A 72,089-nucleotide genomic window follows, 5' to 3' on the forward strand; every position below is an offset into this window, starting at 1 on the left:
AGTCCTGTAAAATCACATATGAAAATAAACGAATGGCTTATGCTGACTTAGGACTACAATTTCTAGAATAGTTTTAGGACTGCAATTCTCACGAACAGTCTCTATAAATAAACAGTTAATAACTTCAACAAAATAGCAGTCCCTCCAGGATTTTGTGATTGCAGAAATGAATTCAAAATCAAGGAAACTGAGCAATATTCAGAGAAGCTTGCAATTTTTCAAAATTACTGCAGATCTTCCGTAGATCTGGACAGATACTACAGGTCATGTGATGTCATCACAATGCGCCATGTGACATCATTACAATACGTTCAGCCAAAGCCCTCTTCCATTCATTTACATTTTATGGCATTTGGCAGATTCCCTTATCCAGACCGACTTACGTTTAGCTCAATTATGCAACTGAGCAGTTGAGGGTTAAGGACCTCGCTCAAGGGCCCAACAGTGGCAGGGCTGGGATTTGAACTCAGGATCTTCCGATCAGTAGTCCAACGTCTTAACCATTAAGCTACCACTGCCCCATTCATGTGCGTTGAACATAAGTACAGCTAAAAGGTCTCATTTACCAACAAACATCACTGCAAAAGACAGTGCAAAACATCTTTATGGAATTGAAATTTCACCAATTCAAGTAGTTTTCTGACAAAAAGCACAAAAACACTCAATTTTGAAAAAAGCCGCAGCACATTCAAGCACTTTTAACTGCAATAATCACAAAAAAACTCAAAATCATGTATGGACAAATAAAAACTAGAATTAAATTCCTGGTTACACAAATTGCACTTTTGACCATGTAGTACACAGTTATAGAGCGAATGATTTACTATCTGGAATGTCACAGATGAGGATGGGTTCGCTTTTGAGTCTGGTTCCTCTCAAGGTTTCTTCCTCATATCGTCTGGCTTGCTCATTAGGGATAAATTTATCAATTTAAAATGCATACACTGAATTGATATATTATTCTGTACAGCTGCTTTGTGACATTGTCCATTGTTAAAAGCGCTATAAAAATATCGATTGGATTGAATCATGTGAAAAAGTAAAACACGTGAAGTTCATGTCAAATGTATGAAACATAACAAGGGAATGATAATGAGTATTTATTAATCACGTATACATTACAGCACAGTGAAATTCTTTTCTTCGCATACCCCAGCATGTTAGGAAGTTGGGGTCAGAGCGCAGGGTCAGCTATGATACAGTGCCCCTGGAAGCGTGTAAAAGTTATAAACGTTATGTGCAAACTTTTCTGTACGAGCCTCCTACTTCTACTGTCAGCCTCCAAAGCCTCCAAAGAATCATTTGTGGTATGTGGTTACATTGTAAACATCATTTCTGACATCCATCACATCCCCAAATTAGTCTAGTCTTTCTGTGGTCTTTTTAAAACAAACAAATGGCACGCACACAACGCAGACAAACATCATCCGTCATTCTCATTTATTTCACTTTATTAATCCGAATTTCTCACCCCGAAGCGCTGTGTGAATCCTGAACAATGAACTGCACTCTCAGTTCATCTCCTAGCTGTGTAAATTGAAATGATTGTTTTCAAAATGTACTGCATTTGCATCATTTCTTTCTGTCCTCCATCTACCAATACAGCAAGGCGGTTAGGCATTACACTACGCATCGTTCAGCAGCCGATGACACTGGGTTTTAATATAAATGAGTGATACTGTGTTTTCATAGCTGTAATAGATCTTGGCCACTTACAGGAGATAGGCCTACCGCAGATAGGATGTTAACCCTGTCATTCTGTGAGCAAATTATTAAACGGCACTGACGAAAGATGAGGGGCAAGGAAAAATCTACACCATTCCTCCTCCTAATGTCTGCTATCTATCTCGACATATGAATGTTCCCGTTGAGGCTTATGTACTATGGCTCATGTCGGAGGTGTGTGTGTGGTCCACACTGTTGTTATCCAATTATGGTTCATCAGTAGAATATATTTGTCTTTGAAAGGGTTTGTAATCATTCTAATAATGACACAGCAGGAACACCTATAGTACCTCTTCAATAAGCACTTAAATGAGCACTAATTTTTTTTAAAAAAAACAACAAAAAACAACTTGTACCATTTTTCTTGCTCATTGTACTCGTATCATACTTACGTATACTTCTGTACGTCGCTCTGGAAAGTTGTGTCTGCCAAATGCTGTAAATGTAAATACAAACATAGTAAATATTCACAAAAAAAAAAACAACAACACAGAAAATCAGCAAAAATGTATTGAATGAAACTGCTTTCTCCAAACCTCTCTCCATTACACCAGAAAGTGTAAGATGAGGTATGACTAGCCCTCTCTCGTTTTTTTTTTTTCCGTTCTGGTCTGGTGTGTCACATGATTCATGTGTCCAGCTAAGCGAGGTGGGGTGTGCAGCTGAAGGCGCGCTGATGTATGTGTTTGGCATTATTATGGTAATGGTGTCAGATAGCATGTAATGAATTCATTATTCCGCCTTATTACACACTCATCTGCATACAAACACACTCAAGTGCACTCGAGGGACGTACAGTACATGGACACATAGTGCTAGCGGCGTGTAAGTGGATGTGGGCGAAGGAAGTGGGGGTGCAGATGCATGCATGTGGGAATGACCGCAGTATGCAGGGTACGTTTATGGTAAATGTCAATGAAATTATAAAGGCTGTGTGGTGATGGTGATTTTTTTTTTCTCAGTAGCCCTTAAATTGCTTTCAAATGGTTTGAAACAGTCTTTATATGACCATTAAAATTAAAGTGTCATGAAACAGATACAGAAATCACATTCACTAGAATCTGACTGAGTCAAAGTATTGGCATCCTTGTTTTCTATGCTCCTCTGTCTCTTTCCTTTGTGTATTAAATTGGTGTGCATATTTCAGTGATGAATAGCTCAGCAATGCTGACCAAGGCTTACAGGAAGGATAAAAACTTACAATTGCTGGGGCAAACATGCCGGCCCATACGGACTGCGGCTCATTCAGAAACACAACCCCCGTCTTGTTCTATAGACCCCGGAGGACTGATTAAGTCACACTGTAAAGCAAGATGTTCATTTCTGGAATAATATGAAAGGCTGTAGTGCCAGCAGACACCTTGTATAACCCAGAGACAGGGATCTGCTGAGAATGCCAAATAGCTCAGGTGGATTCTCCTATGACCATTAAGTCTACAGTTGCCTGTGGTAAAACAAATGACAATGATAATGATGATGACGATGAGAATGATGACGCTTGATGGATTGGTGTGAAAGTGCAGACTCAGATGAGACGGTAGCATGGCATCACGCAGAAGGTAGGAGAGTAGTTAACTCACAATCCACTCCCAGGTACCCTCTTTCTCCCTATCTCGTAGTACACACTCACATACACGCTCGTTAGTCTTACTATCCTTGTGGGGACATCCCATTGGCATAATTAATAGACTGTATCTTTCCTTTTCGTTAGAGTGGTACCCTAAAGCATACACTGTTTGCCTTTTGTCTATTTAGTATATATCTTTTATCTAAGGGTGCACATGGTGTAGCTTTAAAGCTTTACTCTAAAAGGTAATTACAGTCCACTTGTGCAACTTAAATACTTTTAAAGGCACTCCATGTACATGTTTCCATGTGGGAAAATACATATTAAAGGTACACAAGTTAAAGTGTACCACCTCAGGGACAAGGAAGGGTACAGTTTTGTATGCTTTGTTTTTTTGTCCCTGAGAGTGTAATTAATGCTCTGCTTACACCTAAATCTAACCCTGAACTTAATCTTATTAACCAAACAAGTAGGTCAAAACTGTCCACCAAGATATAAAAACATGCGCTCTCCCTGCCCCCCCCACCACACACTTGTCTCCCAGCCCTTCTTGCTTGTCCTCTCCTCCTCTGCCGTTCCTTTACGGCTTCATATTTCTCCATTACGCCGGTTTTTAAACACCTCTTGCACTCCCATTAAAAAAAAAAAAGTTCTGCACTATTTCCCCCGTCAGGCCATCAATCAGTGCCTCTCGCGCCGGGCCGTGTGGCGCGCGGACTGAACGCTGCGCGAGCGGCCATTAGTCACGCCGGCCCGCGGGCCACGCCTGCCTGAGTCCGGGGAGAAGCGCGTGAAGAAAGGCGTTATGCAAATGAGCTTCTAATCTGGGGCGGAGCAGAGCGCGCGCCGTCCATTACTCCTCTTTAGGCGCGTTGATTATGATTAAAGTGATGGCTGCCGCTCGATTTTAACCCTTTTCGAGGCGGCAGATCTTGTGAAATGAGCCCGAGGTGCGGTCCGGGCGATTGAGCAAGTTCCTCGAAACAACAGCAAACTTCAGGACAATAAATAACCAGGCAGAGCCGTGGCTCTAATTAGCCTTATCCCTTTAGTCATTTCTGCTAAAGTCTCTACACTCACACTTACATAGGCTACTATTCTAGATTATTTTAAAGTCACCTACATACTACTCTCAGAAAAAAGGGTACCTTTCCTTGTCACTGAGGTGGTAGGCCTACTATTTTCTTTTGTACCTTTGAATATGTATCTTTGACCTAAAAATGTAGCAATATCCATATCCATCCATCCTCCATACCGCTTATGATACACAGGGTCAGGGGAGTCTGGAGCCTAACACAGGGAACCCGGGACACAAGACAGACAATTTGGACATGCCAATCAGCCTACAGTGCATGTCTTTGGACTGGGGGAAGAAACTGGAGTACACGGAAAAAACCTCTGAAGCATGGGGAGAACATGCAAACTCTCCCCTCACAAGTTGGAGGTGGGAGCCCAACCCCCCAGCCCTGGAGATGTGCTAACCACTAAAACGCGCTAACCACTAAGCCACCATGCCCCCAGAAATGTATGTAGCTAGAGTGTGCCTTAAAAGATTTAAGGCAGTGTTTCTCAAAGTGGGGTCCATGGACCTCAAGGGGTCCATGAAGCATAGCATGTTTTACATTTAGTTACAGCAGTGGAAACCACAGCCTACCATTATCAAAGTGATATTTATTATTGAGTTCTTATTTTTATTAATTGCTTTGGCTGGTTACTTGAATTGAATGGGTTAAGTCCAAACTTCAATAACTCCAAAATAAGTGGTGATTATAAATAATAATAACATTGTACCCAATGTGCTCTGTCAGTGGAAACTTAGACAATTAAATAATAGATTGTAATTACCTTGTAAATAAAAGCTTTTGTTTAAATTTTATCTTATTTTATTTGATTTATTTTATATATTTATAAGGCTCTGGGTTACTGATCAGAAGGTCAAGGTTCAAGCCCCAGCACTGCCAAGCTACCACTGTTGGGCCCTTGGGCAAGGCCCTTAACTCTCAATTGCTCAGTTGTATAAATGAGGTAAATGTAAGTCACTCTGGATAACGTCTTCTGCCAAATGCCATAAATGTAAAATATAATGTAATGCATAACTCTCTACTGTGTTCATACTGTGAAATAGGAACAAATGAAACATTTTAAATATTTTGTTCTATCAAACAAAAAAAATGTGAGGCAATGGACACTTTAACACTAATCTGTCCCATCATGCACCATGAAACTGAAACTGAGTAAGAGGGCTCTTAGCATGGGTTATGATAGACAGTCAACTTAGCTAAGAGAAACCAGACAAAATAGTGCACTATTTGGTAAGCTGTGAATGAATTTAAAAATGTTAGCTATAGATAACATCAGGAAGTACTGAACCCAATCCAGCACTATTGTTTATATTACATGCACTTTTTAATGTTGTTTATTCTGTATATATTACATTTGTAATTTTTTTTGCATTAAGTTATTAGATAGTATAAGTAGTAATACATTTTAAGTACACATTTTGATTCAGCATCTGTTAGGGTACATCATTCAGACACTTGTGGAGTACCGTGAGTGCTATGGATATTATCCATACTTTTGAACATAATTGCAAAATTGCAAAACCACTTATAATGAAACAGGTTTGGCTTTGGACAAACATGTAGATTTTATTTGCTGAGTAAAGGAATGTGTGACTTGGTTCTTTGAATGAACACAACACAAGCTAACACCACATTATTGATTAAACTAATTTGTAAAGAAAACTGTACTGCTGCTTTTACTACACCATACACCTACCAGAACTTGAGCATTAAACTAATATTTAAGATGACCTTAATTTACTAATATAAACCCCCACAGACTCCCCGTTTTTGCTTGCTTTTCACCTTTTTCTAGCTGCATCCTGGAAAAGAACCCAGGTATTTTAAACTTGTGGGTAAATTTGCAAGCTTATTTCTAGAGACTGTTTAGTAAGGAAAGTAAAATCCTAGACAATTTAAGAAATTTCTACATCCCAGACATGATATTTTAAGCCCTACAAAAGAAGACATCTTGTCACCATATTAATATTAATAATTAACCTGACTATTTCTTGCATATTAATTGTCCCTTTTCTTTAATCTCCATGTCAGTATATTCTCAGTGCTGTGAATTCAAGGGAAGGGAACTCTGTCCACCTTGGCAAAAGGCCTGAACAGAGATGTATTGGATTTCAGTTTGACAAATTGACCTGAGCAAATGTAAGTGGTGAGAGGTTTGAAGCCGAGCCTCACAGAGTGGAAAATAGTGGATTCTTTTTTTTTTGGTTTGGCCATATGATATTGTGTTGAAGGACATGTGAGCAAGATTCTATTCTCTCCCGTTTTTGAAGGAGATGGAGAAAAGAGAGGTGATGGGGGAGAGGTGAGTGTTTGACAAGGAGAAGTGTTGATTGATGGACACCACCACTGTCAGTCCGTCCTCTGCCACGTTCAGTAACAAGTACCTAGCATGATCCTAGGTAGTGTGAGTGTGTGTGTGTGTGTGTGTGTGTGTGTGTGTGTGTGTGTGTGTGTGTGTGTGTGGCATTTCTTAGTTTGTGATAACAATGGTGTAGAAAAAAAAAAAGAGTTTTGAGAAAGAAGAAGAACATATGGAAAATTCACACAGTATTTTCCTGGATATTCAGTTGTCAGTCTCTTGTAAACCATCTCCATCTACCTTCAGTATCTTACATTTCCGCCCCCAGGAAACTGATGTTCCGTTGGTAAATGGAAATGCCACCTTGTGGCTGAAGGGAACATCATGTCAAGAGACCTGCTTGTCTCTCAAGACAAAGAGGGGAAATTTCTCTATGGTGTATAGCTCGGTGTTGCCACAAGGTGGCATACAAACCCCAACAATGCCTGTACTGATCTTTTCAGAGTGCTAATAATGCTGAATAGCTACATCATTTCTCATTTCATTTCCAAATGAAGTAATATGCCAAAACGTGATTAACAACTTGGAAAAGACAGATGTCTGAGCAGATAAAAAAAAAAGTTGCCCTTTATGGGCCACATTTCCCCACCTTATTCTTTTCCTGGCTAGAAGCCGAGTGCCAGACCTCAGTGGCCAAACTGCCTTCAGGCTGTGGGCTGGCTGTGCAAATCAGCCAGAGAGTTGATGAAACCCTTTAGACTTAGTTTGTCATTCCACTTATTTACATAGCATATCCAAAGTAACTTCCAAGTAATCCAGAATTCAGTTTAAGTGTCTACTGGTGTAGTTGGTCTAGTGGTAAATGTAGCTTTTTGGCTTTTTGGCGTCTCTGTGATTTGAAGTGGCACACCACAGAATCACTACTGCTGAGCTTCCACTTCTCAACATCCACCCTGATCTCATGAGAAATTTGTACAAATTAGCAATAGCAATGTGCTGAGTTTTGTCTGATTTCATATGAATGCTGTTGTAAGAAGAGTTTCAAACACTTAACCCTTCCCCTAATCATTTACATTACAATTTGAGTCATGTAAATTGTTATGAATTTGCAAGTATGGGACCATGATGCAGCAACAGAAGTGGAAAATAACATGCTAAACTGTAAAATTGTTTTTATATTTATATCACAATTTTCAATGAAAAGATGTGACATGCAATCTGCTGGAAACTACAGCTGCCAAGTATTTCCCTTTTTTCAGTATAGCCTGATAAATAGTATTTACCTACTTTATTTATTTATTTATTTATTTTGATCTTGTAAGATCAACTTTATGGATCCCAAAGGAAATTCTTGCGCCAGTTGACTAAAAAAGGAGATATATATATATATAGATAGATAGATAGATAGATAGATTATAGAGACATACTAGTAATAAAATAAAAATAGACATTCTTTAGAAACTGTAATTGGGCAAGAAATTACATAATAATATAAATAAATTTAAATAAAATATGTAGGGAGTAGAAATATAAAGAAATATTCTTTGAAAAAATTGCTGAAAATTGCTGATTTATAAGAATATGTACAGTATATCATAATATAGTGAATAGGAAACCATTTGGGATTTGGCCTACCCATGTGTTCAGGAAATTTAAATATATATATATATATATATATATATATATATATATATATATATATATATATATATATATATATATACATGTACATGTTGATTACTGTCAGTAAATAAAAATGAGTCTGAATTTTTCTTTTCTTTCTTTCTTTTTTTTTTTTTTTTAGTTTTTTCATAAAACTATGATATGGCTTTTCTTGGTATTAGAACCTGACAATTTTCACTATCCGTGATTTAAAAATCTGTGTCCGCTCTGTCTGTGGTGGCATGACATTATAGGCTAAATAGTACTAGTTAGTACTAAATAGGCTAGTAAGTCCATTAGAATAAAATCAATTAGTAAATTAGACTGAAATCAATTAAATTAATTCACTTTGAATGCAAGTTTTAAAACATTTTATGGCCCAAACCTATGAAGAGACTAATGCTAAGCCATTGCACATAGGTAGCAGTTTAAATCATTGTTGTCTTCATTTATCTGCATTGAATAGTTTTGATCTCATTACAATACTCATCACTATTGCTTGTTCTGAACTGCACACCTGATCTATTTTTATAGCAAGATACTCGCATACACCTACTCCTACAGAGAGTTATTTGGAGGACCATGTTTACTTTAGTCATTTTATTACAGTAATAGTCCTTTTATATGAGTGAGAATTTTGGCTACTGCTTAGCATTAAGGGTAATCATACAGTCTGCATTCGGGAGCTGCGTGAGCTCGGGAGTTTGTTAGTCACCGGCTGGCCAAAGCCGACTACAACAGAGAAGACCCACTGCTTAATGACTTCACTCTGACTACAGGCACTAGCCGGGTCACTGGTCACTGACCAATTTTACCCTATATGTTCTCATGCCAGAGATGTGTGCCAGCACTGGAAGCTGTACCTCTGTATGTGTTGAGCAGGTGGTGTGTGAATGAGAGTCTGCCCTCTGCTGGACAGACCTAAGTTCTTTTAATAAAAGCTAATAATAGAATTGATCAAATATGGCATTTATATTGGATTTGGGGAATATAATCAGTGTGGTTGTAAGGACAGATGGAACTTATTAGTGATTATTGTTCTATGTTAATTCAATGTGGATAAGCATGTAGACTGTTGAACACAGACCTGCACCTGTTTATATGCCATATTAATTAAATTAAATGTCCTTGTGCAGGTGGAACAGGCATACTGAGTGTATATTTAGGTACAGATCTGACTCGTTTAGTTTTTGTGTAGTTCTGTCTTCATTTGTTATCACTATGACCTTATTTACTCAAGCACAAGTTGGAGGAGTGGCCTCCTAAGCTTGCTTTCTATGATTGTGTGTGTGTGTGTGTGTGTGTGTGTGTGTGTGTGTGTGTGTCTGTGTGTCTGTGATACAGTGGGAGGAGTGTGCACCTGTTAGTTAAGCTGCACCTGGTTGTCAGAGAGAAAAGTGTACGTACATGACGCCTGACAGACTAAGAGAGAGAGAGGGAGAGGAAAAGGTGAGGAAAAAAAAGGTTTCAGGTCATCAACACAGGGCAATGATCTCAGTCAGTGGATCGGACTGTAAACAGCATCGAGAGGACTAAACTAAAGGCCAGTAACCTCTGGAGGGAAGACTACAGTCTCTGTGACGCACTTTTCACTCGCACAGGTGAGAGAAACTTTCAAGCACTTGCAAGCATCCATCACTGAAACCCATTCAGCCCAAGATTATTATTCACTCCACTGTCCTTTTTTTGTGTGCGCTAATTATAATATTGTTTCAGTTATAGGCCAGGTTCAAATAAATAATAGATCTGATACTACATTTTCTTGATATGTAAGATAGGCCTACAGTATAATGCTGACATAAGAGCTGGTCCTCTGACGACCTTTGGTCAAAGAGACACCTTGATCACACATTAACCTCCCAGAGTATGTCTTTAACTCTAACTAACTAGCATAGAACACTGGGAGCCATCACTCACGAAAGGCCTACATGTCCTGAAATGGTGACCAAGCAGTTTTCAAAGTGAATTACAATGACGTCATTCAAATAGAATTAATGAATGAAATAATGGAAACAGATCTGTGTCTGACAGACCAAACGGTATGGCAGTTGAGACCTGTCCTTCTGTCCACACCATGCCCAGTGGTTTTGGATGGGAAATGAAATCCAAAGCTAGATAGGTTTGTTTTTTTTGTTTAAAAATATATTATTTGTAAAAGTTCTGCTTAATCGTACCATAAGGATAATTCTAGCTTCGAACAAAAATACAGAAATTCACATTTGTTCTCTGATTCTTTGCAGAAACAAGCTAAATAAAATCCTGCTTTAGCCCCGAGTTTCATTCCCATCCAAAACCCTAGCCAACGATTCATATTCAAATAAGAGGTAAATCTTCTCTGTGCCATTATGCTGGTCAACAAGCCTGCTTTTGATCTTCTCTAAACTCTAACTTTTCACTGCAGTCCTGAGCAATCTCTTTCTCCTGCCCCACATTTAGTAAATATTTACAGTAGGAATATCTCTCCTGAGATAAGAATTGAACAGAAGAAAGCCTACATGTTTATAGACTTGTGCAAAAGGGTACCTTTTTCAACGCTTTAACCTCTTTACTGAACCCAGATTTAGATTAGCTCTAATAATTAATTATTAGATAATTATTGTCTTTCCGGCTAACGTGAAGCCAGCTCTCAATTCATTTTAAACCTGAACCTCTAGCAAAAGGAAGGATTATGCTATTCAATACAGAAACTCTTTATCATCCAGCAGGCACTCTTTTTTTTAAGTATATATTACTAAAGACCATTTTTATGATAGCCGATACATTAATAATACAGAGACGGCATTGTACAGTAGTTACACATTATTGTTGGTGCACATGCTGTAAAGTTTATAGAGTAGTGCAAGATGGCTGTGCACCCTGAGCAGCCCTGTTTCTATTGGATTTGCATGATTAGCTAGATCAGAAAGAGCGATTAGAAGGTATAATGCCATCGAAACTGGAGCACGGAAGCAATCGTCTGTTATCGTAATCTTTTATCAGAACAATTGAATGAAATCGCAATTTCCCCATGTTTCACGGTCACACTCCTAATTCTTAATCTGAAGTAGGCAACAGTAATCTTTACACCTGTCCATGCAACGCCAATGTTATAGTGTTACAGACACCAAGAACTCACTTTTCACTTTTGTGTTGCTCATATTGTACCAGAGCAACTGAACTGCTGATCTAGCAAGGCTTTATGCCTGCATTAATTTAGTATTAAAGGCCCCATTTGATTCAAGGTCAGCAGTTTTTTTCTGAGAGAACATACCCTCGGGATCTGATTGGAAACAAGTCAGGTGTAGTGTGTGTGGGGGGTGGGGGTGGGGGGGTCTGCATATACGGTATATTGTATCTGCATATACGCTATATCTGCATGTTGTGTAGGCCTTTGCTTTCTTAATTCCACAAACCAAAACACTAGAAAGCAACTGAAATGAAAACTCAGACATGAACAGAGGTTTGTTAGAAATGTTATTCTTGTTAATGTATCTATCATTGGTCTAAATAATCAATAAGACTGGCAGGATGGGTGAAATTTCACTTGAGATCTCACAGTATCTACGATAAAGCTTATTTTTATATATTCCTGTTGATCACATTATCTTGACCAAAACTAATATGTTATTTATTATGTGTGATCTTCGAAACTGTATCAGGATACAGCGTCTATCAATAGTGAATATGCTATAGTTGTGGCACGACATAGAGTTCTCAATGTCCTCTCATTATAATGCCATACACATATTCACAAAATGTCAACTTGATATATAAACACCCAGAAATATATATTTCATTATTGATATCAGCAATGTCCAACAGAAGCTCTGCAATCTTAATAAACTGGGCCATGATGGACGGTCCCAAATAAATCATTTGAGAACTAGAATAATTATCTAAAAGAAAATGAAGAATTTGGGGATATTTGGACTAAACCAGTCATGCTAATGTAAGAAACAAAACAAAGCAAAACATTTCAATAACTAAAAACCTGATCATGAAAATGTATGGAAATGTTGAAATATCTGACTTAAGTGAAATATGAATGATGCAATCTTATGAAATGGATAATAAACTGATAATAAACCAGCTCTAACTCGCCTGATAACCAAGATTCACAGACACATTGTCTGGGTAAACAAATTCACATGGGCACGCTGACCTTCATTTCCCCTCTGAAAACAATCTCAGTAGAAATTCTGGTGATTTCGATGAGATAATAAAAACAGACTGCATGAGAAAACCTTGGCTTTTATGTTCATGAAAGCTAATATAACTTGCTCCTGGTTTGAAAGAGCTCCACCTTTGGTTTCTGTCAGTATCCAAACATGAAAGGCCAAAAGTCCAAGCCTCCAGAGAGACCATGGATATTAGCATACAGTTTGGAAATCACCACTCTGTTGCTGCGCAACCAACCATAGCAAGTCCACTCCTTTTTTTTTGAATAGACACAGGTACAATGCTGCAGCTTTATCTCTGTGTGTATGTGTGCGAGAGTGTGTTTGCTTTTTTCTCTCTGCTTTTATTATAGCCCTAACAAACTCCCCAGCAACAGGCTCTCTCCTCTGGTAACATGATTAACCACTGACCCAGCCTGGCCCATGTTCTGTGAAACCTATTCACATAACAAGCAGGCAGAAGCAACCACTACAAAGGGCAGGATGAGTCATTGTATAGACCACACATACACCCAACTATTCAACAATATTCAGTAACCCATCGGGTACTGATTCACTTTCTGTCTGTTTATCGTTTTCCCATCTTTGCTACAGATACACGAGAATGATCAGGATGTCTCTATTTTATATTCTTTAATATAGTTTGTGCGTAGATGTGACAGAAATTAGTATACAATAAAATATATCGAAAACTACAGCACTATCCTTAGGTTAAAGGCCTAGGCTACAGTATTACAGGTTATAGTACAGGCCACCAAGCATATACCAACAACTATGTTCCATCAAGCCACTTAGCATTCTGCTAGCATGTAGCCTGGTTTTACCATGTAGCTATGACACTTGAGTCCTGTAACTGGAGATCTCCAGATAGCATAGCTCTGCCATATGGCACCGTCTGAATTGCAATGAAAAATTCAACAGCACCGTCACCTACATCAGCTTCAGCCACTGAGATCTCAGCTTACACATGACAGCTTTGCACACCACCATGGTGTCCTTATAGCTAACTTCCATAAACAGTAGCTGGTTTTGGCTTGTGAATCAGAAAGGCATCTGAGTCAGTGAGTCAGTCACTTGAGAACAAAATTGCCAGTGGAAGTATGAAGCAAGATTAGTGTCATTATAATGGCCCTATCTGTTCACTGAGGTCAAGGTTGAGCCTGGAGCATATCCCAGGGGACTCGGGGCACAAGGTAGGAGACAACCTGGATGGAGTACCAACCCATCGCAGGGCACAATCGCACGCACACACACACACACACACACACACATTCACACACTATAGACAATTTAGAGATGCCAATTAGCCTACAATGCAGGTCTTTGGACTGGGGAATGAAATCCAGAGTACCCGGGGGAAGCCCCCAAAACGAAGAACATGCAAACTCCGTACACACTGGGCGGACACTGGGCGGACACTGGGCGGACACTGGGCGGACACTGGGCGGACACTGGGCGAGCACTTGGCACGGGTGGGAATCGAACCCCCAGCCCTGGAGGTGTGAGGCACATATGCTAACCACTAAGCCACCATGTCCCCCCAAACTTCATAATATAATATCATATAACATAACATCAATGAGCCTATCATGTTCCAGTATGCAAATCCTGGCCATTTAAGAGCGGGAGAAAAGAAGGCTGGATTTCTTGTAAAGATGTAGATTCTTCCCTTCTTTCCCTGTAGCTCTAAGGCCTTTTTTTTTGGTACCACTATATCATCCATCCATTTTCTGTACCGCTTTCCTACATGGGGTCGTGGGGGAGCCTAAAGCCTATCCCAGGGAACTCGGGGCACAAAGCAGGGGACACCCTGGACCAGGTGCCAACCCATCACAGGGTACAAATCCACACACACTGACACAATATGGGTAATTTGGAAATGCCAATCAGCCTACAACACATGTTTTTGGACTGGGGGAGGAAACTGGTGAACCCAGAGGAAACCCCCGAAGCACGGGTTAGAGCACGCAGGCTCTGCGCACACGTCCTGGAGGCAGGATTCGAGCCCCCAACCCTGGAGGGGTGAGGCAAACGTGCTAACCACTAAGGCACCGTGCCCCCCCCCACCACCACATCATGCAATTTATTATTCAAAATAGTCAAATTATGATCTTTAAAGCAAGTTTTGCAAAACTTTCTAACCACTTCTTTCAACTACACTTTCTTTCTAGCCAAATAACTGTTTCCTCAATTCATCCACTAACAAGTCTGACTTCCTCTCTCTTTCTCTCTCTCTCTCTCTCTCTCTCTCTCTCTGTCCATTCCTCCACTTTCTCTTCTTCTTCACAGGGCTCATCTCTCCTTGGCCATGGCTACGGCTGAGCCAGCCCCTGCCTGGTGGAAGCTGACCTTCCTCCGCAAGAAGAAATCCGAGGCCAAGGAGTTGTATGAGGTACCTGCAGAGTACAGTAATAATGCAGAGACAGCACCTGGGATGAGCAGTACGACTGGGACACCTGACGACAGCCAGTTCAATGCTCGCCTTGAACGCATTGTGGACAAAACAGCCACAAAAGGACGACACGTTAAAGTCTCCAACTCAGGTCGCTTCAAGGAGAAAAAGCGCATCCGGTCAACATTAGCCGAAAACCCGGAATTGTTCCCCAACCAAGACACTTGCAATGGGAACCAGAGCACAGGGAACTGAAGGCTGGGACGTCAATCTGTACACCTTGAATTTATTCAGATACATATGCAAATAAATTTTAGGCAGTTTTTGAATGCTGGATTCATTTAGGCATCAACTAAATCAAGCAAAATATTTTACTGTGTTTTAGTAGGGTTCTGCTTCAGTAGTCTTGATCGCATTTGTCCAGAGGGGATAAAATATGGTTTCTCTGTATAGTTCAATAGAATTGGTACTGGATTTTTTTTTTTAATCATCAATACAGCATCATCACATTGAAAACACATCTGATGGTGCTATGGTCCTCATAGTTAATTCTGCTCAGATGTATTTGGATCTTCAGCTGTTCCACCTAAGAAAGCTGGCTACTTTCTGACAAAGTGGTTTCTAGGGTATGTCATGCATCATGTGCATTCGGTTTTATTGTTGAAAGCAATATGTTTGAATTTTGTAGTCTTGTTGATTGTTGGATGGTTGCTGGGTTTTTTTGTTCCAGTGGTGTTGAGATTCAGACAGTACTAGCCAGCAGCTGGAAATAAATTGCTATCAGTTTACTGTAGAACAATTAATAATAATTCAGTTCATTCTCACATTTCTGACTGAATTTTGGACCTCTGGTCCAAATAATACAGATAATAATAATAACAATATATTAATAACAATAATACAGAGTGAAGTATTTGCAGTTTAATCAGCGTGCACAATCATGCAAAGAGGAATAAGCAGTTTGCATGGTGCAATTATTTCACTTCCATTTATTTCAGAGAACACATAAGGTGTGTTTTTTTAAGCTTTTTTTTTTATTTTTTTTTTTATATAGCCTTTTTAAAAAATTTTTTTTAAACGTCCAGGTGTAATAACCTCAGTGCCTTATGATCAGAGTTACATTTCTTCCTTCCCTGTACATCACCTGCCACTTTGCTGAATATCTTTCTGTGTTTTAAACTGTATTTGTTTACTGAACTACCCTATGGATATACTATTGAATTCCTCATGTTTTAATGAAACTGTAAAAATGTTTTTACAGTAAACTAAGATTTTATTTGATTTTAGCATAATACGATTTTAAAATACTATCCAAAGAAAAATGTTTTAATATAATATCATAATATTTAATAATAAAAAAAACTTTTCCAATATTTTGTGTTCCTTTGTCATCTCTGTGTGTGTGTGTGTGTGTGAGAGAGAAATGTCCTCACAATCACAATACATATTTGATTTTTTTAAACAAACAAACAAACAAACAAACAAACAAACAAATAATAAGATTTTATTTATTATTATTATGGAACTAAATTTCAGTATGAATAATTCCTACTAGGGTGCTTAGCGGTTAGCACGTTTGCCTCACACCTCCAGGGTCGGGGTTCGATTCCCGCGGCTCTGTGTGCGGAGTTTGCATGTTCTCCCTGTGCTGTGGGGGTTTCCTCCGGGTACTCCGGTTTCCTCCCCCAGTCCAAAGACATGCATGATAGGCTGATTGGCGTGTCTAAAGTGTCTGTAGTGTATGAATGGATGGGTGAATGTGTGTGTGACTGTGTGCCCTGCGATGGACTGGCACCCTGTCCAGGGTGTACCCCGCCTTGTGCCCGATGATCCCTGTGATAGGCTCCAGGTTCCCCGTGACCCTGAAAAGGAGTAAGCGGTTGAAGGTGGATGGATGGATGGATGGATGGACTTTTACAATATGGGTGTGAAGAGCTGGTTGTATTTGTATATGTAAATAATTTGAAGTACATTTGAATGCATTACATTCAGAATAATATATATATATATATATATATATATATATATATATATATATATATATATATACAGTATCTCACAAAAGTGAGTAGACCCCTCACATTTTTGTAAATATTTGATTATATCTGTTAATGTGACAACACTGAAGAAACGACACTTTGCTACAATGTAAAGTAGTGAGTGTACAGCTTGTGTAACAGTGTAAATTTACTGTCCCCTCAAAATAACTCAACACACAGCCATTAATGTCTAAACCACTGGCAACAAAAGTGAGTACACCCCTAAGTGAAAATGTCCAAATTGGGCCCAAACTGTCAATATTTTGTGTGGCCACCATTATTTTCCAGCACTGCCTTAACCCTCTTGGGCATGGAGTTCACCAGAGCTTCACAGGTTGCCACTGGAGTCCTCTTCCACTCCTCCATGACGACATCACGGAGTTGGTGGATGTTAGAGACCTTGTGCTCCTCCACCTTCCATTTGAGGATGCCCCACAGATGCTCAACAGGGTTTAAACCATCACCTTCACCCTCAGCTTCTTTAGCAAGGCAGTGGTCGTCTTGGAGGTGTGTTTGGGGTCGTTATCATGCTGGAATACTGGCCTGCGGCCAAGTCACCGAAGGGAGGGGATCATGCTCTGCTTCAGTATGTCACAGTACATGTTGGCATTCATGGTTCCCTCAATGAACTGTAGCTCCTCAGTGCCGGCAGCACTCATGCAGCCCCAGACCATGACACTCCCACCACCATGCTTGACTGTAGGCAAGAGACACTTGTCTTTGTACTCCTCACCTGGTTGCCGCCAAACACGCTTGACACCATCTGAACCAAATAAGATTATCTTGGTCTCATAATCCATGACCTTAGTCTACTTGTCTTCAGCAAACTGTATGCCAGCTTTCTTGTGCATCATCTTTAGAAGAGGCTTCCTTCTGGGACGACAGCCATGCAGACCAATTTGATGCAGTGTGCGGCGTATGGTCTGAGCACTGACAGGCTGACCCCCCACCCCTTCAACCTCTGCAGCAATACTGGCAGCACTCCTACAGCTATTCATTGAGGGAACCATGAATCCCAACATGTACTGTGACATACTGAAGCAGAGCATGATCAGTATGCAGTATTCCAGCATGATAACGACCCCAAACACACCTCCAAGATGACCACTGCCTTGCTAAAGAAGCTGAGGGTGAAGGTGATGGACTGGCCAAGCATGTCTCCAGACCTAAACCCTATTGAGCATCTGTGGGGCATCCTCAAACGGATGGTGGAGGAGCACAAGATCTCTAACATCCACCAGCTCCGTGATGTCATCATGGAGGAGTGGAAGAGGACTCCAGTGGCAACCTGTTAAGCTCTGGTGAACTCCATGGCCAAGAGGGTTAAGGCAGTGCTGGAAAATAATGGTGGCCACACAAAATATTGACAGTTTGGGCCCAATTTGGACATTTTCACTTAGGGGTGTACTCACTTTTGTTGCCAGTGGTTTAGACATTAATGGCTGTGTGTTGAGTTATTTTGAGGGGACAGTAAATTTACACTGTTACACAAGCTGTACACTCATTACTTTACATTGTAGCAAAGTGTCATTTCTTCAGTGCTGTCACACTAAAAGATATAATCAAATATTTACAAAAATGTGAGGGGTCTACTCACTTTTGTGAGATACTGTGTATATATATATATATATATATATATATATATAAATGAGTGAGAATGCATGCGTTTTTTTCATTGAATTATCCTTTTCATTGAATAAATCTGACAGGGTATTTCCTTTACCCAATAACCCATACGATTCAACTGATCATTTATTTAAATTACATTTATAAACGAAAATATAAATAGAAGATAGCGTCTTAGCTGTAGTGACACGGTCTGACCGCAAGAGGGCGGGGTTGTATAGTAATTATTACTCAGCACCTCTCAATATGTCTATGCTCTCAACTGCCAGATCAGTGAGAAACGGCAGAGGTTAAATGACGCGCAAACGCTGTAGGTTGAGTTGTTGTGTATATACTCAGTCATGGGTTTTTTTTGTTGTTGTATTGTTTTGATAAGAAACCTGTTCTGAACACCCACAACCCTGCCCAAAAAAGTATTTACAAGGGTTAGGGTTAGGGTTATAGATTAAAAACGGCCTATAGTTTAAAAACATCCGATGATCCAGGGCCGATTACATCCTGTCAATCAAAAGAGGGCGGGAAAACACATCGAGTTCATGCTGTGTGTAAAGATGATGTGACTTGTGTGGAATGACGACAAAACTCTGCACTGCTAAAAAATTTTACACTGGAAATGAGCAGCAGCGAAACAGAAAAAAAGGTGTTTCGGCGTCTAGTCTAATTTTACCCTACCCTAATCCACAATCCCCCCCGCCCCGCACGCTGCTCGCTTAATTAAAAGGCCAGTAACACCATTTAAAGATTTAAATGAAGATAAGTTGACAAAAAAGGTATATATTGCACAGAAAAAAACATTTATAGAGTACTATATTTCATATGCAGTTAATGTTGATATGAGTTAATATCATCAAAAAAAAGTTTATATTAGGCCTATATATTACCAGTTTGATGTTCAATGATGAAGTACAAATGTTTTTGTTTTTGTTTGTGGTGAGTGAATGTGAAGCCTGACAGGAGGTTTTTTTTTTTTTTTTAGAATTCAGTCACTTAATATGAATTAATAACATTCAATTAGTTAAGAAATCTTAATTTAAACTTCAGAATTTAGTTAATGTGTTAATATTAATTTGAGTAATGTGTTTTCTGTTTATGAGGCCATTTATTTTGCGTAACAACTCGTTGAAATGGAGAGAATAAAGTTTTTATTTGCATTTCTTTCAGAATTGTGTAATTAATTATTATTAATTTAAAGGAGAGTTGACTTCTGTATAACGAAGAAAGGATGAGTCAATAATTACCAGACTTCGTATAGGACACACAGGGCTGAATGCCAATTTACATCAAATCAATAAGCATCCCACAGGAATATGTGTAAATAATAAACAAGTTTATTGCAGTTTTGGGCTTTTTAAAAGCAACAGGAATTGAGGCACGAATATAGGATATTGTTTCTCTATATAATTTATTCACTTACTATGTAGAGTAGTAATTTAATGTCCCATTGATGCACCACCCTCCAGTTCAGATGGTGGCGGTAATGCACCAAAAGCTGGTCTGCCAACCGCCAATAAACACAAAGGAAGAAGAACCTCTGCGCATGCGTGTTAAAGCTGAATGCGTTAACTTTTCACAGCGTCAGCTGTTTTCGTTACACCGGTAACTTTGCTGTGTTCCGCCAGTAGAAATGGCCGTGTGAATGTTTTGAGATTGAGCTAAAAACAGCAAACTCGAACCGAGGCCTACAACGGATAACACCTGCGCATTATAACTAGACACACACAGCAAGATGGTGTAAGTATACTTTATTATGTAATTGATTATTTTGTCTTGTATTGTGGTTTAAAAGTTTGAAAAGTGATTTAGGTGATTCATGTTATCTAGCCGAGTAGTAGGCCCTGGTTAGCTAGCAGTCTCGCGAGCAGTATGTATTTTGTCGGTGTGTCCCCAAATAAGTAATTAATTTCCTGATAATAAGTGCTGTTATATTGTAGTTCTGTCTCATATATTTATTAGGAGTCAATGCATATGTTTATATTTAAAAAAAACATGAAAAAGTGAAGGATTTGTAACGTCACTGGGTTAGCAAGCTAGCTCAGTTAGCCGGGTTTGAACCCGCGGTTCGGTTCTGGAAACCTTTTGTGTATGTTTCACACGCGTCTCAGTCCACCGTCTTGTAACATTGATAGGCTTTATAACTTGGAGAGGGGGAAACTTTTGGATGAGTTTTCCACAGATAATATGATGAAATATTCGTCTATTATCGCCTTGATGGCGCCATCGCCAAAGTACCGAAAAGTACACCAACCCGAGAAGTGCATTTCTATCGAAATAGTCAGAGGACCAGCATGAGTCCAAGGGCCACTTTACACCTATTATCACCGCAACGCCTTTCATTACCTGCTGTTTAGACCACACTGTAAGCAACAACCCGTATTTATTTTGAAACAGAAGTTGGTGTGAACTCAACCCACACGCCTATCCCGGTACGCGACCCACACGCACGCCAAAGATATGCCAAGATGATGTACTCTGGTCAATTTCCAAATATGCAGTCAGAGATATGTTTATGGTCCACTCCAGCCCACATTACTGTGGAGACACCATCACCAGTGGGGACGGGAAGACGACAAAAAAACCATGAAATCCAGTACATAAACTGCATTGCTTTTCATTACTGACATGCAAAAACATGCCACAGTAGCTAGGTTTCCATCCACATATTTTATGCTAATTTTGGGACATCGCATACAAAACGATGGATCGAAACACCAGATGTGAATAAAATCTCCAAAATGCACATAAAACCTTGTGGACTCAATTGAGGTGGATAATTTTTATTAGATAACAAGACACGCATGTAAACTACAATGGAAACGTGTCTACCAAATAAATTCCTTGAGGCACATCAAAAAGTCATGTAACTTTGCTTCAATAAATCATGCGATTGGATAATTGGTTGATGTGATTGGATATTCAGTGCCGTGGCAGTGCGTTTTTCTGTGGAAACTGGGGTGTGGTGGGTCGCATAACTGGTCTAACTAGTGGACCAATCTCTTTGCACAGCACCTCGGATGACTTTTTTTTATCATTCTTAAATGCCTGAACCAAAGTCTGTCATGGAAATGATTTGGTATAATTACCTCCCAGAACTGTCTCACACGATTCTGTTCTAATATCAGGTGTCTGATCACAAGAGAACGTGAGGTTTGTGATGGCGTTTCGTCTACGTGCTCTGAAGCGCAAGTCATTTATTATATTTGGGGGGAAAGCCGCAGTGGCTTCCCCAGTTGCAACAACATCCATCTGTATTGATACTTCGCGCCGGTTTGCCCGGTAGTCACGATTTTGTTCTCTTGAACACAGGGGATGGAAATGGTGCTTTATTCGTAAATGTTTTATGCGTATTCTGTGTTTCATTGCAATTCATTTTCATCGGTGTGTTGGAATCCTGCATCACTGACATGCAGTTACTGTCCAATCAGTGTCCAATCACAGCCCTAAGCTGTACTCTGATGCATGGTTATGAAAGAGTCAGTTTCTAGGATGCGTTGCTGTCCATAGCTGCATTTCCATTAACCTGCTTAATTCTATAAAAAAGGTAATGGAAACGTATGAATTTCGAAAAAACTCTCAAATATTGCAAAAACTTTATATGCTCGCATGCGATGGTTTTTCGGACAATTCAACAAAGCGATATTTAATTAAATGATTTAATTAGATTAAATGGAAGCACATTTCTCGCATGCAAGTCACATGACCAAAAGTCTCAGCTACTACCCTGTAGTTTATAAAGAGCGATGGCTATGTGCTTCTCGGTGGGAGCTGGCTCCCTTGGGTGTGATACGTCAGGTGCCACAAGTGCTCCTATTTTGTTGCATAACTTGTGAAATGTTAAGCGGGTCATTCTGGAGTTTTGGATCCACAGGACCTCTGTAAAATCATTGCGGACTACGATCTCCCAGAAATCCCAGATACGTGGCCGCTGCCAGGTATAAGGGTCTTGCCTTTCCATGATTATGTGCATTACATGCTCTCATCACCTTCTATTAAACACTACCTCGGCTCTTGTGGTGGATGCGATTGAAATCACCGTGCCGACATCAGATCTCGGAGATTCGTCGCCATGTTTAACTGTAATGACTCTCGCGAGAGGGGGAAAACCCAGATGTAAGCACATAACGTTATTTAACGGAAACGCAGACCATTCGCATTTGTTTTGTTGACATTCTTAAAATATCACTTCTATTTTGCGCAGAACTGCAACGGAAACCCAGCTTATATAAATGAACAGTCGTTTGTTTCTTTTTGGCTAATTGTGTCTTCATCTTACTCAGATCAGTTGAGATTGACCGATATTGATTTTTTTTTTATAACCGATACCGATTATTTGCATCTTTATGTTAAAAAAATCTTTATTTTCCACAACAATGTAAACATGTTTCTTAAGTCTACATATGTGTAAGTATGTGTGTGTGTGTGTGTGTGTGTGTGTGTGTGTGTGTGTGTGTGTGTGTAAAAGAGTAAACAAACATTCAAGTGAATTTTATAAAATATTTACATGTTTATGTGCCCGGTAACCGATATGCATTTTTTGTTTTACTTCTGTTTTTGACACAACGATAACACTACTGAACTGAACAAACCATTTCATTTATAACACTTTTGTCAGTTTGATGTTGAAATCTTGTGTGCATCCTTCACAGGCTGGAGCGCCAAAACCCTGCCTCAGGCAAACTTAAACCTCGTATGTCAAATAAGGAACGTTTTCACTGCGTCAATCCAGAGATTAACCTTGCACTGTACCCAGCATTAAAAGTAAGTCCTTTTAAAGTGTTACTGTTTTTGAGAAACTATACAGAAAACTTGACTGACCAAGTGATTGTTATAGAGTTATGTAATTAAAGATAGTTGTCTTCATTAGGACTGGCTTCCGTGTAATCATGAATATCACGTCTGTGACTACAAGACCATAAGGCAGACTCAGGACCATGTCGATTTTTCTGCCACCCTGAGAATGACTATATCTACTATCGAAGAAGTACAACAGTGGGTGAAGGACTCGACCATCACCTGGAGGATTGATCGGACCAGACCACCTAAGGGACAAAGAGTTATTTTTAAGGTGTGTTTGCCTTGCGTTATAATGCTAGGAGTAGTGCTGGGCCATAAAACCACCTTGATTTGTATTGCGATAGAGATGTGCTTGATAATGATAAGTTGAAGGTATTCAAATTTGATAAACTATAGTTTTCTCTTTTCCCTTCTTAACTTCTTGAAAGAGACAGCTGGTGCAGCCTGAATACACAGCATGTAGGGTTGGCGTAGAGTCAGCACAACAGCCAATCAGACTGCATGCTGACTTGCACAACCACTTAAGGGAATCGCATCTAAACACAAGCTGCAAATAGGCTCGACATCAGTCCCTTATATCATCCCATATTGAAAAATATCATTCTATTCATCCTGTATTTTCATACCCTGAATCTTCACAGTTTTGAGGAATAACATGGTGAATAAACTCAAAGCAGTTTCACAGGAAAGAGCAGAAAAGCTCAGAATCAGTGTTATGGGTAAGAGAATGACGGGCACACTGTACATGAGATTGCACATCATCGTTCTCCTGGTTACGGACATTCAGTCATGTGGTTCTGGGATATGGTCCTGAATGTGAAATATGATATACTGCCAGAAAAAAATTAGCCATAACATAATTAGGCTCTTAGGGGCACTATCAAGCTAGCTAACATACATTGTGTAAACAAGTAGCCAGGTTTGCTAAAAAGTCAGCTAACGCAAGGCTAACTTTTATATTAGGCTATATAGAGTGCTGTGAAAAGGTCTTTGATTTCTTGTTTTTGTGTATCTCATACTAAATAGTTTTAGATCGTCAAACAAAATGCCACATAAAACAAAGGCAACCTGAGTAAACACACAATACAGTATTTATTTATTTTATTGAAGCAAAAAAAAAAAAGTAATCCAACACCTATCACCTGTGTGAAAAATTAAAATGCCCCATAAACTTCAAATTGGTCTGTGCCACCTTTTAGCAGTAATGACTGCAACCAAATGCTTCTGAAAACCGGATATCAGTCTTTTACTTACTCCTGTGCTTTGGATCTATGCTTTGTCTTGCTGCATAATCCAGTTGCGCTTGAGTTTCAGCTTACAGACTGAAGACCAGACTTACTCCGTTAGGATTTTCTGGTAAAGAGCACCATGCTTCCACCACCATGCTTGACTGTAGGTATGATGATATTTTTGTGGAAATCTGTGTTTGGTTTATGCCAGATGTAACGGGACCCCTGTCTTCCAAACAGTTCCACTTTTGACTCATCAATCCACAGAACATTCTCCCAAAAGGTTTGAGGATCATCGAGGTGTCTTTTGGCAAAATTCAGACGAGCCTCAATGTTCTTCTGGGTTAGCAGTGGTTTTCACCTCTCCACTCTTCCATGGATGCCATTTTTGCCCAGTGTCTTTCTGAAAGTGGAGTCATGAACCTTTTTTGATGCAAGAGAGGACTGTTGTTCCTTTCATGTTATCCTTGTGTCTTTTGTGACTTGCTGGATGAGTAGTTGCTGTGCTCTTGGAGGAATTTTGTAAGATTGGCCACTTCTGGGATGGTTCACTACTGCGCCGAGTTTCTCCATTTGGAGATAATGGCTCTCACTGTGTTCTATTCTTTGGAGTCCCAGAGCCTTTGAAATAGCTTTGTAACCCTTCCCAGACTGACCTTCCTCCACAATTATTTCTGGAATTTCTTTCAATTTTAGCATAGTGTGTTACTGGGTCAGACCAACTTCATGCTGCTGATAAAGTTCTCTTTAAGTGTTGATTTGTTTGAACAGGGTCTGCAGTAATCAGGTCTGGTTGAGTCTACTTCCAGCTGAACCCCATTATGAATCCAGTTTCATAGATTTGGGGGAATTAGTAACTATGGGGGCAAATACATTTTCACACAGGTCCAGTTAGTATTGGGTAACTTTTTTGCTTCAATAAAGAACTAGCATTTAAAAACTGTATTTTGTGTTTACTCAGGTTGCCTTTGTTCTCGTTTCGGAAACAATTTAGTATGAGAGACACAAACAGAATAAATTAGGACGGGGCTAATACTTCTTCACAGCAGTGTAACTAGGCCTGATCAGTTTGGTGTAAATTCATGTAATCATACTGATGATGATCCATCCATTCGGAGATTTTATACTGAAGCTTAAGACTATTGATAGATTTAGTTTACAACTCATAAATCTGTTTTTCATTTAAAAAAAAAAAAGTTTAAATAAATAACCCTATTAGTCTGTGTTATATTTATTTAATTATTTTTTTTAAACCTTAACAAAACCACGTCAACCTCAACTTTTCTTTTCATTAATCCATACACAGTCATATCATTTGTTCTTCTGTGATTCTAGATGTTGTTGAAATAATACTATAATACATCCATGGAAGCAGGAAAATGGTTTAAAAGCAGCAAAAAATGTTTGCGGTCGTCTCTTATTTTATCCATGTCGAAGGTGGCAGATTGTAACCTATTTCATGGCTAAAGATATTTTGCCACTAAGTACAGTAGACAAAGAAGGGTCCTTCCATGTAGAGTTAAATAATGTTTTGTATGCGGTTTGGATGTATATGTTCTAATAGTAATAAGTTTTCGGTTTATTTGGTCTGCATTATTTAGAAGGATATTTTTAAAAAGATTGTTTTGTGGTAATTAACAAGCCCGATTGATGTAGAAAATTTTATCGTGGTAACATTTTTAGCCATGTCGCCCAGCTTTATATAATATCATACTGCGGACTATTCAGAATAATGTGGCTTTTCCACAGTAATACAATGTGTTCTGATTACGAAAAGACAGCCCGTTTGTTAAAGGTGACCTTGTAATAGTCAAATGGATTTTTTTTTTTTTTTTTTTTATCTCCTAGATGTAATGGTCTCACTGATTATTTACAAATGTTTTACCCAGGTGGACTACAGATGCCACCACAACACAAAACCTAGGAACACCATGGAACCATCTGGGAGACGGACCAAAAACACAAACTGCCCTGCAAAGATGAGCATAACGCTCCATCGCCCACAGGGAAGCAATGGAAGGCAGTGTCGGTATGTATTCTAGTGTTAAACCCCAAGATCACACACTTGCTGCTGTACACTATTAACAATTTATTTATTTATTTATTTATTTATTTTTGGGCGCTACGTCTGCTCAGGAGCACGGATCCTCACATGCCAACTTTCCCGACGCTCGTGCACATCACCAATGAGCACAATCATAACTTGCACGTACCGGATGCATTGAGGTACAAGGACGTTGGACCAGAAGCTATACAAAAGTTAAAGAAGCTTTTCGAAGCTGGCCATTCACCATCTACAGCCCTGGACGTCTTAAAATATGACCTCCAGCTCGAACTCGGAGAGGATTACGCGTATGCATCAGCAGACCGATCGATCTGCCCTGACATTCAGTTCTGCTACAGGTAAATGTTTTTAACTGGTAACATCTTCCATCTTTCGATTTACATTATGTGTAAATCATCAAGAACAAATGATGTACTCTATTAATAAAAAGATTGTGTTTAAGAATGCTGGTTTATTCATGACTGTGGGCAGTCATTAATTGACGTCTATAAATGCAGGAAGTCGCTCATGCCGTTTAGTGCTGCTTTAGCGTTAGTGAACATACTAGTCCGTGCACTAATGTTACCTTTTTACAGATTGTACCACCAAGTTTCTAAATCTCTCAGAGAAGCCAGTCCATCCTCTTCCATTCTCCCCAGCCAAGAAACAACCACATCCTGGGTAGCAGCTGATCCGATGGGACAGACATGCATCATGGAGCATGAGATTGTAACCACAGAAGGTCAGATATTTAAGCAAGTATAAAAGTAAGGTTATTGTTTTAAAAAAAAAACCAAATTGAGTCTGTTAATCAAGGCAGTTTCATTTTCAGTTTCAGAGGAGGACAATCCCACAGACAAGCTGAAGTCGTGCTTATCTGATCTGTGTGACATCATTGAGAAACAGCCGAGTGTGTGGTCCGCAACGCAGGACTTCATCAAGGGAATTGAACGTGTCCAGCACAACCCTGTGAAGTTAGCGTCAGCCATGCATGCGTTTGGTCGCTACAGCTGCCTTCTAATGAAGAAAAGGGCTAAAACAATGCGAAGGGGTTCTCAGTGTGCTGGACTTGCTATTACCTCTCAGCCCACAGCAGTGACCAGGAGGAAGTCCAAGCTTGGCGGGAGACGGCGGCTGACGGTGGGCCGACAGAGCAAGACGACTTCGGGGCCTGACCATGAATACAGTCAGCCAGAAAAAAGACAGAGATGCTCAGGGCCTCATGGCTTTTCACACGGCATGGGAAAAACCAAATAGCTGTAATAAATTAGTTTTAGTATAACAGTTGTAGCCCATCATCCCTTTGCCTGAGAGGAGATAGACATGAGCTTGAGTGCTGTTTGGTATGGATGTATTTTGTTCAGTGTATATAATTTTTTTTTACAGACCTATAAAAGGGGCTTGCTGTCTGAATCATTTAACAAACCTATCTCATCTATTTCCACGCCTCCAGTTATGCCCACTAAATTTCTAAATCTGCACTTATATTTTTGTACATCATGATTCTTTGAGATGTAACACAATGGCACAACTCTGTTTGTCTACTCTAACACCTAACTTCACATTTGAGTTACATTATAGATCGCTTGTTGACACCTGCATATGTAAATATAGAAATTTGACTTTACTTTGTTAAAAAAAATATTTTTCATTCCAACCTACAGGTTATTGCTGTTTCAATGAAATTAGCTCCAGTACCTGCTTTCTTCTTGCATTCTACAACTACAATATTCCACAAGCTTCACCTTCCCTCACAGTGTGACAGCTTGACACTTGCACTGAAGTTGACTTGTGCAGTGAAACTAATGAAACATGGCCTAAATTGTTGCTAACTGCTTTAGGTAATGATGCAAGTGTGTGCACGTGAGGTAAATGTAATGTGTGCTGTACATTAATTCTATAAGAGGATACATGTTTAAGAGGAACGAATCTTTTTACACACACACACATCGGTGCTCTTGAAACTGAGTTCATATGAACAAATGAGTGTGTGTGTTTGGAAGTGTTTATCCTGTAGTGCCCTTAAATTATGGAAATGCTGTTGTGAAAAAGAACAGGTTTTGTTAAATTTGGAGTTGAAAAAGTAATTTTTTTTTTGTTTGTTTTTTGTAACTCATTTTTAAAACAAAATAATTAGTTATAAGAAGCTTGAATTGAATTCTCCATCCTCAGGCGTATGAGTTCATTTGCTGCAAAACTTGTTTGATATCTGCAGAAGTCTGCCCTTTCTTGGACCCATGGTTTATCTATGCTAAATTATACAAGCTTGTGTGTAATGATTTTTGGTTGTTTACATGAGTGGATAATGGTGAGTTATCAAAATTTAAATTTGTGTGAACATGTTAATAATATGCGGTTGCCTGCTGATGATGGATATCAAGCTTAACCGAGCATGATCTGTTTGCTGGATTCAGATTCTGTAACAAGTGCCTAAAGACATTGTGCTTACATTGTGGTTTACTTGGTAACCCCAGTAAACTAAACTAGTATGAGCCAATATAGTGGAAACTTTTTACACATACATTCCCACCCACTACATTTCCTGTTGACTATTTGCAAGTACAGCTCATTTTGAATTCTTGACCTGTGAAATGAGTCACAGTACAGTGTAAGATTAACTGAAAAGGTTGTGGAAGGTTATACTGTGACAGGTTTCATACCCACCCCAAATTTTCAACTCCTAACACCTGTGTCTTTTCAGGAGGTGTTGTGTAGCATAACACAAACTGCACAACTCCAGTTCTATATCTTACACAGTAACTCCCCATACTGTGTCCACAAATAATCACAATTCAGAATAAATACTGATTAATAGGTGAAGAATAAAGCACTGGGTGTGCTGTTATAGAGAAATAACATTTCTCTTTAGTTGCCTCTGCAATGGTTCTAATTGATTTTCCCATAGACATCTCTCCGAGGCCTGTTTTCACCAGGCCTAGTTTTAGAGTGAGTTTTGAGTTAAGAAAACCAAACAAATCCAACCCGGTTTAATTAACGTTAACAGGTTTCATGACACTGGTTATCAACTTTCTCAGTCACCCCAGGTTTTAACCCTGAATCCAGGTTTACTCAGCCTGAGTGTACATATAAAAGCCAGAGGTTTGCAGCAAACAGCCAATAGCGTTTAACATGGGGGGGGGGGATGGAAGGAAGCAGGTGTGCATACTTCCGGATGATGAGCAAGAAATTATTACGCGAAAATATGTTGAATTCAAACCTACACTAACTGTAAAAATCACACGGTTGTGGCTGCCAAAGCTCGGTAAAAAATTGCGGATTGTGTAAATGCGTGAGTTTACTTTTATAGGCTCGCAACGAGAATGGAAATTTGTAACCCCAACATGTTTCATATAATATCATTTAATAAAAATGTCAGTTATGTTACTTACATATTAATAAAATAAATATAATATGTGTGACAATATATTAGGACAGGATTAATTCTACCGCATTAAAATATGTACCACTTGACAAGAACCACAAAGCAATGCGTAAAGTTTGTGGTTCAGTAAGAGCGGCTTCAGCGCCTCAGATTTTTACAGTGTGGCTTAAGAAGCCTGCAGAGATAAACTACACCATCTGCCGAAAATCCATATCTTTCATACAGATTGTCATTGGGAAAAGCCAGGGCATTGTGCTCTTTCCCTTCTAAGTGTCTTTATTAATTGGAGTAGCCTGGACCGCATTTCTAGGACTTGAGCGCATGGTGGCTTAGTGGTTAACATGTTCACTTCACACCTTCAGGGTTGGGGGTTCGATTCCTGCTGCTGCCCTGTGTGTGCAGAGTTTGCAAGTTCTCCCTGTGCTGTGGGGATTTCCTTTGGGTACTCAGGTTTCCTCCCCCAATCCAAAGACATGCATGGTAGGCTGACTGGCATGTCCAAATTGTCCATAGTGCATGAATGGGTGTCTGAATATGTATGTGATTGTTCCCTGTGATGGATTGGCACCCCGTCCTGTGCCCGATGCCTCCTGGGATAGGCTCCGGGTTCCCCATGACCCTGTAGGATGCGTGGTATAGAAGATAAATGTTTAATTTGACCAATTGGGCGGTCTCTTTTTCAAGAAGCACATAACAATCCAAGAAGGGAGATCCTTGCACCACATGCTGCAAGCACTTCCATTGCCCCCTCTGCAGTTCAGCTTTGTTTCACCCAACAAAGTTGAGCAAAGTCAAAAACCATTTAGAGAGCCATTTCAACTGTGCAGCTCTCCATGAAGGTAAAGTTTGCAAACTTATAAAGTTATAATATGTTAATATAAAAAGTTATAATATGTTGATGTCTTCCTCGACAGTGAAGAAGAACAGGACACTCTTTTTGCTTAACTGAAGTCAGTTCTGCATAGAACACCAACACAACTGAACTTCACGGATGAAGTGCAGTTCATCTCTGATGTTGTATTTCCAGAGGAATGCCTAACAATATAATGTATTTGTGTGTGGTCCTGCTCCTGCACTTTCAAACCATACTGAATAAAATGCTGTATGCTGCTTGTGTACAGGCCCATGTATATTTAAATTAACCATTTGCTTTTGATAGGCCATCATTTATGGCCTGGCTGTGCTGCAGAATTTGTCTTTGCAGGAGGCTGAGCAGGTCGTCTTCTCTGGTCCTGATTATCATCACAGTAAGAGTAGAAAATGTCTTCTTTTTTTTACACAATGTTCTCCATTTACTATTTCAGTGAAGTGGAGGAATATAATAGAGGGATACACAAACTATTGAGGAAAGAAGGGAGAACATGCATATGGTAGGTAGTGCTGCTACATACTTTACAATCTGGGCTTTAAATATTTAAGGGTCAAGAAAAGTCAGAAATAACATGTTATTTCTATTCGGATTTCTTGCACCTCTCTCTCTTAAAATTTTTTTCTCAATTCAGAGGGCCTTTATTGACATGTAAGTTTCAAGAAACAGTGTTCCCAAAGCATCAAAATGCAATTTTTCCAAATCTTTGAACAGTACACAATAACAGTAATATGAACATTCACTGGCATGAAGATTGCTGTATAGTAATTATATATGTATAGTATATAATGTGTGTGTGTGTGTGTGTGAATACGTGAGCTCTGTGGTCACTACGCTCTTATAAATATGAAATTTAAAATGACAGACTTGAACATGTTCAAGTAAATGTTCCTTATTTCACACTCCGTCTTTCTCTCTCTCTCTCTCAGGAGTTGGTGAAAACAGAAGTTCTGTCCATGTGGCAGCTGATGAACAAATGAGTTTTTGTGTGTGTTCAATGATTATTATTTATTATTTTATAAAATAATACACAATCTTGAATCTGCCCCCAGAGTCATCCTTGTGTCTTGCCTCTGTACTTTAAAGTATGTGGTTGAGATCTAGTTAATTATGTTAATTAGTCACACAAATTGCTCAACATGCAGCTCTTAGCAACCAAGCTGAATTGCAAGAAAGAAAGTAGTATTTTGGTGTAATAAACCTTTTGAAACTCTAAGTAGTTAGTATTTGGTGGAAATACTGCCTTGGTTGCACTTTTTTCAGTCCTCCAAAACTTGGGTCCTAGAAATGTGGTCCTAGGACTGCGGTTCTTCAATTCGGTAGGTGGCACTGTCAGAAAAAAACTAGGGTCCTAGAAATGCGGTCCTGAAACTGCAACCTCCAGTATTGCAGGAACATACTATTGATTTAATTGTGCTCCAAGCGCCACAAACGGTGAAGCCACTTCTACAACCACTAAAGGGTTAACTTTAATGCGTCAGATTTATATCACTTTGCTCGCAGCAGGTTGGTCCACGTGAGTTTTCTTACCCATAATAAAACCTGCTCTGGAGCAGGTTAGCCATGTATTGTAAGTTACCATGGCGATGGAACCTGCTAAAAACCAACCCACCTTGTTGACACCGAAAGACCAGAGTTTACTCAGGTAGCCACCAAAACTGGCTTCGTGAAACAGGCCTCTGGTCTTCATGTTGGGATTATTTATTTTTAACAACAAATGCAGTCTTCACCAGCAAAACTCAGGGCTCAAACCATGAGTAGACATTCAGAGCTATTAACTGTTTAAACAATCAATTTAACAAGGCACACCCTGACAACAAGAAACATCTGTCAGTTACATGTTCCAATATTTCTGATCGCTTGAAAAATGGGTGGGTTCAAACAAAAGGTGCCATGTTCTAGATGTAGATGTTCTAGATGTGAATATCAGGAAATGAAAGCTGAAATTCTGCTCTATCGTCTCATATTCACCTTTTCATCTCAAACGCAGATGTCTTCTGTATATAGCACAAAACAAAACAAAACAAAGAAACAGCCTTGCCATTCCAATACTTTAGGAGGGAACTTTATGTTAGCAATTTCCCATGATTACAATTTATTATTAATTAAAGAATGTAATACTTTTCTATTCATTTATATTTAATGTTGCGGAATGTCTGTGAAGCAACTTCCTGTTATCACTTGCAGCTGTAAACAGTCTTTCCCTCAGCAGCCTCTCTGTTTTTCTCACTCTTTAAGTTAATAAGATATAATAATAATAAAATAATGCAGCTTGTCACAAATAAAGCTCCCTAAAGTTACAGCTTTACCTCTGTCTGTTACAAAATGCAGACATTAGAGAATAATGTATTAGAATGATTAATATAAACCTTGTAGCTGGAACTACAGGATGTCCCAAAAGTCTCCATGCTCAGGGGACTACGTTTGGCAGCACCATGTCGGATGTGCCTTCGTCAGTAGATGTTCGTGGACTCACTTCTCGGTTGGTCCTCAACCCTTCCAAACGTCTTTTTGAATTCGTTAATACGTTTGGCAACAATGTCGTGTGTGACGTGCTTGTAATGTTTCCTGTTAAAGTCCATCGCAACCTTGGGACAGCATCTCGATCCAGCATGAGAATGGTTTCAATACGTTCTTCTTTAAGTTAGTTAGTTAGTTACAGTTACATGTATATAGCACTTTTCTAGACACTCAAAGCATTTTACATAGTAGTGGGAGGGAATCTCTTCAACCAACACCAGTGTGTAGCATCCACCTGGATGATGCGATGGCAACCATAGTGCGTCAGAATGCCCACCGCACACCAGTTATTAGTGTCGAGGAGAAAGTGATGTAGCCAATTCAGAGATGGGGATTATTAGGGGGCCAATGGGGGAATTTCGCCAGGACACCGGGGGTATACCCCTACTCTTTTATGAGAAGTGTCCTGGGATTTTTAATGACCACAGGACCTCGGTTTAAAATCAGAACCTCGGTTTAACGTCTCATCCGAAAGACTTTTATCAAAGGTATCATTAAAGGCTATCTGAAAAATAAGTTATATTAAGTAAGTGTGAAAAATTTTGGAAGACGTTTTGCTAAAAAGTGTTAATTTCCCCTATGTATGGAGACTTTTGGGACACCCTGTACTATCAGAGCTGCTGTTCTAGTAAATTAATCAACACCTTCTGATCAATCAGAATGGAGCAGTCAGCAGCACTGTGGTATAAGCAGCTTTATCATAGCTACAGACGAACAGTTAATAATGTCCTACGAGAAATTTCAGTAGAAAAAATAAGAAACATACAAATGGGGCCCTTTTAAAATGTGAACTTTATTTCTTTCAAAATAGTACGTGCAAAATGCGCAATAGCAAAATGTTATGTTTGACATAAATATAAGTGCTGTATTTTGGGCTGGATAACTGCTGTGTTAAGACTAACAGTGATGATTGCTGGGAGGCACACAATGCCCTGCTATTGATTGTTGTGCTACTGTATATTCAGTTTTTGAGCCGAGCTGTCAGAGTTGCATTATTTTCACCAGCATATGCTTTAACAATATTTCAGTTTAATGATTGAAATTACAAACAGTGCAATATTTATATGTCACAAAATTCATTTCTAAACTTTTCTGTTAAGAGAGTATACTGTAAGACACAATGGTAATGATTTAGCATGTTGTCAGTAAACTGCCAAAACATGCATCGTGTTTCATGATATTATATACATGATACAGAAAAATAAAGCACTTTAGATAAGTAATAATGACAGTATTATTATAAAAGAGGTGAGCGCACCTTACTCATCCTAATTCAAGTATCTGCATAAACCTTTATGACAACTTTATTGACCCTGTCTTTTAAATTCACACTGTTTGTACTTTTCCGAGTAATTACACCAAATGTTATGCTAACCATGTTCTTAATGCAAAATAACTTCAGCCTGAATATGAAAGTAAATTCTTTACCAGGTAATCACTGAATAGTATGTACATTTGTACTTCAACAGGGATGTTCATTTGGTTTCTCACTGCAGAGTGCATTTCTCACATGATGCTTCATCATCCTGTTCTTCATACACTGCAAAATAGAAAGGAAAAAAAATGCTCTCTATAAAATATAGTGATATGCAGACAAATCAAACCTTATGCAATAGGAATGCACCGAAAGTTAAGTTACGTTTTTTCATTTTAGTGACCTTAAGAGAAAATGGCCTTGAGCTGATAGTTGTAATTTATCAAAAGCTGTTTCTCAATAACAAGAATAAGTAGCCACTGTTACAAAGCACTGAGACTGGAGACTCCTTCCATTAATGTTACATAAATGTATCCTCACAGGAAATCTCACCATATCAATCGATTAGATCATTTCTGTCGTTAAAAAAAAGTATTTTAAACCTGTTTTTTTAAACAGTCTCCGAGTTAATAATGTGGAGCGACTGCTATACAAATCCTTGTGTTCAGTATAGAAATGAATGAGCATTAATATAATACAAGCCTGTGATGTGTCTTGCAGCCTGCACTACTTTCACACCTCCAGGGTTGAGGGTTCGATTCCCGCCGTGGCCCTGTGTGTGCGGAGTCTGCATGTTCTCCCCAAGCTTCGGGAGTTTCCTACAGGTACTCCGGTTTCCTCCCCCAGTCCAAAGACGTGCATTGTAGGCTTATTGGCATGTCCAAAAAGTGTCCATAGTGTATGAATGTGTGTGATTGTGCCCTGCGATGGATTGGTACCCCGTCCAGAGTGTCTCAGATAGGCTCCAGGTTCCCCGCTTATCCAGTAAGGGTACAGCGGTACACAAAATGGATGGATAGAACTTTGTTATTATTAGCACTTTTTATTATTCTTTTTGTTGTTGTTGATGTTTTTCTGTTTCCTTCTCTTTTCCTACTTTCTATTCATTTGTCTTTCCTTTCTTTTTTATGGTACTAGAGGTTGATGGGGGATGTGTGTAAATGAAATGTAAATGTGTGTAAATGTTACACATTATTTTGTAATATATCAAAGATTATAATAAACATCACATATTACATTAAACTGTAACTCATTCAAATTAGCCATCCCCAAAAATGGGAGGGTGGTGGTGAGACCAAAAGAAATCTTGATTTGAGCACTGCGGTATAAATTGTGCTAAGTAACTGCATTCATTCTTAATAAAATCTTACATTGGGCAGTGGAAGATAACATGCAAAAGCCAAGTTTATCTAAGAGTAATTAATCTTTTCCCCCCATTAGACACTAGCCATTTTAGTGCATTACTACTATATGCAGCATTATGCAGTATCTATCTACTAAACACTCATTTGCAATATGAGAATTATATTACTCAAGAAGTCAAAAATACTCACATTTGACAGGTAAGAATGGCTGTTCTTCATTCTGTGCCACCATTTCTTCCACTTTTTGCAGAAGCTCGCCCACCTGTTCCCGACCTCTCTTTGCATTGGTGCTATCCAGCACATGGTAGTAGTTTAGACAGTGCTCCAACAGACTCAACAATTGCTCACCATCCCTTTGGAGTTGCTCCTCGATCGGTGTGCAGCCCAGCCAATCACCACAAGAGAAAAGTACCATGGTGTGGAGAGAGGCGTCCTCGCCAAACATCTCCAGGTGGCTCTCAAGGGCTCGTCGCTTCCTGGATGTAAGGGTGGAGATGGCGGGAATGACCAGTAGGATAGCGTGTGGGCCAGGGTGAAGCAGCCCCGCCCCTCGTTTGATTTCCTTTCTGACGTGACGAGGCGTGCGGTGGACAGAAAACCAGTCCCAGCCTGGTGTGTCCACTAATGTCACACGGCGCCCATTAACGGGGGCCTGACGGCGCAAGGAGACTTCAGTATGACAACCTGATTCAAACATGCGTCCACCCAAGATCATGTTTCCTGCTGAACTTTTTCCTGAACCTTGCCATCCCACTAACAACATCCGCAACTCTGAGAGCAAGAGATAGAGGGACAGATAAAGAGAAAAACGTGGAAAATAAAAAAACACAAAACAGTCAAATACACGCATTAGCAGGACAGTGTGACACAGGATGTACTATATGAATCATGTATCAATACACTCTTAGAAAAAAAGTTTTCTTTAAGGTTCTTCAGAGTTAAAGGTGTTTAGTTACCTAACAGAGTTTTACATGAAACCCTCTCTGAAAGAGAAACTGTTGTCGAATTCTAGATTTAACCAGTTTTTCGTGGATTATATTTTCTGCATTGCAGTTGTAAACCACACTGCAGCAAAAGCTTTGCCTTTCATTTAAAAGGCTAGTACAATTCCACCTTCAAACTTTGGTCATACCTTATCTTTTTAGCAACATTAGTCCCATAGTTTTAGTACAAAAGTTAAGACAAAAGTGCTCCTGAGTGGCGCAACAGAAAAGTTGGGAGATATCATAACCATCGTTTGTTAGGAGCCAAGGGAATTGGCATACTCTCCTGTCAATCACAGTGGCATGAGCCAGCCCTAGGCATCTGTGGGCTCATGTACTGTATGTGGAAGAGGGTCGATAGCGCTTTCCTCTGAGCGTGTTACGCTGCCCTGTGATGAAGCATAAGCAGCAGTTCAAAACGATGTAGTTGACTGACTACACATGTTTCTGAGGGAACACATGCTAGCTGTTGAGTGATAGGGGAGAGCTGGGTGGCAGGGGAGAATTGGCAGTTCAACAAATTGGGGAAAATGAGACAGTACATTCTACCCTGCGCTTTTACCAACTACAGACCACATACACATGCTCTTGTTTTTTATAGGTTCACAAAACCAAGGTCAGTGAATTAACAGGTCAAACTTCTCCTAGATAAAATTGGCAGAAAGGAGGTAACGCCTGCCTCTCACATCCCCTTGACTGAATTAGCTTTTCTGCTGGGTGAATTTTATTCATCTTTGGTTGGAGTGCTGCTTTAGCTGCGAAAAAAAAGCAGAAAAGTGTAGTTTTCAGGTGGCTCCTGTATGGCCAGAGCAAGGAGAGCAAGAACTCATAAATGTTACAGCTTAACCATAGATATAAAACAGAGAACTGTAAGAAGAACTCACCTCGTGGTGGTGATCTAAACATCGGTGATGTCACCTCTGTATCACCTGTGATCATTCGCTCTCCCACTTCTCCTTGCAACATCCATTCACTTGTAGGTGTCTCAATCCTCTCATCCATTGCAAAGAAGGATCCCTCATTGTCTTGCACCATCTCTTCCAACTTTTGCACAAGCTCATTAACCTGTGTGCTGTTCTCAGTGCTGGTGTTGTCCAGAGTGTGGTATCGGTTCCCACACCTCTCCACCAGTCTTTGAAGTGCCTTTCCGCCTTCTGTGATAAACTCTTCTACGCCATTGCCCCAGAGCCTGTCTGCCCTGGTGAACAATACTATAGTGAATTTCCACACATCTGTCCCGGCTGCCTCGACACGATCGACCATGCCCTTCCTGTGATGTTCAGTGAACGGCTCTCCGATTGGCACCACCAGCAGCATGGCATGGATGCCCGGATAACACAGGTGCCTGATATGGGCCACTGTAGAGCTCTGGCTGTCCAGTTTTTCTCCTGCTGCATCTCCATCATCCATGTTCCATCCAGGGGTGTCCACCACAAGAAGGAGCCTGCTGCCAAATGTCTTTCTGCAGAGAACAGGCTCTTCTGTGTGCGGCCTGGCCTGTAGCTCCCCTTGGCCAGTAATGGTGTAGCAGGATGAGGTCTTGCCAGAGCCACGATACCCCAGCAAAAGAATATGCCTCTTTGGCAAAAAGGGTGACTCTACTGAAAGAAAGAGAAAAGGAAACAACAAGGGAAGTGGGGTTCAGTAGTGGAAGTGAAATGATTTTTTTGGCACTGTCCATGTTCTCTTTCATGGGTGGACTAGTTCCCCTTTTGAATTTGTTTATGGTTGCCCTGTGTCTGTCTGAAAATGCCAGTCCTGTGTGTGTCAATAATAAAAGCGATAACCCTACCTTTACCATCCTGTCCTACTCATTCACCATCACCATCATCCTATCAACCTGCAATCTTAAATTATTATTGTTACACTCACCCTAAACCTTACTCTCTGTCCGAACGTAACACTAAGCATTTGTAAAAAGAGCAAGTAGTAACAGGTGATGGTGCACATTTTGTTATTGTGCATGCATACTAAATGCTGACACACTGATATCAGGATCTTTCAGAAGATTTTTTTCATGCTTTTACAGCTTGCCCCAATGCAGGCCGATGCATATTATGCTCTGTCATCTCTTAAAGTAATGTGATCTCAGTGACTTTGACTGTGGCATGGTTGTTGGTGCCAGACAGGTTTGAGTATTTTAGAAACTGCTGTTCTCCTGGTAATTTCACACACAACACTCTCTAGAGCTTTCACAGAAGAGTTCAGAAACATTGCCTGGTCTTTTTCCAATCTTCTACTGCCTAGTTTTAATAATTCTGTGTCCACTATAGCCTCAGATGTGGTCTTCTGCTGTTATAGCCCATTTGCCTCAAGGTTTGACATGATATGACTTCTGACATGCTTTTGATATGATATGACATGATATGACATCTGACATTCTGCTCACCACGGCTGTAAAGAGTGGTTATTTGACTTACCGTAGCCTTCATGTCATCTCAAACTAGTCGGGAATTCTTCTCTTTGCTCACTCACAAACAAGGCATTTCCACCTGCAGAACTGTCACTCGATGTTTTTTGTACCATTCCGTGTGAAAGACTATTGTGCATGAAAATCCCAGGACGTTAGCCATTTCGGAAATAATCAAATCAAAAACCAAGTCATTGAGATCACATTTCCACCCATTCTTATGTTTGATGTGAACATTAACTGATGCTCTTGACCTGTATCTGCATAACCTTTTTCATTGTGCTGCTGCCACATCATTGGCTGATGAGCATGAATGAGCAGGTGTACATGTGTTTCTATTAAAGTGGCTGGTAAGTGTATCTCTGATATTTGGATGCATGCATATAGCATAGACTACAGTTCTCAGTTCAAGTAAGTAATTTCTCTGCATGTGATTAATCAGTGTTGTACAGTTCAGACTCAATATAAGCCCTTGGATTTCTTGCCTAATAATGAAATTATGTCAAACATGCTGATCTAGATTTTAAAAAATCTGAAATAGTCATGTCTCAGAGGGTTTCTCAAGCGTTTTTTAAATGATTAATGATTCTAGCTTTCTAAACATGTTCAACTCCTTTTGAACCTTTTGTGAAAGAGAAACCCTCTGTTATCAGTTTCCCTCAGTGGGACAGAGCAGAGAACCCTTTAGAATGCTAGAGCCACAGTGATCGCAGAATGATACTCCTCCTCTGAGACACAGCATGCCGGACAAGCCAGTGCCAGATGTGTGCGAGACATGCGCACATATTGAGGAGAATAATGTTTATGTAGCCACTTACCAGGATTCGAGCTGAGGGAAACTGTAGCCATCTTGTGCTGAGCTGCAGTTTCTCTGCGTGTCCCCTCCTACCCCCTTTCTGTCTCCCTTCGTGTTCTCCTCTTCCTCTTCAGCAGTATCCCCGCCCCACAGTTCTGTAGACCCGCATGGAGGAAATCACATGCTGCTGACCAGATAAATAAAGGGACAGGGTGAGAATAATAATACAGTGTGAGGAAAGAGATAACAGGTAGTTGTATGGCACAGGAGCGCCAGCAAATCAACTACTGCAGTGACTTGTTATCGTATATAGCTAATTAGGCGAAATAACTAAATGTCGGTCAAATGCGCACGACATTATCGAATAATCGAAACTTCAATGAATCGATCAGGTTGTGCGTATTTGAAAGACGCGCGTGCTGCATGCGTAGGCGTGTGTGTGTGAGTGTGAGTGTGTGTTCGCGCGGGCGCGCGCGACTTTCCCAAACAAGAGGTAACAAATAATTTACCAAGACGAATTATTGTACTAATCTAATTTTTAGCCAGCGAGGTCCTGAGTTTCTTGTGTCCACAGTTTTTAGTATCAGATTGCTTCTCATATCACTTCATCATGCATGCTGCAACTAAAATATAAATGACTCGGGTATTCTATATTTTGCAAGTTATTCTTTACTCGTACTGCAACTTAGATTCTTATACATGTTATATAACGTACGGACACGTTCAGGTAGGCTGGGTTGCCAAATATGCGTAACAAAAATGGACCCAGTCTGCGATAAAGTACATACACACAATAACACAATAACACAATAACACAATGACAGCCCGTTATCGTTGCCAGCATTTTACAAAACAAAGGTATTTCCATACTCTATAGTGGCAATGTTTAATAAAGCCACAGCCAATAAAAATAATTATGTGTGTTTCGTCTTTTTTTATTTTATTTTTTTAAACATGGCACAGATTGCTTAATTTGCTTATTCCTATATGATGTGAGCACAGCATTAAAATAATAATAATAATAATAATAATAATAATAATAATAATAATAATAATAGATTCTGGGTCATTATGGAAGTTAAAAAGTGTTTTGATTGTTGGGCCTGATATTAATATTTGTAATTACACCACAAAGCTGTTAGAAGATGTACACTGATTTTCCATATTGACAGCTATTACTGTAGTTCCAGCTCTAATTCAGGTTGATTATTTATATGCGCATTCTAATAAAATGCTCATTCTAACACAGTATTTTTTCCATAGTAACAACTAATTCATATGGGAGATAATGCATAATCTAAGGCTATTTGTACGTGGATTTTTTTTTTTATTATTATTTTTATTTTTTTTAAAAGAAAAAGGTATAATTGTTGATTATGGTACGTGTTCTGTTAGATGTTAATGGAAGGAGTCTCTGGTGCCAGTGCTTTGGAATGGTCAGTAATCCCAACAGGAAAATCTTCAGTAATTTTCAGTTCCTCAGTAACATGACAAGACATGGCTGAGGTTTATATTTATTTATTTATTTTAATTTATGTTTCAATTCATAAATTTCAGTGAGGTGTTCAGTGAGGTTGAGTTCAGGGTCAATCGAGGTCTTTCACACCAACTTTGGCAAACTATGTCTTCATGGACCTCGCTTTGTACATAGGGGCATTGTCAAGGTGGAACAATGGAAAATGTTAATACTACAAAATACAATGACATTCTAGACAATTGTGTACTTACAGCTTTGTGGCAACAGTTTAGGGGACGGCCCACATATGGGTGTGATGGTCAGGTGCACACAAACCTTTGGCTATATAGTGTACTTTGGGTGGATTTTACACATCAGTAACAGCAAAGAGGACATAATTTATTTATTTTTAAATCATTTAAGCTATGATCTACTGTCAATCAATCTATGATAGTTCCACTGAAAAATATTAAAAGAAAATGTCAGTATAAGGGTAAATGACATTATGTCTTATAAAACCAGATCTGCAGTTCACTTTCTCTTCCTATAGTCCTTCATCACCAGTCACCTCGATATCCCTGAGCTCAGAGTGAAATGAGAAAAATGCATGATTATGATTGGTTAGTCTTGTTTCTCACCAGTTTATAACCAATAAAATGTGATTGCACAAACTAAGGGACACATTCATTTGCTCATTTGAAGTTTGGAGTGGTTAATTAGGGAAATTTATAATGAAATATTACTAAAAGCTAGAGCTACAGTTCAATTCCATTGTAAATCATTGTTAATTATTAAACCAAAAAACGTACACTTAAAAATCCTCTTCTCTCTCATGTTGGCTAAAACCTGCAATCGAAACTCCTCCTATGCTTTTTGATTGGACTGTCGCAAGGACTGTTGGGTAGCGGACTGCTGTGAGCCTGCAGCATTGGGCGCATAGGGGGCGCTCGCGAGAGCCCTTGACGTTTGGGATATTTTCTGCGCTAGGTGGCGGTAATGCGCGTGTCGTCTAGCAATATTAAACGACGAGGAAGTCCATAAGGCGGAGGAGAAAGAAGAAGAAGCGAGCTCGTGGCATGTTGTTTAACTCTACGCTGATAGCCTCCATCTGTTTACTTCCCATGTATGAAGCCGAGGATGAGTTTATTAAGTATCGCTCTCCCCTGGTCTCCCGGTACGCCAGCGAGGAAATGGCTTTTAATTTCAGTGAGAGAAAAAAGTTCATAACGTGGAGGAAGCTGTGGATCTACCTGGCGAAGTCAGAGAAGGTTGAATAGTTATTTATTTATTCATTCCATTCATTTATTTTGTAAACTTCTGAGTTGTTACTTTATTATTAGTCCTGTTTGCAAAGCAACACTTGAAGTTCTTGACCTTGAAGTTGTCTTAGACTCATCTAAAGTTGCCAGCTGCTATAAATAGTTTTAAAGAGACCCTCAGCACTTACAGATGATAGACGATGGGAATGGTTATAAAAGGAATATCTGCATTGTGCACAGCAGGAACTGATATCTGAAACTCGATCCTCGTGTCTGAACCTTGCACCTTGTACTACAAGAAATTCCTCTTATTCCAACACAATAGAGTATAACCCAACCCCTGAGGATTAGTGTTAGAGGTCAGAGTCCTTATGTTAAGCTAATACTCCAGATAAGACATTAGTTCCTCAGTGAACTTCCATCATCAGCAAAAAAAAAAGGAAGAAAAAAAGTAGTACTTTTATCATGCTGCTGCTCATCCCTTTCTCTCAAATCACAGACACATGATCCAGTCAGTGATTCCTCCTGACTTGCAGCATGTCTCAGCATGCACGAGCTTCAATTATACTTAAGCATGTCGTCTTGTTTAACTGCTATGTCTTTAAAATAATCATATTTTCTTGCATATTGCGTGTGTGTAGTCATTTTATTAGCTCCATCTGTCTACTTGTGGAGACTTCAGACATTTTAAACCGCTTCAGAAAACATTATGGAAAACACAGCGTTAATGAGACCTTGGTGTTTCAAATTCAGGTGAATTTTCAATGCCCTTTGACCCCCACACTTGCTTTTATCCTTAGAATCAGAATTAAAATCGGCTTAAAAAAGCCAAGTACATACAAGGAATTTGTCTTCGTGATAGGAGCTTTCAGTGCACAACAGTGCAAAACGTTAATAAGACAAACACGTACAGAACGGAAAAAAGAAATTGTACATATGGTAAATGATCTGCACTTATATAGCTTTTTTATTTTATTATTTTATTTTTATTATAATCTTAGCAGTTCTACAAAACACTGGTTCTCATTCACACACACTCACCAATGGTAGCAGAGCTTCCATGCAAGGTGCTAACTTGCCATATAAATATAAAAAGACTAAACTGTGTATTGCACATAATGTAAATCTGTTATATGCAGTGCAAGGGAATGTAATGTAATAGCCACAACACATAGCTCCCTTCATTAAAATTACAGTATCAATAATCTTTGTCCACCAGTGAAACTGATAAACAACTTACTCATACTTTATAGCAGATGGATATTATATAGGGTCCATATAGATGTAAATATAGTGATGTCATGATGGTCTCCTTTTAGGTGTAAATCGGGGCCATTTTTTAACCTGGTGGGATAGTTGTGGTTATAAAATGGCTAGTTCCAGTCCTTGATTATGATTGGCTGAGCCGCTTTCGAAGCCGTTGTAAATAGGTGTGTTCGACTTGGGCTGCGGCTGGATGTAACCTATCGGTGAGAGTTGCAGCTTCAGTCGGGGGAGGAGTCGAAAACGGAGCCGTCTAATTGGACACTTTCTGCGTCCCGTAGTGACGCTCGCACGGTGTTTATCTCAGATGAAGTGGATTACATGTAATATTTCTCAGACGTCTGAAAGTTTACACGTCGCAACCAGAAACGCTACAGTGGCCGAGAAGTGCAAAACACAACGCGAATATGAAAACAAAATAACCAATTATAAACACAGTGACAAAAACAAATTAACAAGTTAGAAAACACAACGACAAATCCGACAAAATGGAAAGGGTAGGTATATTTTGCGAATAGATTACTTACTGCTGATTGGACGACACATCTGTCAATTAAGATATATAGGAAATAAGAAATTGTAAACAACTTTGTTTCTGGTACATTAGTGGACATCTGTGTTTACCATGTGTAAACCATTTTTTGTCCATAGCGAAACTTTAAATGTTAGAAAATAAAAGTTTATATTGGCAAGAATTAAAGAAAGGCGAAAATGGAATTTATTAAGCGTTACTTTGAGGAAGGACGTTCATATGCCTTGATTTTGGATATGCTATTAACATACCATGACATAAAGAGTAGCTTGCGCTCTCTAAAAACACACCTAAAGGACGCAGGTCTGTTTAGAGGAAAAAAAACTATTCCCCGTTAAATGACATAAGGAATGTTATAAGAGCAGAGCTGCATGGACCAGGACAGTTATTCATCTACCGGACAGTGCGGTTAGCACTTAGCACATTTTCCAGAGGTGGTGTTTTTGGGGTTTACAGTGTATACTTCACTATGGTTAAGACAGAACTGGCCTTGGTATTTGATGTAACTTCTCTAGGTCTCTATGCAGATAATTATTGGCATCAGTAAAGTCTGAAATGGAGAGCACACTCTTTTTTTTTAAAAAAAAAAAAAAAAAAAAATAATTCATTCATTTATTAATTTTTTTGGAAATGAGAAGGAAATGCCAGGAATTTGTCACTCTGGCTACATGCGTGCCCTCCCTCCTCTCATGTGTTAATGAAAGTGCCACATAAAAAGTGCTGGATCTGATACAAAGGCACTGTTTATCACATGACTGTAAGGATATAATCAGGAACATACTTTCCTTAAGGTTAAGGATACAGATTTTATGTTAAACATTCACTCTATGTAATGTGTGTGTGTGTGTGTGCGCGCGCGCGCATGTTCTTAAAGAGGAATGTGTAGCACATTCCATATGTGCAGTTAAAAATAACTACATATGCAATGTGTAAATGTCAGAGAGTCAAACTGAGTCAAATACACACACACACACACACACACACACACACACACACACACACACAGCTCGGACCATGTGACAGTAGTGTATAGCAGTATAAACATATTCTAAGGATATGGAATTGCATTTTAATTGTATTTTTGAATGAGCTGTTCCTTTACAGGTGTGACATGAGGGAGTGTAAAAGTAATGGGTCTTTTTCTGATGTAACCAGACAATGATTTTTACCCTTCCAGAATGTTGTAACTGTTATTTATCTGTCTCTCCCACTACAGGCGCTGGGGCTGTCCATCACTGACGCTCAGGTTAGTGAGATGGAGGCTCACGTGGAGGACATTGACTTTGCCATGGCGGCTGAGGAGGAGCGCAAACTTCGGCATGATGTCATGGCTCACGTCCACACCTTCGCCTACTGCTGCCCCACTGCAGCTCCCATCATCCACCTGGGTGCTACCTCCTGTTACGTGGGAGACAACACAGTAAGAAGGGGCTCACACCTGCTACTATAGAGGAAGAGTAATGATATTTTACTGTCTAAACTGGCGTGTATTAATATAAAAGTGCCCAGAACTGGCAGCTGTATCATTTTAGGTGATACAGAAACAGTCCAAATGCTTGCACCGATGGAAATAATTCAAAGCAGATCTCTTCTCTCATTAGGATCTGATTATGCTCCGTGATGGATTCAACATCCTGTTGCCCAAGGTGACTGTAGCTCTGATTAGTATGGAATAAAACATGATGGGCCTTGCTGTTATAGGAAAATAAACAACAACAGGGTTGTGTGATGCTGCTTGATGCAAAGAAGAGGGCACCCAAAGGTTTTTATTTTCCTTCATCATGTCCTGAAGTGTTTTATTCCTGTTATAACACAGCAGTTTGTGTAATTTTGTATAATTTGTTGTATAAACATACTATATATATATATTTTTTTAAACTTAAATTTTTATTGGTTTAAATAAGTAACACAAAGAGAAAATATTTAATCTGTAATTTTAAAAAATCATTTTGCAATTTAAAAGATTAAGTACAAACATTTTTACTTAACATCAGTTTCTTCCAGTCTGTAATTTATTTTTAGAAAAATGATGTAATTAAAAAGATATCATGATCCCCCGTATCTCAGAAAATCATATTGTGACATAATTTTATCACAATATTGCTATATCATTATATCACCCAGTCCTATCTCTAACCTTCTTTTGCTCGCTCTCTCTCCAGTTGGCCCGTGTTATTGATAGATTGGCTAACTTTGCGAAAAAATACGCTGACTTACCAACTCTGGGCTTCACCCACTACCAGTGAGTGTGTTTCCCCTCACCACTACTAATGTTTACATTTATGTTTAAATGGCTATTGATTTATTGGATCTTGGCTCTGTTTTTATTTTAATCTCATCTCCTTCTTTCTTTTTCTCTTTGTCTCAGGCCAGCTCAGTTGACTACAGTGGGCAAGCGAGCGTGTTTGTGGCTGCAGGATCTGGTCATGGACTTTCGCAGCCTCGGGAGAGCTCGAGATGATCTACGTTTCCGAGGGGTGAAAGGTACCACAGGGACCCAAGCCAGCTTCCTGCAGCTCTTTGATGGGGATCATGATAAGGTGAACACAATATATGACCTTGTGAGCAGAGAGGTGAAGGAGGCATTTACACTGTCAAAGCTGTGGTGACTGTAGGTTTGATACTAGAGGTCGACGGAGTGAATGGTTTTGCCAGTTTATCTGCATGGTTACTGATTGCTGGAACCATCGGTTCTCTGCAAAAATCCACACAGATGGTTTTTCATCTGTTGTGGGAGCAGCTGTGAAGGGTCTGCTGTCATTATACAGTATGAGAGCGGCCTCTAGAGGCTAAATAAAAACTATCGCTGGCAGATTTTGTTGTGTTATTTGGAGTGTTACTTTTTGGTTCAGTTTGGATGTGTATCTTTTATTTACTTTAATATTTATTAATATTTAATATATATTTATATTTTATTTCATTTTAAAAAAAGTACAGTACATTTTCATGGTACAGTCAGTACTGTTTTTATTTTTGTAGTAAAGTTCAGCAATGTTTTACTTCAAGTGCTATGTTTTCATTCAGAATCAATTAAAAAAACTATCCGTTGATTTATCGGTTATCAGAAGGTACTGCCCAATTTAGTTATCAGCATCTGTAAAATCCACTTTCACTCGACCTCTTTTTGGTACTAGATATCCGAGTGATAGGATTGCTGGACATGTCCACTCCCTAAGACCACTTAAGCCTGTGTTTCTCAAAGTGGGGTCCATGAAGCGTAATCATGATGTTTATTATCGAGTACTTGAGTCAAATGACATTGTAATAAACATAAAATGGTCTAATAAGTAGCTCAAATATTATTGTGCAAATTCACATAATCGGTTTAATATTTGAATAACTGGATTGTGTTTATAAAATAAATCTGTCATCTGGTCCATGGATTTTATTTATAGTTAAAAGGGTACCTGATTTTGTTCAGACAGGCAGGATCAATCCAATGTTTAGGCATCTTTTTAATTTGAGCGGGTCAGCTTTTGGGAAGCACAACTCAGTTTAATCGTTTAAATTAGATTTTGTGTTCTGTTTAATTAAGAGGTCAGGTTGGGTTGAGCTGTTATTTTTTTCTTTCCTTTATCATTAATATTGATCCTCTTATTTCTTACCCCTAACAGGTGGAGGAACTGGAAAGAATGGTGACTGAGATGGCTGGATTTAAAAGGTGTGTGATTCTGGGCATGTATAAGTATGAGTCAGTCTAAATTTAAATATTTTTGGTGCCAGTGAAATTGGTAATGTTTTTAAAACACACACACACACACACACACACACACACACACACACACATATATATATATATATATATATATATATATATATATATATATATATATATATATATATATATATATATATATATATATATATAACAAATAAATATATATAACAAATAAATGAGGGCTCTTTCCTCAGGGTTTAACTGCGTCTTGTCATCATTGTCCTGTTTTAGTTCGTATTTAGTGACAGGACAGACATACAGCCGTAAAGTGGACGTTGACTGTCTGACTGTGCTGGCTAGCCTGGGAGCCTCTGTACACAAGGTTCGTGTCATGCAGAAACACACACACACCACTGCTTTTTATTTTCATTATAGAAATTTTCAAAATATTCACTTGGCTTGTACAAAGCAGTGCCTTCTTATTCATTTAACGCTGATGAATCATAATTAGAATCGATCACCGTCAATCTAGACCGTCACTCACTTATTTTGTAGTCCAGCTGTTCCACCACAGCTGATTATACACTGTTGAACATTTGAGCTGTTTTACATTAATCCTTTTTTTTTTTTCTCTAAATTCTATGAATGTGAAGTGAAACAGCACAGCAGTTTATCATTGCGGTCGTCTCTAGAGTGTGTTAGTGTTTTGTGCCTCTTGTAGATTTGTACTGATATCCGTCTGCTGGCGAACCTGAAAGAGATTGAAGAACCATTTGAGAAAGAACAGATAGGCAAGTAAAGTTTGCTGAACTCTTGGTATAAAATGAAGCAGCACACTTTGCTGTGTTTTTTCAAAAGCAGATGCATATCTGAGCGCTTTATGTAAAACTATTGTACAGTGTTCTGTTCATGTGTGCAGGTTCGAGCGCTATGCCATATAAGAGGAACCCGATGCGTGCAGAGCGCTGCTGTAGTCTCGCTCGTCACCTGATGACGCTGGTGTTTGATCCTCTGCAGACCGCCTCGGTGCAGTGGCTGGAAAGAACACTGGATGACAGTGCAAACAGGTACTATACACACACACACACACACTCTCACTAATATATATATATATCATATACACAGGGCTGGGCAATATTGCAGAAAAAAATCTTTTTTTCTTATACAGTGGCGACACAGTGAGATAAAATGTATTTATAAAATTTTTTCAAATTTATTTATTAGAATGTACTTTGGAAAATGTAGATGTACAAAAACAGTAACAGTACCATCTATAGAAAATTGTGCAAATGATTCTTTTAAATGAAAGATATTAAAAAATAATAAAAAAAAATAATAATAAAAAACCCTGTTGTTTGCACTATTTGCTATAGATGGCACTGTTACTATTTTTGCGTACTTGGTGAACCCTTCTGTCTCCACAGAGTAAATGGGGACCATGTCTTTAGTGACATGAAATGCCACCGCAACTGGGGTAGTCTTCTCAACTCCAAGTTCCTTCTCCATTTACAGAGTGATGTCAAATCACTGTGCAGGGCATCAGAAATAAATAAAGTACGCATATGCCCATGTATCGGCCAATAATCAGTATTTCTCACCTTTAAATAAGTTATACTGTAGATACAAAAGATAGATAAAAAGTCTACACACCCCTGTTAAAATGGCAGGTTTTTATGATGTAAAAAAAATTAAACCAAGATAAATCATGTCAGAACCTTCTCTACCATTATTGTGAAATTTTAACCTATTAATTAAAGTGAAAAACAATATGACTCATTTTGGGGGGGGGGGGGGGGTGTACAGTAACCTGGTTGTATAAGTGTGCACACCCCTAAACTAATACTTAATTGAAGCACCTTTTAGATTTTATCACCGCATTCAATCTTTTTAGGTTCGGGTCAGTCAGTTTGGCACAACAGCCCCAAAGTATGATGCTTCCACCACCTTGCTTCCCCTTGGGATGGTGTTCTTTTAGTGATGTGCTGCTTTATTTTATAATGATATCTTTTGGTATTATGAAGTTCAACTTTGATATTATCAGACCATAACACATTATTTCACATGGTTTTGGGAGATTGGATGTATTTTCTTTTTTTTATTTTTTGGTTAGAAAAGGCTTCAGTCTTGCCACCCTACCCCAAAGCCCAGAGATATGAAGAATTCGGGAGATTGTTGTCACATGTAGGGAGCAACCAGTACTTGCCAGAAATTGCTGCACTTCTTTTAATGTTGCTGTAGGCCTCTTGGCAGCCTCCCTGACCAGTTTCCTCCTGGTCTTCTCATCAATTTTAGAGGAACATCCTGTTCTTAATAGTGTCACTATTTTCACCACTTGTGGATTATTGTCTTTACAGTGGTCCATGATGTATTCACTGCCTTGAACATTTTTTGTAACCCTCTCTTTCAATTGAGATCCCGTACATGCTTTGTAAGCTCTTTGCGGCCCTGGCTTTTCCAGTGTGATGTTACAAAGATGTCAGGAAAATCCTATAGGAACAGCTGAACTTTTATCTGGAGTTAATCAGTCACTTTAATTGATGGTAGGTGTATACTAATTAGTATTTAACAGGAGTTTGAATGTGATTGGTTGATTTTGAACACATTCCCAATAATATAAGCGTGTGCACACTTATGCAAACTGGGTATTGGGTATTTTTTGTTTATCAAAAACATTTCTGGGTGTTTGTCACTTGATAATAACATTTTGCAATTTTAGAATAAAGATGAAAAAGGTTCTCACGGGATTTAACTTTTTTTTTTTTACGTAACAAAAACATTTTAACAGGGGTGTGTAGACTTTTTATATCTACTGATTATAATCAACATACAGACATATTTGTTTGTTAAATCTAAAACACTGACTATATAGTTAGTGTATAATTTCTCTCATTTTTTTGAGAGAAATTATACATCGCTTGTACGAGTTAGCAGATCGTTTCTAACAAAATACGAACATGTGGGTGTCCATTTTCCCACTTCGACCGTCGAACAAGCCGTGAGCAAAAGTGATGTAATTCCAACCGGTGAATTACCGTTTAGGGTATAATGCAGCATTATATTTTACATAATTTTTTTTTTCATCTGACTTTCCAAACCTGTACCAATTCCATATCTCTGAAGTGATATTTGAACCTTTCTTTGCTATGACCTCAGTCCTCGGCGAAGTGCTGCCTGTTTATCTTGCCGTTTTTTATTTTAAATCTAGGAGTGCAGTGTTTGGGAGTAGTGCATACTGTAGGAGGAGTTTATGATGTTAAAACATTCATTCAAATGAACCAAATTAATCGTTAAAATCACTCAGCACTACTTTAAACATGTAACTCCCCCATAATTTCCGTTATACTATGGCAAATAGTTCGGGTTTACATTATACTTGCCTACAGATTATTTTGTTATTTTTAGCATGTGTGTTTCACTTTTTCAATGAGATTCAATTTTAAAGTTGTTTCCCCCCAAGTGTCAAGCTTACCTCAGATGTACAGAATGGGATTTGGTCTACAAAATGAATAGTCCTTTTCTTTGTTCTCTGCTTTTCACCGATCAGGAATTGCCTTTGCTATTGATATTTAGTGATAAGTGACGAACATGGCTCATATTTCATCAAATCACTTGACTTTTTAATTTACTTGCATTTCGATCAACTCAATCTTTCCTTCCCAGGCAATTTTTAATCCAATTTTAATTTGAATCATTTCATTTTTGTTACTTTTACCCATCATGCTAAACATGGCTATCCGTTAACTCTTCTACTCCACGAGTCAGAACGTACCAGACCATACTCCAGAATCTAGTGTCTAATCCTGGCTAATCTCTGTTAAAACCGCCTACTTCATAGTGTCTGGATTGTAACTGTTAACTCCAACAGTGTGAATGAAAGTTCTGCAAACAAGCATTGTGATATCGGAGGCGACCGTTTGAGAAGGAATCCAAATAGAAAATATAACAAAAGCAGCACTTTATTTTTAAAGTCCAAGTCTTTTGAGGTGATTTTATTTTGTTTTTGTTTTTTTTTTCCATTTTAGTTCATTATTTTGTTTCAATTATAAAACAATACTTTTGCCTCTAAACTCTCTCTTCACTATAAGAAAGTTTACCTTGTTCATTTAGTTTTAGCTACAGCAAGTCTTTGCAAAATTGCTAAGTACAATGTGTGTGTGTGTTTAGGAGAATCTCTCTGCCTGAGTCCTTCCTCACAGCTGACATCATCCTCAGCACCCTACAGAATATCACTGAGGGCCTGGTGGTCTATCCTAAGGTGTGTGTGCAGTTTATTCTAGACTGTAATTCATTCAGAATAACGTAAATACATTAAACCTTTCCATACTCTTGTTTTTTAGGCCGGGGTTTGTTCTCGCCATGTGCTTTGTTGATAATCAAACTTTTCTGCCATCCTCTGCAGGTGATCGAGAGGCACATCCGTCAGGAGCTGCCCTTTATGGCTACTGAGAACATCATCATGGCCATGGTGAAGGCAGGAGGGAACAGGCAGGTACGATCCTCTTTATAGCCTTACTACAAATGTTTTTTGTTCATTGCTCAATATTAAATTATGCAGATTTATTATATCTATGATTGGTTAGCTTTAGTGTTCAGTGCATTGTATATATCACTAAGTTTTTCATATATTTATGTAAACCACATGCTTTTTTTTGTACACCTTTGTCTACCCATGGGAGCAGGATTGCCATGAGAAGATCCGGGTGTTGTCTCAGCAGGCGGCGGCTGTGGTGAAGCAGGAAGGTGGAGATAATGACTTCTTGGCTCGAGTGCAGGCTGACCCTTACTTCGCTCCTATACTTAACCAGCTAGATGCCATACTGGACCCTAAAACCTTCATTGGCCGAGCACCACAACAGGTTCATCTACTCTCTTTATATAATATAAACACCCTTTTCTTCATGTCCTGTTTTCTCTCCGGATGCTTTACCAAAGGCTATTCATATCCTGGCCATGTGTATTTCCTGTCATTCATGTAATACTACGATAGTTTTAGAGGTTAGTTTTCAGGTGCTGGCTAATGATCAGCACAAATAGTAAAATAATACTCAATTAAAAAAAATAATTATTATAAATTAAAACTACATAGGCATACCTGATGTTAAAATGAGTGTGGTGCCTCTCTCTCTCTCTCTCTCTCTCTCTCTCTCTCTCTCTATATATATATATATATATATATATATATATATATATATATATATATATATATATATATATATATATATATATATATAGAATGTATGTATGTGTGTGTGTATAAGATTGTTTCACCGTCACACAGTAAGTTTGTTTTAATTGGAGCTCCAACACCCAATCACAGCCACAAGTGACAGTAGTTTAATCTGTTGTAAAATCACTCACCAATCACTTTATTAGGAACATGTGCACACCTACTTGACACGTGCATACTTCTTGATTTCTGCTGAGGCACACAGATGGTAGGGTCAGAACTTGGCACTAACAGCATGAATTTATGGACCCAACCTGCCTTGTGTAAACGGTTCAGACTGGTGGAGGTGGTGTGATGGTGTGGGGAAATGTTTTCTTTCAAATGTTTTTTTTTGGCACACTTTGGGCCTGTTAATACCAATCAGTTATGGTTTGAATGTCACAGCCTATTTGAGTATTGTTGCTGGCCATGTACATCCTTCTAGGCACCAGTTTATCCACCTTCTTATGGCTACTTCCAGCATGATGATGCACCATGTTCATTAACACTGGATGCATCAATGTTCTTCAGTGGATTTCCCAGTCACCAGATCTGAATCCAACAGTACACCTTTGGAGCGTCTGTGGCTCAGGTGGTAGAGCGGGTTGTCCACTAATCGTAGGGTTAGCAGTTCGATTCCCGGCCCACATGACTCCACATGCCGAAGTGTCCTTGGGCAAGACACTGAACCCCAAGATGCCCCCGATGGCAAGTTAGCACCTTGCATGGCAGCTCTGCTACCACTGGTGTGTGAATGGGTGAATGAGACGCAGTGTTATACAGTGGAGACACAGTGAGATAAAAGTGCTATATAAGTGCAGACCATTTATGAGGATGAGGTAGTGCTGAAGAATGGACCAGAATCTCAAAGGAATGTTTCCAACATCATGTGGAATCCATGCCATGAAGAAGTGAGGCTGTTTTGGGAGCAAAGGGAGGTCCTACCCAGTATTAATATAGTGTCCCTAGTAAAGTGCTTGGTGAGTGTGTGTATATACACATTATATAGTTTATATACACTATACGCTTTTGGCCATATATTGTATTTTGTGTCTAAATCTCAAGTGGCACTAGGTACAATGGTAAGCCCCAATGTGTTATATGCTACATGGAGCGCAAGCAAAATGAATAAGAGGCTATTCAGGATGCTGCCTAACTAGAAGATGGCAGATTATTTGGGTCACTGATGAGATGATTAATGTTGAGCAAAATAATGATTAGAATGCATCATTGTGTGTGGGTAAAAAAATGAATCTAAACCATTAAATTGTTTCATAACAGGAAAAAAGGCTTTTAGAAAGAGAAATAAACGTTAGCAGACATTCACTATACTTCTTCTGAAGATTTTTTGCCTTCTGATGTGATTTCATTACTCGGGTTATCTGACGACTGCATTTGATCAATCGATGGTCTGCACTATTTTTTTTTATCACCACCTTTAATGTCCTGCATGCAGCCTGTTCAAGAGGGGTGACCAAATGCATGAGGGGTATTTGGAACAGCATTACTTGTTTGGTGGTGGAAACAGTACCAGTATATGAGATCACAGTTCATTTCCAGAGCCTTTCCAGCTCACATGAGTTTCTCATCTCCCTCTGTCTCACAGGTTGCCAGGTTTCTCTCTGAAGAGGTTAAACCTGTGCTTGTGAAATATAAGAGCGAGATGGATGTGAAGATTGAACTGGACATCTGAGGCACACACACGTCCTTATAAACCTGCCAACAAAGCTGCAAAACAGTGTTATGAATGGAGCCTTTTTTCATCTGTTGCACAGAGGTTTTCTGATGCGTCATGTCATTATGATGCTGCTTTACAACATGTTACTGAAACAAATAAAGTAATTTATGTCACCCATGTTTTTCAGTATTTATTTTCTTGCCATCAGAAGAAAAAATAAATCAATTTCTTTCACATCATGTGTAGGTGAAGTTTATCACTATCACTAATATGTAATTAGTAAAGGTGTGTACAGGTGGACTGGGACTACGTGGTGACTTTTTTATTTATTTATTTATTTGACTGCAGTAGTAAGGGGCTTAGTTAATCAGTGGCCAGAACCTCACAGAAAGGCAAATAATATCAGGGCCATGGTGAAGGAACAGTATTGTCAAACCCACTGTCATCTGCCATCTTTTCAACTAGGACATTTAAAAATGAGCCTAAATGTAGATTTAAAAAATATTTTTTTCATCACCTTTGTCTGTGGTAATGTATGTATAGAGTTCAGCACAGTTTGGCGATTGATGCCAGATAAAACAAAATTCATCACATTTAGTATGTATTTTACAGCAAAATGATTAGGAAAATAATCACTGCTGCATCTGTTGTGTGTTTCTCTATTATTTCTACAGTAACAGCTAATTCACTAGGACTTGATTACTGTGTAATCTAAAGCTATTAATTAAATGATCACAAAATGTTCTGTTTAGCAAAGAAAATGTATAACTGTTGACATGTTAAAGCTTTCTGTAAACATTTCTTTTACATTTATGGCAGAGTCACTTTGGAGCTTATTGGATTCTCTGTAACATGACAAGCAGTGTTTTTGTTTTTGTTGTTTTATTTTTTGAGGGAAGGAATGTTTAAATCTGCTATAACATTAGTGATAACAATAACTAACTTGTTGTACAGACCAGATGTTCCACAACATGGAATGTAAGTAAAACTTGATAAAGTAGGATGTGGCATATGGCTGTGGTATAATATGAATAAAATACTTCATGAGGTGTTCTAGGAAAATAATCAATTTAAATTGATTATTTTCCAACAGTAACTCTGCTTTGTCTCGGGCTGCATTACACCACCCTGCCATAGATTATTTTCCTATAACAGCACTTACCCAAGTGTTTTCTTCTTGGTCATCAATGATGTTTGTGCCATTCCGATCATGTTCAGTAATATGACGTTCCTCTTACCATTGGCAAATTCTGATCCTTCCAACAGCATGATGCATAAAGACTCTCGGAACATTTCTGATTTTTCAGCAGTCCTGTTTTGATGTGCTGTGCCCACTGGGAACAAACCTTTTTTCTACGCAGACAGAATCAGCACCCAACATGATCTTCAGCTCTTGTAGCGCATTGAATACAAAGTCTGATGAGTAAAGCATTCTTAGGGGACATTCTGCACACCAGTGTAGAATTTGGGTGTGATTTGCCCAGTTTGTTTTCTTGCATGATCCTCACCATTCTCCTTTGTCTTGTCTGAGCTGCCTAGTTTATACACATCTTATTCACATGACATGGAATTTAGTATAGATCACCATGAATGCCATATGCTTTTCCTTTACAATACCATATACCAATCAGCCGTAACATTAAAACCACCTATGTAGGTGCCCCTTGTGCTGCCAAAACAGCTCTGACCTGTTGAGGCATGGACTCCACAAGGCCTCTGAAGGTGTGCTGTGGTATCTGGCACCAAGACTTCAGCAGCAGATACTGTAAGTCCTGTATTGTAAGTCACGTGTTGGGGACTCCATGGACTGGATTTGTTTGTCTATCACATCCCATAGATGCTCAATCCACTTGAGGGAATTTGGAGGCCAAGTCAATACTGTGAACTCTTTGTCATGTTCCTCAAACCATTCCTGAACAATTTTTGTAGTTGGCAGGGTGCATTATTCTGCTGAAGTAGGCCATTGCCATTGCATGAATGCCATGGTTTGCATCAATGTTTAGGTAGGTGGTACGTGTCAAAGTAACATCCATGTGAAGGCCAGGACCCAATGTTTCCCAGCACTGCCTCTGATGGCTTGTATCCCTCCCATAGTGCATCCTGGTGCCATCTCTTCCCCCAGGTACTATATGATGTAAAAGAAAATGTGATTCCTCAGACCAGGCCACCTTCATCCATTGCTCCATGGTGCATGGTGCATTTGGTGTTGGACAGGGGTCAGCATGGTCACTCTGACCAGTCGGTGGCTATGCAGCCACATACACAGCAAGCTGCAATGCACTGTGTGTCATCACCTTTCTATCATAGCCAGCATTAACTTTTTCAGCAATCTGTGCTACAGTAGCTCTTTTGTGGGATTGGACGAGATGAGCTAGCCTTTGCTCCTCACACACATTGGTGAGCCTTGTGCGCCCATGACACCGGTTCACCGATTGTCCTTCCTTGTACCACTTTTTTTTGGTAGGTACTAACAACTGCATACTGAGAACACCCCACAAGACCTGTTGTTTTGGAGATGTACTGACCCAGTCGTCTAGCCATCATAATTTGGCCCTCATCAAAGTCGCTCAGATGCTTACACTTGCCCATTTTTCCTGCTTACAACACACCAACTTTGAGAACTGACTGTTCACTTGCTATTTAATATATCCCACCCCTTGACAGGTGCCACTGTCATGAAATAATTATTCATTTCACCTGTGAGTGGTTTTTATGTTATGGCTGATTGGCGTATAGTACAGGAGCATTGCAGATGCCAAAGTCACTTAAGTCTGTTACATCCATTAGATCCATTCCATCTACGGCACAGTAGTACAGCAGCTAACCTTGCCGCCTCTCAGCTCCCCTGTTATGTCCGTGTGGGTTTCATCCAGGTTGTCCGGTTTCCTCCCACCTCCCACAACATGCCAGTAGGTGGAATGACTACAGTAAATTGCCTCCAGGTGTGAATGAGTATATGAATGTGTGCGTGAACGGTTCCCATTAGATGGACTGGTGTATTCCCACCTCATGCCCAGTGTTCCTGGGATAGGCTCCGGATCCCTCGTGATTCTAACCAGGATAAAACTTGTACTGAAGAGGAATGATTGAATTATTGCAATGTGTTAGGTATGTCTTATTACATTAGTGTCTTCGTGCATATGAGATAACCTGACTAGCTGTGGAAATGTGAAGTAAATCAGTGACACTTGCTCAAAGTCCAGCATAAAGAGCCAATAATAGCCTACCGTATTAATACAAGCTGAAATCCTCTTTAGCCATGTTTCCAGTCTTTTTGTAACTGGCTCCTTAAATGGGTACTGGCTCCTTTTATGGCTCTATATCTATCTGGTCTCATGTGAACATGTTAATCAGTGAAAAAGCAAATCTAGAGGCAACCACTCTTTAATGTGTGTCATTCAGTGGTCTATATTGGATTTGAAGGAGATTCAGTATTGTTGTATTAGTTTTATTAACAATGTACAGCAATTTCTGTTGGAACAAGGAAGAGTTGCCATTGGGTTCGCATATTAAAGCGTTCAAGAATAATATCACGCCATGAAGAAGTTCATCAGTTCATCTCTCTGTGCCTAATTTCTATTTTTATTTCCACACATTACCAAACACTGAGGCTAGTCTGTATTGTTAGAGACACACCCAAAATGACGTGTCCTCCAAATTGGAAACCATCATCATTTAGACACCTGCAAATGTGCTGTATTTGGTCTCTGGTGTAATGCAGTTATTATTCATATCACTTGGGTAATAAAACTGTCAGCAAGGGCAAAGTGCAGCCTTCCCTGATAAAACACTGAGCTATAATGAATTTATAGATAAATGAGCCTCGGAACGAGCGAGGAAGAACTCCAACACGAGGACACATTCAGATACACAAATCCAGGGCCACGTGAGTGCTTATACTTTTTTTAAAAAAAATACATTTCCTGAGGTTAGTTTTGCTGTACTTTCATGTCAGCCATACAATCAGAAGGGGATTGTTAATCAGCCATTTAGAAGCATCAGGAAAATAAGTAAATATGCAAGATGGGTGTAATTCAGAAAGAGTGGGACATGATTGATTTTGAAGTTGCCATAGAATTTTCCATTCAATCTGCAATATATATTTCCATAATAATAATAATGATAATGATGTTTTATCCAACTTAACTATACCTATATTACTGTTTTTGTCCCTCGTGGAAAGTTGTCTCAGGCTCGGTCTGGGTGGGGTTCTAGAAAAGTTCAGTGATCAAATGACACGTGGAATAGGTTTATTTGATGAAAATACAGTATTAGGTAAAAATGGAGTATAGATTATTCCTGGGGATCTAAATAGAACCACAGTATAATGCTATAATATAGTGAATACTGATACTGCAATCTGCTAATAAATAATTTACTAGCCTTACAGAGCACTGGTAATTTAACTAATAGAGAACTGCAGAACTGATGCATAGTATTTTGTTTGTGGCGCTAATAACATTGTTATTTTTTTTGAAAATCAGTTTAGTTGAATGGTAACATTTTTCAAGCACTGGTTACTCCATGAATGGGTGATACTTCATATAGTAGCATTATTATTGTATTTTTGTAAATACAATCCATCAGCTCTTGATATCTTAGTCATACTGTGTATGGGATGGAAGGACTTTGTTGTTGGTGATAGCTGTCATACTCTATGGCCAGTTAGATGTAACATACAATCTAATAATCTGTGAAGTTACAGGCAAACATGGTACATATAACAGTGTGTGATGTACTCTGTTTTCTAAATTAGGACATGCAAAATATGAAAAGCAAACTGCACAGTGGTTATAAATCAAATTGAATTATAGACAAATATTTACAAAGAAGCAGCCTATAGTAACTAAAGGCAGGATGTCTTTATCACACTAATTTTAATATTACTCGATAAAGATTTTCCTCATAATAAAGCTGAATGCTCAAACATTAAACAGCAAAAGCCAGGGTAGAAATTCAGCATATAAAGACTTAAACTACAAAAAATAATGTCACAAAAAAAAAGAGTCCTCTCACCAAAACTTCTCCTGCATGTCAAAAAAGGCTTGAGCTTCCTGTTTCTTGTAAACAAAAGAGCCCCAAACATTCCAGATTTAGTTCCATTAGAGCACAATGCGTCTGTTGATCCACAGATTTTCTTAGTTGCTCTTCAATTCCCTAAGGGCTTTAGCCTTAAGCTGTTTGAGTGCATAATGGCTGAAAGAGGACACTAGCTGCATGGCAGGAGCTGCCTTTTTTCCCTTCCCCTTGGCCCTTTTTTCAGCCACCTAAAAACTAATGCTCTTTTTTCCCTCAAAAAACGGTCTCCTCCTCCCCCTTTTCTTCTCCTACCAAGCATGTTGGTGTGACCACACCCTAATAAGGCTCAGCCAATGAAAAAAAGCCGGTTAAAAATATTCATAGAAAATAGTAAACAAACATAATGGAACTCTCAATGAATTTCGTCTTGCCTACTACAAGTTTCATTCACATTAAAAACAGCAGAATAAAATCAAATGATTTAGATGAACAGATGGGGTTTAAGGGCCTTTGCCTCAAAAGGTCCCAACATCAGCTCTCTGGAACACCTGGGATTTGAAATGATGGGAATTCTGGCTGTATTCAGTGAGTCAATGCCAACAAGAGCTGACTCTTTTGGCGCCCAAATGGCTCTTTGAAGTTTTTCCCCCCAAACTGGCCAAAGTCTTTGACTATCTATTGCATTAATTGTTCAATAAAATCTTACTCAACATTCTGGTTAACAATATAACATTATACTTTGCATTGTGTTATATACTGCACTGACAGACAGAAGATTTTTTACCTGCTGATCACACAGATGAAATTCAACATTCTCACTAGAACTCAAAATCGTTATTTTGTGCTAAATAAATCAGGTAATGTTAAAATCCACTGGAGGCATTTCAGTCACATTAGCACTGTATGTATCCATGAAAGCATCTATTGCGAGACCGCTCACAGTGTTCACCTAAGAGTTGACTCAAAGAGTCGACTCATACCCAAACGACACATCACTAACACACAACCTTGATAGTCACATGGGCAGAACTGCTGAGCTCCCATGGCCATGTCTGAGGTGGAGCATACCTGTTTAATACTGTTTGCTTATCCCCAGCAGTCTTGTTGATCTACTTCTTCATTTATCTCATTAGCTTTTTTTTGTTTTCTTGTTTGCTTTCTTGCTGTTTACATTACAGGCAAATCACATGACGTATGATTGAACTGTTTTAGATGTGAGACATTCATCAGCGTTTGTCATAGTCATGAGAAAGTATAAACAAGAGGATAACTATGACATGAAATAAGAGACTGTTACATGTGTCACATGTCATGTCAACAGGCAATCTGATTGGTCCATCATGTGGACATGGGCGCTACTTCCTGTTATCCTGGCAGTGTTTGGCACTCTAGGCATTTGGACTGTGTATGTATCTGTTTTCTGCTTCTCTCTTTTTTTCATTACTATGAATGTAGTGCACTCTGTTTTTATCACTTCCTGACTGCGGGTTTGTGTTTTACGTGCCAGGTTTGGTTTAGCTGTGTCTAATGAGACCGTGAATCTGACAGTCGAGTTCCCATACATCAGGTGTGCGTATTGATTATTATTTGATATAAGCCAAGTCAAGTCTTCTAGAAGTTTAGTAAATGGTAATGTGACTGGTATTATTTTTCTCAGCACATGTGGCACATATAACCCTCAGAGCTGTCTCTTCTCCCAGATATGCAACATCTGTTCTGTGCTAGGTGAGTGCTCCTCTCTCTTACTCTCTGTCTTTCTCACTATCTCTCACCCACTTTCATTCATTCATTCATTCATTCATTCTCTCTCTCTCTCTTTCACTTTGTCTGTCTGTCTCTCTCTCTCTCTCTCTCTCTCTCTCTCTCTGCAGCTCTGTGGATTGTGATTATAAGGTTCCAGCAGGTGAGGGATTTGAACTGTGCATCACGTGTGAACACAGCCAGTCTGGTTCTGGGGTTCATTTCATCTATAGGAATCTCCATCCTGGGAAACTTTCAGGTATAACCCACCGACCCACTTGTTTGCTTAAAACCCACCGACCCACTTGTTTGCTTAAAAGTTTGCTTTTCTCTTTCTTAGCAATCAGTGGTGATGGGCGCTCACTTGTTGGGTGCGTTCCTGGCATTTTTTGTGGGTCTGGCATACTTCTGGCTTCAAGTGTGGCTCACTTATCGTGCAAAACCATCACAGGACAAGAAGTGGGCGGGGCCTGCACGGATTCTTTGCTGCAGTCTTTGCACTTGTTTGGTTTTTGCCAGTATCCTTCAAACTGTCATCACAAATAACAGTGTAAAGCTGATTTCTATTGTGCCAGTTAGAGGTTTGTGTTTTTAGAGAGAATTGACTTGCTCCTAATGAAATTATCATGCATCATTAATCAACTTTAGGATGCATGTCATGGCATAGATTTTGCCTAAGAAACAGTAACATGATTAGATTATATAATCAAATTGCAGACAAACGTAGTCATGTTCTCTGTATTGTTTCTGTCTGTCCCACTGAAGAAGTGGATCATAAGTTTGTGCAAAATGAGTCAGTCCATTTTGACACACACACACACACACACACACACACACACACACACACTCAAACTCCCTGTGTTGAACCTTAATCCCTGTCCCACAGTGTCTGCGCTCCATAATACAGGCTACCGATCTGCAGCTGCCATGTGTGAGTGGGCTTTGGTCATGTGCTTCTTCATGTTGTTCGGCATTTTCTCTGCAGAGTTTCGCCACATCGACTTCCATGAACTACATGTACAGAACGAGAAGCTCAGCACAAGTAGCCTTGAGTAACACGGTGGCACTGACAGAACACTTAAAGTGCACCTATTATGGTTTTTCAGATATTACTGTGTTACAGCTGTTTGTGAATGTTAAAACTCTGCAAAGATTCAAAAATCAAATCGCACGACAAACGGAGTCAGTGACTCCCAAAAGAAGGAACCGATTCTGAACAGCTGAATCGAGTCGTTAGTAATTCCATATTTACTTCCTGTACAAAACTACACAGGTTTTTAACAAAAAGCCCCGCCTCTGGTTTTCATTGGATGCTTGCTGACTGCTGTAGACCAATCACAACAGATTGGGACATCTGACCAATCAGAGCAGAGTATGCTGTCTGAAAGCAGAATGAATGCTTCATTGACCAAGTCATTTGTGACACTGTTTGTGACACTGGGAAACAAAGGTAATGCTGCAATTTAAATTATGTGCACATTAAAGTGTTTTTTGAACTCGGATGCATGTAAATCTATTGTATGAGACCTTTAAAACAAAATTAGGCACGTTTCAAAACCATAATAGGTGCTCTTTAACCAACACATACACACTTGTTGCCAAGTGAGAGTTTAACCTGCAGTATGGTTTTAAAGATTATAATATTGTATTGTATTGGGTTATGTTGCTAATATGGACCTAATGTTATAGAATATGAGAACTTTGGTGTCAAGTTTTATTAATGTCTAATTTATAAACTTTATAAACTTTTCAGCTTTGACTGATTCATAAGTCTAGCTGCTCACATGTATTAATGACTTTGCTATCACTGATATATTTAATAATAATAATAATAATAATAATAATAATAATAATAATATATAAAATAATAAATGAAAATACATGTCCTCATTGGTCAGGTGCTTGCTGTGCTTAGTATTAAACTTTTATTGCACAAGCATGGATTATCAAAAACCTTAAACTCACATGATCACCAATGCAGTTTACACAACATACTTTAGTTGAATTCTTAAAAATGACTTTATGATTGCTATTAAAATATTTTTGTATGTTGGAAAGCCCATTCTGATTTATTATAATATTGTTTTAATTAATATTCAAACTTTAGTCTTCTACCTTTCAATTCTTCGTGTAGTATATAGTTAATCAGCTAACACCTCCGGGGTTCGGGTTTCGAATCCCACCTCCGCCCTGTGTGTGTGGAGCTTGCATGTTCTCCATTACATTTACGCCATTTGGCAAACGCCCTTATCCAGAGCGACTTACATTTATCTCATTTATACAAATGAGCAGTTGAAGATTAAGGTTCTTGCTCAAGGGCCCAACAGTTGTAGTCTGGCAGGATTGGGATTTTGAGTTCATGACCTTTTTATCAGTAGTCCAACATCTTAACCACTGAGCTACCACTGCCCTGGTTGTCCATGTGCTTCGTGGGTTTCCTCTGGGCATGCTGGTTTCCTCCCCCAGTCCTAAGACATGGGTTGTAGGCTGATTGGCATTTCCAAATATTCCGTAGTGTGTGACCATAGTTGACCGCCCTGCCATGGGTTGGCACTCCATCCAGGGTGTGCCCCTCCTTGTTCCCCAAGTTCCCTGGGATAGGCTCCAGGCTCCCCCTCGACCCTAGGTAGGATAAGCAGTATGGAAAATAGATGGATCCTAAAGCATATTATTCAATAGCTACTATAAAAATGACAGTAGCTTGGCTTTTAAAATATATAGTTAAGGGTTTATAATAAGCATCCCGTATCTTCTTTTCAGGCCATTAACCGATACTCCGGTTTCCTCCCCCACTCCAAAGACATGCGTTGTAGCCTGATTGGTATTTCCAAATTCTTCGTAATGTGTAAATGGGTGTGCGACTGTGCCCTCTGATGGATTGGCACCCCATCCAAGGTGTCCCCCGCCTCATGCCTCGAGTTCCCTTGAGTTCGTTTGGTTCCCAGGCTCCCCGTAACCCTGTGTAAGATAAGTGTTACAAAAGTTGAATGGATGGATTTAAATGAAACATCTATTAATAAGAACCCATGATCTTTGTGCTGTACTTTTCACAGCTCAGCAGTGCTTGAGAACTGAACAGTGTTATGGTGCTTCAGTCAGTTCTGTTCTGGCGAATTTATACAGCTGCCAGTTTGAGGTATTTTTCTAAAGTCAGTGTGCAACGCAGTTACAGAGATACAGCCACACCCTCTTGTTTAAAAGCTCAAATTTCTGGTTTTGGCATTTGAAATTGCAAGATATTTCCAGCACATGGTGATCCATCAGTGGTAGTTTCAGCTCATTGGGATGTGCCACTATAACCCTCGGGTAACAGGTCATCATCACTCTAATAAAAAGAATTGGCATTAATCATGATTACATGAGTATTGGTCAAATGGAATCTTAAATACAAGCTGATTTTTATTTGCAGGGATTCCTTCACTATACTGGCAATGAGCTGTCTTTCACTGGCATACAGCTAAGAGCTTAATAGTGGTGGCATATAAATGTTGGTAATTACAGTGGTTAATTGTATTTACTTTCAACTTCCTTTCCTTTAAACTTGTGTACATATGCTACTGTATATCACTCTGTACAAGTATCAGACTCAGGTAGAAGGTACAGCTTTTAAATTCTCACTGGTAGAAATTGTATGTTAGAAGTAGATTGGATTATGACTTACACCAAACGTAATTGGTGTGTTTATTGTTATTTTTCAATATAGTCTTTTCTGCTATTTTATGAAACTTATGAAGCTATTTTATGAATCCCAAATAATCTATTTTTAGACATATGTATGATGATTATCACAGTTAGAAAAATGCTAAAGTGCAGGGTATTAAGCCTCCTTTATTGGTTAGCTAGATTAGCCTTGTAGCTAACCAGTTTGTTTCAACGTTTGCTTTGTTCTGAAGCAAACTTCGGAACAAACTTTAAAGGATATTAATAGCTGTATATTTTAACATTATAGATTAAAATCTCCAATGCATTATATACATACATATAGAACAATACAATAATTTTATATTATAAATTTGATATAAATTTTAATTCACATGAATCATATTATATATCATCATAATATTTTGATATCTAGTCATAATTCCATAGTTCCAATTTTTTCCCATTCCCATTTTTTGTAGAAGTTATGCTTATTTATTTATTTATTTAAGTCAGAACGTGAAAATAAATGGTTCCAAACTAGGAACGTATCAACATCACTGGAAATCGTACCAAAAAGCAGCAATAATATCTTCGGTACAAGAACTTCAGTGATGAAGGTGTAGGATATATTGGATGCAATGTTGACCGCTAGGTGGAGCTATTTACTCATAAATAGTGATGTTTGTGTACAATAAATTGTAGTTATGTTTTCTTGGACAACTTTGGCATTGTTAACACTCTCATCACAGGGTGAAACCTAAAGCACTCTGCCACTCTGAGCCTGCAGATAGTGCACTTTGAAGTTTAATAGTGATAGAGTTCTGGAAGGTCTGGCAAACATGCCTGAGTGGTACGTTTGCTGAGTGGCACTGAGCATGCATTAATGGTGCCAGTGGGGCTTGCTACAGCCTTATTCACTGTGGAGGCATGTATGGTTTTGGTTGTGGCACGGCTGAAGGAAGAGCAGTAATCCTATGGGCACCTGTGGAGCTGCGTCACGCAGTGATTCCATAGTAGGTCGACATCTACCTGTGTAAGTAAAGCATTGAAAGACTGCATGTTCATTGTTTGTTGCGTAAAGGCAACAGGGGACTTGTTCACTCACTCACTCACTCACTTTCAGTAAGCACTTTATCCTTGTCAATGTCACTGTGGATCCAGAGCTTATCCCAAGAACACTTGGAATGAAGCAGGAATACACCACATGTATGGTACACCCGTCCATCACAGTGGACCATGCACACACATACACACACTCTTTCCTACCTAGGTGCAATTTACACTGGTTGCTTTGATCTGTTATCCAAATTTCTAACTCTCTAAAATATGGCAAAATGTTTGCATCAGCCAGACAGACAGCAGATGTGTATAGCCTATGTTTTTATGGAACGATATTTACATTAATATTTTACATTAAACATCTACTATAGCATGCAACTACTAACTATCAGAATGATGTGTCCATGTAGTATATCATGTTTTAAAGACGTGCACGACTTTTTGGTGAGGAAAATAGCCTCAAAAATAGCAGCCTTTACTAAAACAAGTGAGGCAGAACCACATGTGGACATGAACATATAGGAATTTATTTTATTTACATTACAGAACAAACAGGCTAATGTTTTCACATCTTAATGTTGTTTGTTTTTAGTTCATCGATCTTTAACATTTTAAAGGAGATACAGCAACACAATGCTGGGAAAGATGGGCCTTCTTTTCTGGTATAAAAGTTTGTAGTGATTTCACAACATACAACATTTTAAAATCTATAAAGAAGCTGTTAGTTTTATTCGACATGACATTTATGGGCACAGGTTTGGACACAAATTAGTCAGAGTGGTTATACTAATGGAAAATGCAGCACGGGTTTGTCCTCTGGTGTTGGGATTGGTATTCTGTGGGGCCCAATACCAAAGTCGCCAGAGTAGGCAGTTTACTCTCCTACAGGCGGGAGCAGACGGTCAGATATGAAACTTTACAGTGTTACCTCCTGGCTCTTTGTACATTCCCTTGAAGCCTCTATCACAGCTCAACTCGACCCACCATCACGCAAGGTATAAGGAAGACATAAGGACCTCTTCTGTCCTGGCACGCAGTTGGTGAAATGAACTTCCCCTGGCTGTCCGTAGAGTCTTTAAACGAAGACAGAAGACCTACCTGTCTAAAACCTTCCACTTTTCCCCCACTGATAAAGTTCTTTCTTGAGTGTTTTGGGTCATTGTCTTGTTGCATGATAAAGTTCCTTCCTATTAATTTGGTACCATCACGAGTTACATCATCAATAAAGATGAGTGAGCCCATTCAAGAAGCAGCCAACTTTTGTGGCTCATCTCTGTGTTTCTTAGTGAATTCCAATCTGGTTTTCCAATTCTTACTGTTGATGAGTGGTTTGCATTTTGTTGTATGGCCTCGATATTTCTGATCTCGAAGTCTTCTTCGAATGGTGGATTGTGATACCTTCACCCCTGCCCTTTGGAGGTTGTTGGTGATGTCATTGACTGTTGTTTTTGGGTTTTTCTTCACAGCTCTCACAATGTTTGTCATCAGCTGTTGTTTTTTTTTGGCCAACCCATTCGGTGTCTGTTGCTCAGTACAACAGTGGTTTCTTTCTTTTTCAGGACATTCCAAATTGTTATATTGGCTATACTCAATGTTTGTGCAATGCCTCTGATTGCTTTTCCCTCTTTTCTCAGATTCAGAATGGTTTGCTTTTCTCCCATAGACAGCTCTCTGATCTGCATGTAGGGTTATCCTTTAGAACAGGATAAAGGAGAAAACCAAGAGTAGATTTTCAGAGCTATTTATTGTTTAAACAATCAATCTAACAGGACACACCTGGGTAACAAGAAAACAGCTGTCTGTCACATAGCTATGTTCTATGTCGTTTAACACATCTACATGTAAATACCAGGAAATAAAAGCTGAAATTCTAAACTCTCTTCTCGTATTCATCTTTTGATCTCAAACACGATTGTCTTCAGTTTACACCAAAAAAAAAAAAAAAAATGAATTGGCCTGAGAGGACTGTATTGGTACTATTTTGAATATGTTTTTGATGGAGACTGCAAAGTTAATCTGGATATGTGCTTCTCCAAAAAGCTATAAATGTAAATTTCATGTAATGTTTTCCCTCCCTATCTCCTATGCCCCTTGTGAATCCAAAAGACTGTGCCTGTTTCACATGGAAATATGTTACAGAATAAAAATGCCTCATGATTTCTGTTTAATGCTGCCGACAGGGAAATATATGGTTATCACATCTTTAAGATATATGTTCAATAACTGCTATTTCTAAATAAATGTAAACTAAATAATAAACAATAAAAAAAAGAGTTTCCATAAAATAGAGAAACAGTTAGAGAATGAGGAGCTGAGGGAACGAGGCATGCTGGAATGTCGTGGGAATCTTCTACTGCTATTTAAATGTCCTTTTATGATCCCTTTTAATCTGCCTGCTGGACACTTGCCTTTTGAGTTTTAGCTCGCTGTGTTTATTTTCTTTTTAGAAAAGCTCAGAAAAGCTGAGCGAATGTTTCAATAAAGGCCAAATATCGACTGGGCCAGAACAAGCGCAGTAATGTAGATTTGTCTAAATAGTCAGGGAGTCATGAGTAAATGGAGAGACAAATCTATTGGCACTACTACAGGATTTTGAAATGCAAGCGGATCTGGGGGATTTGTGAAGGTGGGGATGGGTTTCAAGGATCCAAAATAAGACGGCGGACCCAAGGGACCTCTGCATGGAGGTGTTGCAGCCAGATATTAAGCTAAAATTCCTACCGGTGCTCCTGAATAGAAGAAAAGTTGCCAAGTAAATGTTTGAATCCAACTCCTTTCAAATTCAGAATGTTTCCTCTGGGTTTTCCGGTTTCCTCCCACCTTCCAAAAACATGCCAGTAGATGTACTGGCTACTCTAAAGTGCCCCTAGTGTGTGAATGAGTGCATGAATGTGTATGTGCATAGTGGCCTGCAATGGCCTGGTGTCCCATACAGGGTGTATTCCCTCCTCATGCCCAGTGTTCCTGGGATAGGATCTGGATCCAGCGCAACCCTGAGCAGAATAATGCAGCTACTGAAGATGAAGGAAGGAATGCATGATGTCTTCTTGCAAGGACATTCTGCTGAGACTGACATTTAAAACATGTTAAAGTATGGTGAACTATCATCACACTCGTGGTTTGGATGCATTCATGTAAAAGAAGGAATAGAGTTAAGAAGTAATGTATATATTTGTCACATATACATTACAGCACAGGGAAATACTTTTTTGCTTGTCAGGAGGTCGGGGTCAGAGCGTAGGGCCAGCCATAATACGGCGCCCCTGGAGCAGATAGGGTTAAGGGCCTTGCTCAGGGGTCCAACAGTGGCAGATTTGCAGTGCTGGGGCTTGAACCCCCAACCTTCTAATCAGTAACCAGTTGATCCACCAATGCCCATTTTAAGAGTATTAAGAGTACATTTAGGTTACAGTTCATTCCAAACCTATGCAAATGTTTGCATATAAACACAGCCATGGTAGCAAATCACTTTTGGAAAATGACCATAAAGCCTGTGCTCTTTAATACTACATTCTGTACAGCTACTTAATGCTATGATCGGCAAGTAGACCGAGACGTCAAGCATATCTTATGTAAGGCCCAGGGCTTCTTATAATTCCCTTCCCTTTGTTTTAAAAGGACAACCGTTCTTGCAGTCATTGTAGCTTTAACCCAAACTTTAATCTCAGCTTCGTGTCCTGCTCTAATTCAAATTATTCTTATCCACTGGGTAGCTCCTGCAGGCTAACAATAAATTGGCCGGGCTATCTGCAAAGCAAACGGGCTCTGGTGCTTATCTTCACACTGCCAAAATCCTGAAGACAGGGAAACTGTCCGAGCGAGCGTCCAGAAGTTAGAGAGAGAGATCTTTAGGCGTGTATAGTCCACGTGGTGGAAAAACATACAGACAACAGTGAACTTCGGAGATTTACAGTTTATAAACTGACAAGAGTAAGGGAGAGATAGGAGCAAAGAGTAGACACAACGAGGGCGTGAAAGTCGTGTTGCTGGGCGCAGTGAGTAGGCATCACCAGTAATGATCTCATCCTCCAGTGCTGGCACATCTGTGGAAAGTTGCCCTTTAGCTGCAAAATGCCAAGTTCACCACATTCCAAAGCACACACACACTCCCACACAAATGCACATGCACAAATGCGCTTCCTTATGATACAAGTCCTGATGAAATAATTGTAGTGGCCACACAGAAATACTGTCGGATACGTTAGTGCCAGCGGAGAAGGTCTGGCTCTGAACACACACACACACACACACACACACACACACACACAGAGAGAGAGAGAGAGAGAGAGAGAGAGAGAGAGAGAGAGAGAGAGAGAGAGAGAGAGAGAGAGCATGCAGACAGAGAGGGAGGATGGGGACACTGTGGTATTCTTCGAGATAGACATGAAGGGAGGTGGGGACTTTTTTGAGGGTCAAATGCATAGACCGCAGGAGCATGCTGGGCACAGAGGGCAGACAAAGAATGAAAGACAGTGTAGGTAGGAGAGACAGAGGAAGAGGATAGAGACAGAGAATAGGACTGAGGAAAATTGGACAGAGCAGCCATTGATTCAGATTGTTATCTGCACAGTACTTATGGAGATACTTATCAGCATTTAGAATTAGGTACAGATAGTTGTGCTATCACACATCCATCACATGCCCATGAGCTTACAAAGACTCTCACGCACACATACTTGCACAGGGGTGAGCAAATCTCTTTCAAGGACAAGCACAAGGACTTGTGGTGGACATCAAAAACTTTGTTAGAAGAGGATTGTGATCATAAGCTTAGTTGTCACTTTTAGCCTGTATTAAGGCATTTATCATTTGTCCACCCTGTATATATAAATTGCCTCTAGTATTTCTGGCTGTGGCCCAATTTTGTGTCCAATTTGGGACAATGCAAAATAGACTCTTGTTAAAGACTTATGACTGAAGAGAGAGAGAGCGAGAGAGAGGGGAGGGGGATTATGCTGTAACCATAACTCTTAATTTCTGACCTCCAACTAGGAAAATCCATAGAAAAATCTCCCTCAATTTGAAATTCCGTCTCAGGAATTCAGGATGGTCTCCTCAACTCTTCCAAGTTCAGAAAATTACATCAAATCAACATGGCTGCACAGAGCATTAGCATTAAACAAAGTCCTTCTTATCTTTAATTGAGTTATGCTCTATATACACTACATGGCAAAAGTTTGTGGATACTGACCGTCACACCCATATGTGGTTCTTCCCCAAACAGTTACCACGAAGCTGAAAGCACACAATGGAATGTCTTTGTATGCTGTAGTATTACAATTTCCCTTCACTGGAACTTAGAGGCCCAAACCTGTTCCAGCATGACAGTGCTCCTGTGCACAAAGCGAGCTCCATGAAGACATGGTTTGCCAAGGTTGGACTGGAA

General features: G+C 39.2%; 5 protein-coding genes across 6 annotated transcripts; 4 read left to right on the forward strand and 1 right to left on the reverse strand.

Annotated features, from left to right (window-relative positions):
• Positions 1-9,634: 9,634 nt before the first annotated feature.
• On the forward strand, positions 9,635-16,281 carry prr15la (proline rich 15 like a). The gene is made up of 2 exons (XM_053613459.1): positions 9,635-9,936; positions 14,782-16,281. Exon 2 carries the CDS (start codon positions 14,801-14,803, stop codon positions 15,137-15,139), a length of 339 nt encoding a protein of 112 aa, XP_053469434.1. The 5' UTR covers positions 9,635-9,936; positions 14,782-14,800; the 3' UTR covers positions 15,140-16,281.
• Positions 16,282-20,090: 3,809 nt separating this feature from the next.
• On the forward strand, positions 20,091-28,028 carry si:dkey-75a21.2 (uncharacterized protein LOC794385 homolog). The gene is made up of 7 exons (XM_053613471.1): positions 20,091-20,280; positions 23,193-23,304; positions 23,411-23,611; positions 26,459-26,598; positions 26,706-26,972; positions 27,210-27,355; positions 27,446-28,028. The coding sequence occupies exons 1-7, from the start codon at positions 20,276-20,278 to the stop codon at positions 27,868-27,870; spliced, it is 1,296 nt and encodes a 431-aa protein (XP_053469446.1). The 5' UTR covers positions 20,091-20,275; the 3' UTR covers positions 27,871-28,028.
• Positions 28,029-34,163: 6,135 nt separating this feature from the next.
• On the reverse strand, positions 34,164-40,455 carry si:dkey-110g7.8 (GTPase IMAP family member 8). Of its 2 annotated transcripts, none has more exons than XM_053613482.1 (4): positions 40,214-40,455; positions 37,870-38,586; positions 36,192-36,773; positions 34,164-34,923 (listed from the first exon to the last, which is right to left on the reverse strand). In XM_053613482.1, the coding sequence occupies exons 1-4, from the start codon at positions 40,242-40,244 to the stop codon at positions 34,871-34,873; spliced, it is 1,383 nt and encodes a 460-aa protein (XP_053469457.1). In that variant the 5' UTR covers positions 40,245-40,455; the 3' UTR covers positions 34,164-34,870. The 2 variants fall into 2 exon arrangements, with proteins under 2 accessions (XP_053469457.1, XP_053469464.1); XM_053613489.1 differs by having other exon boundaries at positions 34,918-35,614.
• A 2,124-nt stretch (positions 40,456-42,579) lies between these two features.
• Positions 42,580-55,477, forward strand: adsl (adenylosuccinate lyase). Its single transcript, XM_053613499.1, has 13 exons — positions 42,580-42,915; positions 45,918-46,121; positions 46,303-46,347; positions 46,864-46,943; positions 47,070-47,241; positions 48,316-48,362; positions 48,651-48,741; positions 49,081-49,150; positions 49,279-49,426; positions 52,524-52,614; positions 52,759-52,848; positions 53,039-53,215; positions 55,172-55,477. The coding sequence occupies exons 1-13, from the start codon at positions 42,724-42,726 to the stop codon at positions 55,256-55,258; spliced, it is 1,494 nt and encodes a 497-aa protein (XP_053469474.1). The 5' UTR covers positions 42,580-42,723; the 3' UTR covers positions 55,259-55,477.
• Positions 55,478-61,418: 5,941 nt separating this feature from the next.
• tmem150b (transmembrane protein 150B) lies at positions 61,419-63,216 on the forward strand. Its single transcript, XM_053640334.1, has 6 exons — positions 61,419-61,667; positions 61,770-61,829; positions 61,920-61,987; positions 62,134-62,261; positions 62,343-62,520; positions 62,889-63,216. The coding sequence occupies exons 1-6, from the start codon at positions 61,603-61,605 to the stop codon at positions 63,056-63,058; spliced, it is 669 nt and encodes a 222-aa protein (XP_053496309.1). The 5' UTR covers positions 61,419-61,602; the 3' UTR covers positions 63,059-63,216.
• The last annotated feature ends 8,873 nt before the right edge of the window (positions 63,217-72,089 follow it).

This window comes from Ictalurus furcatus, chromosome 2 (genome assembly GCF_023375685.1).
Source record: "Ictalurus furcatus strain D&B chromosome 2, Billie_1.0, whole genome shotgun sequence".
NCBI classification, from domain to species: Eukaryota; Metazoa; Chordata; class Actinopteri; order Siluriformes; family Ictaluridae; genus Ictalurus; species Ictalurus furcatus.

Coding starts and splice junctions, on each gene's coding strand:
- prr15la (XM_053613459.1), top strand. CDS start 14,801: ATGGCTACGGCTGAGCCAGCCCCTGCCTGGTGGAAGCTGACCTTCCTC.
- adsl (XM_053613499.1), top strand. CDS start 42,724: ATGTTGTTTAACTCTACGCTGATAGCCTCCATCTGTTTACTTCCCATG. Junction 46,348..46,863: donor TCAACATCCTGTTGCCCAAG/GTGACTGTAGCT, acceptor CTCTCTCTCCAG/TTGGCCCGTGTTATTGATAG. Junction 46,944..47,069: donor CTGGGCTTCACCCACTACCA/GTGAGTGTGTTT, acceptor TCTTTGTCTCAG/GCCAGCTCAGTTGACTACAG.
- tmem150b (XM_053640334.1), top strand. CDS start 61,603: ATGTGGACATGGGCGCTACTTCCTGTTATCCTGGCAGTGTTTGGCACT. Junction 61,830..61,919: donor GTCGAGTTCCCATACATCAG/GTGTGCGTATTG, acceptor TATTTTTCTCAG/CACATGTGGCACATATAACC. Junction 62,521..62,888: donor CACTTGTTTGGTTTTTGCCA/GTATCCTTCAAA, acceptor CCTGTCCCACAG/TGTCTGCGCTCCATAATACA.
- si:dkey-75a21.2 (XM_053613471.1), top strand. Junction 23,305..23,410: donor CACTGTACCCAGCATTAAAA/GTAAGTCCTTTT, acceptor TGTCTTCATTAG/GACTGGCTTCCGTGTAATCA. Junction 27,356..27,445: donor TGAGATTGTAACCACAGAAG/GTCAGATATTTA, acceptor TTTCATTTTCAG/TTTCAGAGGAGGACAATCCC.
- si:dkey-110g7.8 (XM_053613482.1), bottom strand. CDS start 40,244: ATGGCTACAGTTTCCCTCAGCTCGAATCCTG. Junction 36,774..37,869: donor GTTTAGATCACCACCACGAG/GTGAGTTCTTCT, acceptor TCTTGCTCTCAG/AGTTGCGGATGTTGTTAGTG. Junction 34,924..36,191: donor GCCATTCTTACCTGTCAAAT/GTGAGTATTTTT, acceptor TCTATTTTGCAG/TGTATGAAGAACAGGATGAT.